At 42.7% G+C, this 71,753-nt stretch overlaps 1 protein-coding gene across 3 annotated transcripts; it reads left to right on the top strand.

Annotated features, from left to right (window-relative positions):
- The first annotated feature begins 41,049 nt into the window (after window positions 1-41,049).
- On the top strand, window positions 41,050-65,071 carry NDUFA9 (NADH:ubiquinone oxidoreductase subunit A9). 3 transcript variants are annotated; one of them, XM_063355924.1, is made up of 12 exons: window positions 41,050-41,194; window positions 45,461-45,631; window positions 46,424-46,521; window positions 46,713-46,804; window positions 49,696-49,837; window positions 50,985-51,087; window positions 51,799-51,866; window positions 52,019-52,095; window positions 56,470-56,565; window positions 58,098-58,164; window positions 60,700-60,881; window positions 62,914-65,071. In XM_063355924.1, exons 1-11 carry the CDS (start codon window positions 41,137-41,139, stop codon window positions 60,868-60,870), a joined length of 1,143 nt encoding a protein of 380 aa, XP_063211994.1. In that variant the 5' UTR covers window positions 41,050-41,136; the 3' UTR covers window positions 60,871-60,881; window positions 62,914-65,071. The 3 variants fall into 3 exon arrangements, with proteins under 3 accessions (XP_063211994.1, XP_063211984.1, XP_063211975.1); XM_063355914.1 differs by having other exon boundaries at window positions 62,909-65,071; XM_063355905.1 differs by lacking the exon at window positions 62,914-65,071 and having other exon boundaries at window positions 60,700-60,979.
- The last annotated feature ends 6,682 nt before the right edge of the window (window positions 65,072-71,753 follow it).

The following is a 71,753-nucleotide window of genomic DNA, read 5'->3' as shown; positions in this document are numbered from 1 at the left end:
GCTGCTTTTTCACACACTTGTTCTAGGATGTGAAGATGGAGTGGACACAATGCCGTTATTCACACTGCATATGAATAGACAGAAAAATTGTGTCTAATGTTTCTGGCGGTAAAGCTCACCCCAGCCCACAACTAACTCCCGGTTAAGGAGTCCTGAAGGCAGCAACCTTAGAAAGGATGGTAGAAGTTTTATCAGGCAATATTTGTGCTAAAGACTCTTTTGAGGAATTCTGTGCCATTAGAGTTTCTTTTGCCTACAAAACGGTAGTACACAGGCTGCACTGAGGTATTGGGGAGAACCTGAGGTCTTTGGCTGAAAGCAACAGTGCAGGCAGAGGGCCCTGCCTAGGCTTTCCCTATAGTGTGGGGGGCTGTGGTCTCTTTATTTTGGATGTGTAGCACAGCCCTGGTGTAAACTGTGCCTCTCTGGAAGCAAAAATAGCCCTAAACCCGCTGGATTCTACAAAGTCTGCATGAAGACTTCATGGGGGATAACTTGGAGAGCGCTGGCGGGATGCCTCGGCAGAGTAAACCAGGGGAGTGGGACAGCAACTGGTTTCATCTGCAGACTTCGGAGCGTAACAAGGAGGGGAAGCTGCTGGGTGGCTGCATCCATGACCACTGATGGCTGCAACAGGAGGGCTGGTACAAGACGCTAGAAGAAGTTGCGCTGGCGGTACAGGATTAGGGCTGACAGCTAGCTAACATAGCCGTGGCTCATTCTGCTCTTTCCAGGTTGCTGTTTTACTTTCCCTGTCAGGTAGCTTTCTTTCATCCCTTTGTTTTGTATTTGCAAGTGGGAAGCACATCTGGACGTGGCTGGGGTACGCGAGGGTTGATTTGTTGTCGTTCTCAAGGTTGTGACGGGGAAGGGGGGAAAAGGAGCTCCAAGGTGACTCGGTTGCCATTTTCTGTACCGTATTTATCCTGTGTCAGTCACATGCTTCATGCTTCTGCCGGCTGCCTGAGGACTAGGAAGAAATCGTCTTCACAACTGCTATGATTTATCACCTGCACTGTAGAGTTTAATTTCACTTTTGAAGCACCAGCGTTGCCCTGGCTGGAAGAAAAGGAGGCTGGACAAGCATGCTTATGCTTGTAGTGGTATTGGAAAATTTCTCAAGTACCTGTGGGCAGGTGTGGCTCACATACTTGGGTTAAACCAATCGCCAGATCTAGGGTCAGGAAGGAATTTTGCCCTAGGTCACATTGGCAGGGATTATTGTGTTGTTTTTGTTTTCCTTGCTTTGCCGTGTGGGTTGCGGTTGGCTTCTTAGATTATCTACTGCCATCTTAAGAAATGCTAAAGACCCAGGCTTTGGGCCCACCAGTGGAAAAGCAGATCCAACCCTGCAGGTCTCAGGCCTGCCTTCTATAAGCACGCAGACGCTTTGTGGCCGCTTGCAGAGACTCCAGTCTCAGAAGCGTACTCCGGGCTGTCAGCGTCCTTCAGATTGCCCCGTCGTCTGGGCATCTCTTACCCCTGTAAAGGTGCGATTTGGAAATCTGGCCATGCTGTTCATCTCTCTGGTTCTTTCCCTATGGCACAGCAGGTTTGGCGGTGGCAAAGGTTTTCAGATTGTTTTGCGTGATGAAGCATTTTGTGACACAGCTGTGGGAGGAGAGGGTATGGATACTCCCTGGAACTTCTCAAGACTGCAGGACGCTTGTGACTGCGATACCCTGGACCTGTTGATGTGGGTGATCTTACCGGAGTGCCACAGAGCTCTCATTTGGTTTCCTGTGTTGCTGGGTGGGGCCGATTTGGTACTGTTCGCTTTTTTTAGTGGGACCTTGTAGAAATTACCAGAAGGGTTACACTTAACAACGACTGTTCCTCTACCCCTTCTGCAGGATGACTGGAGTCACATTAGGAGCATCGTTGTGTGATCCAAGAGAGCTGGAATGAGAGAGCATTACTTTGGAGAGATGGCAGTCTCATAGCAGGCACTCCTCTGTTAATCGAAGCACTCCAGGCATAACTGTACTGTTAATTCATTTCAAATATGTCGCTGCATCTGAGTTTCCTAACTAACCAGTGATTAAAACAACATGCTTGTTAGAAGTCTCTTGGGGAGTGGCTTGTGTGATGTTGGCATTAATAGGATGAAAACAATCAGAAAGTTAGGGGCATTCTTCTGAGGTATTGAAAACACTTAATGAGGCCCTTAGTTATGCAATAATTTCTTTGCAAGCAAACACATGCCTATTATCATTATTATTGTGCCGATTGTTGATATCCCACTGACATGAACAATTTAGAGAATTCCAAGTATTATGCAGCTCTCCTGCCAGCTCAGAATAGGCTGACACAGCTACAGCTACCTATTTAAGAAGATTAGCTTGATTTTATTTGCATAAGAATTTAAAGCGACAAAACCGCTTACCACACCCAGGAAATGATCATTAAAAATGAATTACTGCACATTCTTTTATTAGCTGTGTGGTTAACTTCTGAATGCTACAGTAAATGCCAAATTCAAAGAGGGATGCCCAGTAATATTTCCCCCTAGGTTTTTTAAGTTCTTGGACATGCAGAAAAAAGGTCACACTATCCATTCTGGCAAAAAGGGACCTTGTGTACAACATATATTAAGTATCCATTAAGTGGGTATCCCCTAGCTAAGATGACAAGTAAATATTTGCATGCCTTGCGTTACTCACACGCAATTCTAGCATCTTCGCTTCTCTGGGTCGGCCTGTGCGTAATGCCAGCCAACGCTCTGAGGCATCGGACTAAAGCAGTCATAAAACAGTGGGCTTCGTTCTCTGTTAAAGTTCCCCCAGTCCCGCTGGCTGCAAACCAGAGCCCTTCAGGAGAAGTAAGCCATTTTACGCTGCGGTCTTCTGCTGAAGGGAGGCTGGTTGCAGAACAGAATCTGTCACAGCGGCTCATGTTTCAGCAGGTAAGTGGAAGCAGAGAAGGAGCAAAAGCAGATGGAATAGACAACACAGAGGACTCGTCTCTCCAAAAAATCTCAGCTATAGGCTGCTCTCGACGTTGTATTTTGGTGCTACAGTAGTAGCCAGAGGCCCCTGCCGCGGCCAGGGCTCTGCTGTGCTGGGAATGAGATGCGGCCGGGACAATTTTAGCTGCGAAGTCCCCAGGCACGGCCTGGGGACAAAGTTCAGGCCGACCAGGTAGCTTCAACCCCCAGCTGCCAAGCCGCAACGCCAACAGTGGAGCATCCCTCTCCGGCTGCCGGCCGTCGGACATATAACATTACATGTCTGTCATTTCGTGGTTTCGGCAGGAACGGGGAGCAGAACGGGGAGCCAGGGTCTCGGCACCCCGCCCCAGGGGGGACCAAGCGCTCAGGGCGGCGGGGGCCGGGGGGGGCGCGCCGGCGGCGGCGGCGGCGGCGGCGGCTCCATCCCGCGGCGGCGGCGGCGAAGCGCGGGCGCCCTCTGCCGGCAGCGGCAGCGGCAGCGCCGGGGCTCTGCTGCCTAGGCCGCCCAAGAGCCGGACCCCTCGGGGAAGCTGCTGGAGAGAGGTGGATGCTGTCGGTCGAGTTTAAGAAACAGCGGTTGTTACTTCAAAACGTCAAGAATCCTGTTTGGGTTTTGGGGTTTTGTTTTGTTTTGTTTTGTTTTTTTTTCTTTTCTTCTTTTCTTTTCCTCCAAAATTTAATGCGAGCTATTTTCATGTCTGTCGAAACGATCGGAAAGAGTTCTGTTTTGAAAGTTTTAAAATTTTAAAAGCCTCTTCAGTAATAGTCTGGAAAATATTTTCAGAAATAAGGAAGGACGCCTGGAAGAGATTTCCCCCCGCCAGCCACAGGGGCGGCGGCAGCATTCCAGCCCTGCTCCCAGCAATGAGAGAGCGGGGAATGAAACGCAAAATGTCCACCAAGAGACAGTAACAGCGCTGAGAACACCCTTTTTTTCAACGGACTGTGTGGCACTTACATAGCTGTGTCAGAGAAATGAGGCTGAAAAGTCCCTAGAAAGGAAATTGCACCTGATGCAGCCCCGCGTCTCAGTGACGGCACTATCTGGCCATCCTTCTTAAAGGCATCTTTGTGGTGAATCGTGCCTCAGGAGTTTCCAGCCTTCCCCAGCCAGGAGCTGCATACCAAAACCATACCCAATTTCATGACTGAAAACAGAATGACAGCTAACCACACCTCAGAGGACCAGGGAAGAGGTGCCCTGGGACCAAATCAGACAGAGGTAGGCGATGGGTGCCTGAGGGTTCCCGCTCCATCACGGGCTGAGGCAGGCCTTGGCCTGCGGCTTCTTCCCAAGGTGACCTAGGGATGGTTGCTCTCACCTCTCCTGCCTTGCTTTCTCCCAGAACTAGGGATTCAGGTTGCTCAGCCGTGCCTGCATAATTACGGTCTTGCTGCTGGCCACGCAGTGAAGCCACACACTTGTAGAGCTTGTCAGCCAAATGTTGCTTACGCTCTGTGACCCCAGGCAGCAGCAGTGACTAGCAAGAGATGGCTGTGGGACTTGCATGGTCTAGTTTCCAGGTTACTAGCAGGTATATCATTGAACTTCCAATGCATTCAGCAACTCTTTTTACCACTCTCATGGCAGTTAAGGGACCTAAAAGCAATTAGGTGTCTCACCTGAAGTGATTTCCAGGGGAGTGGAGCATGAGCATCTGTCTGAATTCTTCAGAAACACATGCCTAAAGGGCGGCAGAAAGTAAACTCCTATCATTGTACAGGAAGAGCTTCCACCCCAAGACCAGGAATTGGCAGGTTCACGCAAGGAGCATTTGTATTTCTGTTCCCATGTCTATACCTCTTACATGTGGCTAGATGTTTGCTTCCAAGGCTGCCAAGCTTATCGTTTATGTGGACCCTAAATTCTCTGCAGAAGACTTCTTTGTCAGCTTGAGCTTCTTAGTCTGTGTAAAGAGACTGGGAAGACACTGCATAGAGGTAGGAAGAGTGACACTGGTAGACCATGGAGAGTCCTGCTACTACTGAAGCCCACAAGTAGAAATGCTCCTCTTCTCGGTGGCACTGGTGCAGGGTCTGTATAAGGAGGGATGCACTTGCGCTGTTACAAGCCAGGACAGACATTCAGGAATTTAGGGCAGCATGCTTGCCTTGCCAGAACATTCTGCCATTAATTTAGGGAAGTCATTTAACATGAAATCTTGTTCTCACAGTAGCCGATGGGAGTCCTGCCATGGAATTCAGTCCTTTAATAAACAAAAACGAAAGATTTCCTCTGTTTGACATCAGAGAGGAAGTGCTTTGGGGCTGAGACTGTCTCTTGCTGTGATGGTTGGTGGCCCTTTAGTCCATCAGTTACACATGGAACAAGGAATAAGAGCTATATAATTGAACGAGAGAGAGAGAATTTAAGTCTCTGATTAAGGGAAAAGAAAAAAAAATTGCCCTTGCGAAGAAAACTGGGACCTTCAGCTCAGGGTTTTCACAGACCATGAGGCAGAAGAGAGAAATAGAAGTGCAGACCCCTGCAAACCAGGGGGCCAGATTGGTGGCAGATAGGGCAGACCAATTTAATGTTACAAGGAGGTCAAAACAGAAACTTTAGCATCAAAGAAAGGAGGAGTGCTGCGAGAGCCCAGCGCTAACAAGCAGCACTTACCAGAGGTATCATATAAACTTAACCCTGCTGTCGTTATTCCTATTGGAAAGAAAGGAGGTGAAGGCCACGACCTGTGAAGCAGAGGTCAGATGTTGCAGACCATCAGACAAAGGAAGTGACAATGGGGAAAGGTTCTCCTCTGAAGCATTACCAGATGGTAGCTAATCTCAGTCACGGGAGAAGGCATGGCCACCAAATCTACGCGGGCTCCCTGAACCTGACACTCAGGCATTATCAAGGGAAAAGACTGCTCTTCCAACTGTTACAAGGCAGACTAAGAAGTGCAACCCATGCAGTTAATCACAGCGCTGTGCTGATTTGGCACAGAATTTGCCAAGATCAGACATACGATGTGTATTTGCTTATTAATTGCTTCTGCGTAAAAGCTGGAATCTGAAATAGCCTGAAAATTTCTACCTTAATGGAATTTTTTTCTCCCGACACCTCTGCTGATTTGTGAAAATGACTTTGTTTTCTGCTTTAGAGGAAAGCCCAGTCAGTCTGATCAAGGGTTGGTATGAACTGGCAGGGCTCTGGGCTCTGTCCTGGTGACTTTTTTTACAGTAGTAGTGGTGGAAATTCTGCTTTCCTTGCACTCAGCTGCAAACGCGTTCACAGATTTACTGTGAAACCTCTGCTAGCCGAATTTAGGTAGGACTCCAGCGTATTTCCATATCTGTAGTGGGGATGAGGAACACACAAACGGGCATACAGGTGGAGGTGAGCTCAGTAGTCCTAGAGCGGCATCTGCTCGCAGCAGTAGGGCACAGACCCGAGAATGGAAACCTGAATGCTCCTTGTGGCGTTCATCACTACATGGCTTGCATTTAATCTTGTCTGAGTAGCTTATGTTTTCACCATGCTTCTGTTTTCCTGCCTGGGCGAGACGGAACAGAGCCTCTGTTGTTGTAAGCAGCTGCCCTGAGAGCTGCGAGCAGCATGCAAAGCTGGGACATTGCTGCGCCCAGCGAGAACCTCGTGTGACAAAGACCATGATGGGGTTTGGGGCTTTTCCAGTCATTTCTTCTATAGGTAGGAATAGTGGGTTCACTAGGACTCTAGGCGAGGTGCTCTTACCGCCTGTCTTGGGGAAAGCTCAGTTGTGTGGTTTGAGTCCCTCAGTTTGGCAGAGCACTCTAAAGGTTTAACCAGCCCACAGAAAACAACGGCAATTAAGCACCTTCACGAAATTCAGCGTGTGCTTAAGTGCTAAGTTGGGTCTTTCATTGCTGTTGTGGTCAGATCTCCTCAGCATTATGCACGTGAGCAGTATCACACATATTTTTTTCCGCAACCAGGAAAAGCAATGAAGGTGTCACACCTTATGTGCTTGCTGTTCGTTGCCTTAATACCTGGAACTCTTACGATCTGATTTAAGGTTCGATTCTTTTGGTCCTCTTGGAAACACGGCGCATAGCAACTCACACTTCTTAAAATGATCCGCTGTGCAATACCTGTGCGTTTGTCTCTACCAATAATGCCATTTTGTATGCATGCCACCTGGGACGTCCGGCTCTGAAACACGGAAGTGAGAGCTGCAACACGGGCCAGGGAGGTGCAGGGATGAAGTTCAAAGCCATGAGGTAAAAAAACCCTCCCAAGCCCATTGTGGTGTACCCCCAAGTGATCCTTTCATGTGTCCATCCAGCCCATTTTTTCTGGGTACCTCAGCCACACTGTAATGAAGCAAGGCTATGAATACAGCAAAAAAGCAGGTTTTACCCATGATATAACCTCTCCGAACTTGTGCTGCTTTTGCTTTTGTTACCTCCTGAGAAGTTCTGCTTCGTCTTTTGAGAGCTGTCAATTGATGACATTTCAAAGTGTTTTTCCTGTGCTAAATGCGCATAGCTAACACAGGAAACAGAACGCGCACTGCTTGCAAAGAGCCTTGCTCTGCTTGTTGACAGAGTTTACCAATCTTGATATTCCCGTCAAAATTTGGGTCTGTTGAACCTGGGGCATCTTTCTGGTTTCTTTTAGGCACCTTATTGTTATTGTGTGAGATGGACTCTGCAGGGCAGTCAGTGCTTTTGAAAAGAATGGACTGTTCCCCTCCCAAACCGGCAGCTATTTATTAGGAAATGGCCACAAAGTGACATTGTCTTAGACCTGCAGCAGTAGAGCAGAGCTGCCTAGAACTCAAAGCTTCAGTGAAAACTTTCAGCACGATTTCAGATTTTGTTGGACAACAGAGTTGGAGGTTTTGACTAAAGTGTTTCTGAAAATAGCAAAGCTCTTAACCCACTCAGAGTGCTGAATGTGAAACCTCAAATTTTGATGGGGAGAAAAAGAAGCGATGACATTTTCCTTCCAGTTTTGGATCAGCCTCAACAATAAACTTCGCTTTATATAGGAACCAAAGAGACATAATAGGAATTAAACTGTACATAGATCATAAATAGAAAATACAAGACTAATACAAGTATCAGATATGCACAAGGCAGAAAGTTGAAGAACAGCAGAAAAGAAAATTAAAGAAAGGGGGAAGGTATAGTTTGTATGTTGTAAAATGAGACCAGGGAAGAGATGGAGGCACAGATATAAGCAAGCTGCCGTGGTGCAGGGGGGGAACACTCTTATCCAAGCAGCGGACAAGTCCAGGAGCGCAAGGCAGGGAGTCTGCACTCTCTCCACAGTCACATCAGCCCAAGTGCAAAATAACCACCACAGTGCCCAAAATGCCAGTGCCTGCTACGTGGAAGGGGTTATGGGGCAAGTGAAAAGGAGGACTGTTGACACAGAGAGGTGAGATAACACCCGGGAAGGTCCAGGATTTGGGAAGGGGGAAAGGAGGAGCCCTCACTGCAAACAACAGCTAGTGGGGAGCCCTGCCAAGCAGGGGAAGGAGAGGAGGGGAGACACCTGCTCAGGTTGAGTTGGAAAGTCTGGTCACACTGTGCAAACTGGTGGCAAATGGCAGCTGACTTGACCTGGCTAGGAACTGAAGAGGTACCCATGCTCTTCTTGAGGACGTGGGGGACCTGGCGACTGTTCTTGACACACAGAAGCTGCTCCTCCAGAAGACTGGTCCTGCCGCAGCCCTCGGGCAGATACCTGTCCTCGCTTGCCTCGGCCCAGGCTGAGGGAATGTCAGGGAGCTGCCAGAGGTGGCTGGCAGCCGCCGTGAAGAGCCTCGTGCTGCAGCCGACCTCCCGCAGACTTGTCTACCCGCCAGGCCCGGGGCCCTGGGAAGTGCTGTCAGGGAGCAGCAGCCATACACTGGAGAGGTAGGAGCCGTTCCAAGAGAGATCGATGACACCTTTGGCCAACTGAGCTGGCTGGGACCTACAAGCTCCGGGCTCAGCTCCTGCCTCTGGGTGCCTTCAGTGCCACTGCCCCTGGGTCTTGCTTCACTGATTCCAAAAGAGAAATAACAAATATCATCTCCTTCTTGTTTATCTGCTCAACCGATTTGCAAGACGTTCACAGCTTGGGCTGGGTCTTGCTCCCTGTCTCCCTGCGCTCCATGCAGGGGATCCTGGGGGCACCGCCGCAGGACAAAACAGCGAGAACAATAATAACCGCGCGGCCCTGGCACAGGAGGGGGGAGGATTGTTTTCAGCCTTCGCAGCCGACAAGTGTTGGTACAAATGACAGATACAATCAGGCCTCAGGGTTTTTTTAACATTTATATGTCTGGGGAAGGATGTCAGTGGCTGTTCTCAGCCACTCTGTCGAACTGAAGCTAAAGATTTGGGCAGGTGGGGGAGAGCGAGAGAGAAATGCATTGAATTGCCATCGAAAGAAACACGCATAATTCCTAGAAATGCTTTGTGTCAACTTCAAAGATCCTACTGGGAATGCAGCTTATTCTCCGACCAACGTGTTTCCTTTGCAAAAGGCAGAATCTGATGTCTTTTTTTTAGGTCTCTAGCAGCAGTCAGTACCTATGTTTTCTTCATCTGAAATGTCTGTAAGTTCAATTAGCTGAAATGGCTTAAATGCAGTAAGGGAAGGGGCAAGTTCACATGTTGCACGTTGAGACAAAACGTGGCCTCACTGATGTAACTGGAGGTTTTGCTTCAGATCTCTGGTGATCTGTGAAAGATGAAGCAGGAAAGAAGGAAATACTTAACCCTTATGGTAGAAAACACCATGGGAAGCAAAGAAACTAAGACAATATTCCTCTAAAGCCCCATCGCAGAGCTCTGGTTAAATCTGAATAAAGTTTTTTCTCCTCCCACTGCCTTAAAAGAGTACAAAAATGGCATTTCTGAAATTTTGCTAGTGTTGGATTTGAGAAAAAACAAGCAACCAGACGAACAAAACCCCTGCAGTAGTTAAGCACGGTTACTTAATAGAGCTTTAAATGCTAACCAGCATCTAGCGTAAAGCTATCAATCAACTTTAAAAACATATTTTCTGACCATGGTTAAGTCTAAGGTTTAACCTCAACCAGTGATTTTTCGCTTAAGCCTTGATGTGTTTACGGCATACTGCTTGTGGTGACAATCCTACTTTCAACAGCAGTATCTTTGCTTCAAAGCCAGGTCATTCTTCTTTCACCGAACTCAGCCCTCTCCTGAAAAAATGCTGTGGATTAAAAAAAAAAAAAAGAAAAAAAATCAAGTTGTTTTAAAAAAAGCCAAGAAACAAACACATTTCCAAAATTATTTAAATTTTTAAAAAGGAGAATATGTCTTTTTTGTATTTATCCTGGCATTATGCACACCAGTGTCGTGACTTCATGGCCTCTACTGAACCAGACAGGCTGCGAAGCCTGAACCCTTTATCCAGTTTCTTTTTGATGAACGCCCAGTGCCTGCTTTTGGAATTCTGTGTCATTTTTTTCATCGTGGGAAGTGCTGGCACCATCTGCTGGGATTTTTGTCACTGCAACCGGTAATATTGGGATTTCAGTCCTCGCACCTATAAACACACCAAATATTCCCAGCTTGACCGGTATGAGTACTTTCTTTTTTTTTTTTTTTTCTTTCTTTTTTTTCCCCAGATGCACCTCGGCTGGGTTTAGATTTGAATCCCCGAGGCCTCAGCAACTCCCCACCTCCGTTCCGGGCCCTGCCCGGGGGCAGGGAGTCTCCTTCTCCCGGGGGGTGCGATGCCCGGGATGCGGCTCCGAGCGCCGCCCCGGCTCCCTGCTGCCCTCCGGCCGCCGCTCCCCCGCACTCCTGCTCTCTGCCGGGGGCGGGCGGCTCAAAACCACCCCCGCTCTTTTTCCACTTCTTTCCTCTCCTAAGAGGCTTTGGTGAGCCTGGCACACAAGGTAAGGCAGGCACACGGCTGGCTTTCAGGATGCGGGTAGGTTCGCTGGCTTCTACAGTGCAAGGGGCATCAAACGCAGCCAGCTACTTAAGGAGCCTAAGGAGCGCCTAGGGATCAAAGGCAGGGAACTGTTTCTCGAACCTTACTGAGATGAAGACAAAATTCCAGGCAATTATAAAAGCCTCTGTACAGTTTGGTGCTGAGACTAAAAAGATTAATGAAGGTATTTTGTGACAGGACAAGGGAGAATGGTTTTAAACTAAAAGAAGGTAGATTCAGACTAGTTATCAGGAAGAAGTTTTTTACAATGAGGGTGGTGAAACACTGGCCCAGGTTGCCCAGAGAGGTGGTGGTAGATGCCTCGTGCCCAGAAACATTCAAGGTCAGGCTGGATGAGGCTCTGAGTGACCTGATCTGGCTGAAGATGTCCCTGCTCACTGCAGGGGGTTGGACTAGATGACCTTTAAAGGTCCCTTCCAACCCAAACCATTCTATGATTCTATTCATTAGCTTTACAACAGCCACACAAGGAGCCAATATGACTTGAGTCCTACCGTCCAAGTCCTGCATAAACAGATTTCTTCTGCTCGGGAGGCCACTGAGTTCAAATGGAGAAGACAGAAAAAGACTGGGATGAAAAATAGCAGCAATGAAAGATGGCAGCGTTTCCTCAAGCTTGCGTAAGATCCAGAGGAGGAAGCAGTTATCAGTCTGTGACAATATAACCAAACTCTTTTCCTGTAGACCTCAGCGCAAGATTTTAATAAGTAAAGAACTGTGGGAACAGGGAGTCACAGTGGCAAAGGAAGGTCTTATTTTTTTAATATTTTCAATCTAAAATATAACCTTGTAACTGGAAATTATTGTAGTAATTAGATCTGGAAATTACTGTAGAAATTAGATTCATAAGCTTGTAGGGAATGTAAAAGTAGAAGAATGTGTTAAGTACGATCTCTGTTTCTGTCATATCCCTCATATTTTTTGGAAAATAACAAATATTTATTTAAAAAGAACGCATATGAGACTATGTCTAATTCATATGGAATTGTCAAAGCCTTGACTCCCAAAGATAGTAAGATAGATATTTTAATCATTTGAAAGTGTTTTACTAGATATATTTACTCTGTATTTTATGGTTAGTAAGAAATTAAGAGATACTTAAATCCTTATATAGGTGGCTCATACATTACACTTTAAAATATAAACAACTTTTATATTTTGAGGACAATTTCCCATTTGAATCTCCAGATTTATCAAGGATAGGGTGATTTAGTTTTTGTGTGGATACAAAGTGAAATTATCGCCTCTTAGGGTTCAAAAGCAGTTTTTAAGGTGGTACGATGGAAACATCAAAAAAAATTTAACTTAATGAGGTTTTGTACTGTGGGGTGACAAAGCTACTCAACTCTGATTTAATGTGCTATCTAAAGAAAATGAGCAGAAACTTTCTACTGCAAATGATCACGCCCTGAGTCTCTCCGATGCTCTGTACTGACTTGAACTCTAGTGACTGCAAATCCCTGCAGAGTATTGCCATTTTGAGGCATTTTGAGGAACTTCTAAAAGGAGTCATAATAGTCGTGTGGTCGAACGAGGTATATCAGGTCTTGCTTTTGGAGCTGAATTTAATCTCCAATCCAAGTATGTACTGACATTTGGAACACCTAAAATGTGAAACCGGGCAATTCACATTCAAGCTTTGCCTTCTTGCTGATTTTGTCAATATTGCAAATGTTGCTTTGGCAAATTTTAAAGCACCAAAAAACTTGACAACAGTTGACAAAATTCAGCGTTAATAATTTGAAACAGATGCCAGACCTACCTGCATTCAGATTCATGCGCTATGAATAGGTCTATTGGAGGGAATGGTGACGGCACCTGCCAGTTATCAGGAAAATGGTCTGACATTCAATTTGTAGAGCCGTTTCTTCAGTGCAGTCTGAGATGCTGCTCAGTGCTTCTTCCAGCCTCATCTCCAATGTACTGTGGAGCACATTGTACTGAGGAATCTGACGGCCCTGGGCAGATGGAGCGGTGATGTCATCGGGCTTTTCCATCTCCACTTCCTATGAACATTTGCCTTATTCTTACATCTCAGCTCTTTCTCGACATGTTTTAGACTAGAAACATTTTTCTTTTTTTTTTTGGGCGCAGAGAAGGAATCACTTCTTTTTGATTTCAGACAAGATCTGGCAAGTGAGCTCTTGTTGCTAGTCAAAGAAAAAGCCTTAAAAAAATTAACACAGAATCTGTGTTTGGCAAAGTGATTTGCATAAACTGTACACTTGGTTCTTAGAGTTGGAACAGTTCTAACCTATGACAAATTCCTCTGTCTGGGCTGTCTTCCAAAATCATTTTCATCTACCCTGGCAAAAGAACTGAAGTCTGCGTTCTGCACTAATTAACGGCCTTCAGGAGAAGGGCCCCAGTTGAAATGCTGACACACTTTGTACACGCTTTATTTGTGAAAGGGGATACTGAGCCCATTTGATGGCGCCTCCTGCTCCGTCATGCCGTGCAAAATTTTAAGTGGGGAACAAAATGGGTACAGTTATGTCTCGTTAAGATTCTGAGTTACTAAAACACCACAGTTTTCCCCATTAAAAAGCACGATATCAGGATTTTTTAATCTTTGAATAACATTAATAAGCAGTAAAAAGATTAAAACCATGGCAGTTCCTCAGTGAATATGAACTGACATTCACAATTTTTATGAAGCACTGTGCAGCTGAATCTCCGTCTCGTTAAATGTCTTCATTTTGGAAACAGCAAACTATACACCCAGTGTCCCTTTTGCATAAAACTGGAAACTGCTGAAAAGGGAAGGCAGGCAGAACAGCTGTCCCGATAACTCTGTGGAGTTCTTCTAGCAGGTCCGCCCAGTCCCGTGAGGAAGCTTTCTGTGCTAGATACATGAAAGGATTCATAGCTTTTAGGCACCCAAAGCGTTTATCAAATTCAGAGTCCTTGATCGAGCAAGGCACCCAGAAAATAACGTATATGGAGAGTCAGGCATACCAAAACACGGCATCCAAAAAAACTAGAGGAGACACCTATGTAGTCACCAATAAATGGGAAGTGACGTAAAGGCAGTCTTCTATAGGAGAGCATGCATCCCTGTTTGGGCTTCCCACCAATGAGCTCTCTTCTCAAGCTTTGTGTTTGAGCCAAGAAAGCTTGCAAGGTACAGCCTTCTACAAGAGGAACAGCCTATGCCAGGTTCAGATTGAGCCCCTGCTCTGCCTGTTATGATTAACGCCTTTGAGTTGAACATCCAACCACAGAGCTATCATCTGTGGAAGGGAAGCTGTCTTGGTCTATTCGTCTGAAGCAGTTGACCTGAGTATTCACCATCTGCTTTGGAGAGATAAATACACATATGCTTGGGCTGAAGAGAGATCTGACCCTGGAGGTTAGCTATTTCATCCAAGTGCCCAGCACAAGGCAAGGAAAGAAACTCCTTTTCTGGCTTCTGTGTGTGGAGCCTCACCTAGGAAGTGTGCTCTGAACACATTGATTAGACTCAACTCTGCAGCTGAACTACACGGAGATCTCCTGTGGAGACTAATGGAGCTTAACTAGAGTTCAATGCACTCACCCTGGCCAGGGAAAGGAGTGAAGTACATCTATCCAGCAGCAGATGTTCAGATGCTTAGTGACCTGTGGGAAAACACTTGGTAGAGGCAAGGGCATTTAGGCAGCTGCGTGGTGTTTGAGGAATTTAAGGAATCTCAGCCCATGTCTTAGGCCTTTCTCCTTGCTCTTTTGCGATGAGTGCAGAAAAGAAAAAAAAAAAAAGGAAGAACAGGAGGATTTCTCTCTCGGATATTCTTGCAGCATTTCTCTCCTCAGGCTTCACCCTGCTTGCCTGCTGCAGCCCTCGGTAAACTATTTCATTGTGAAGCAGGAATGCACTGATTCTGTAGCCACCGAGACAGATCCAGGGTTTTCGCTAGCAAATAAACTAGCAAACATAATCAACATTCTTTGTGAATCCTCATCGTTGCCTTAGAAGGAGGAATTTCAAGTCTATTTTTTATGAACTTTAAATACGAAGTTTCCGCAAGCACAAATGCTCCAATATTTTCCCTTCTTCTTGGGTACAGAGGACAATTCTGTCTTGTTTTTGTCCCTAAAAGTATTCACTGTGTTAAACACTAGGCACGTGCTTTCAAAAGAAAAGCACCATGAATGCTTACATGTCCCTGTATTATCGGCCACGTGCTCCATCACTGGGAGACAAACGGTCCACTGAAATGCGGCTGGCCTGGACGTTCCACATACCAAGCAGATGCAAGCAGAATGCCATAGGGAAATAAGAAACACATTGTATGTGATTTAAAAGGCTTACAGCTATGGAATATCCTTCTGAAAGCCTAATGAATATCTCCAACACATACGCAATCGAAATACAAAACGCGCCCTGCATCAGAATACAAAACCACGGAACTGGAGATAATCTCTGAAGAGACCCACAAAATAAATCTACTGACAGCAGCACCTATAATCATACAACCCCAGCATTTGGCTTGTCAAAATGTCTCCAAGCTCAGGATTTTCTCTGGAGAGGAAACGGTCCACAGAGATTCTTTCTTAATTTTATGCCTTCTTTTTGCCACTCAAATAAGCTTGTGTGCTGGGTTTGGGGTTTTTCTTTGTTTTGCTTTCTTATATGCTAGTACGACCCAGACTGAATTTGACAAAGTTACTGACTATAAATTCAACTTTCTTTCCACAGGGCTGGAAAAGGACCATTTAAACAAGCACTTGTTCAAGTGACTGAAAAATACAGGCTTTTTTTTTTTACCTGGTGACTGTTGAAGTGATAATACCCTGTATTTAGATCCAGTGAGGAGAACACTGAAGAAAAAGGAAGAGGGGAAAATCTCTCAGGATTAGTCTTGTGAAGGTGCTTTTTTGCATGGGCCTCCCTGGTTATTTCACGTATGAGCTCTCGGAAGCGCACATGCAGAGTTTCCACCAAAAGCTGAGGTGGCAAAGGTGGCAAAGGCAAGGTGAAAGAGGTTAAGAATCCCTCATTCTCAAAGGGAAACAGAGCTCTGAAGCAATTTATTCCAGAAATGTGTTAATTCCCGAGTTTTCCCACTCGCTGTAGTAAGCGGAGGAACGGCTGGTGTTATAGGTGTGTTGTGAGGTGAGAAGCAGGGTTAAGCAAGCCAGGCTCAGTGACTTTCTACCCATAGGACTGGTTGTAACAAGGGCCCAGAGTGTCTACTCTGTGATTAAGCAAGCTGAACCCAAGCTGTGTAAATAGCTTAGGTTGTACTGTTTCTCCTTATCCCTGTGTCACATACCTTACATAAAGGAACTATGACACACCTTCTGGAGCAGAAATCATTCAGACTCACCTCCTCCATAGAGTGCTGAAAGCTTATAAGCATGCTTGAAAAGCAATGGACAAGTTCGGCTTTGAGAACAGGCTCAGCCTTCCTCATAAGAGCACAAGTGTATCAAGGCTTTGGACCAAAAGCAGGCAGAGCATGTAGCACTTTTATATGCAAATCTCAGGACGTGCCTCAACTTTGGGGAGAAAGTTCTGGGAAAAGGTGTGGAAAGACAACACCATACAGTAATAATGCAAAAACTCTGCCGACCATTCCCCAGGTTGGTTGGTCCTGCATGAACAGATGATCAAGACTGCCAGGAACAAAATACGTATTTTTACATACAAAAAGAGGAAGAAAAGTAACAGATATAATAGACAGGGACTAGTGTGAGACTCGGGAGACCGATCTGAGAGACTTGAGCACTGATTTCTGCTCTGCCACTGACACGCTGCAGGACCTTAGGAAACTCATTTTGCTTCTCTTTTCTTGCCCACTCATAGTATAAACTCTTCAGGGTGGGGACCGTCTCTTGTTATACATTTGAACAGTACAATGGGAACTCAGTCTTAGTTCAGGCCTGTTGCTGCTACTGCAATTAGAATAACATGTAAATAAATACATTATAGCAAAGAACCAAATCAACTGGTGGAAGATTGAAGGTGGGAGCAAAAAAAGATATGGGTGAAAGTCTGTGAAGGGGCAGAAAAGACAGGGAGAAAGAATGGTCTGAAAGGAAGAAAGTGAGAAAAGGGAGTAAACAAAGGATAGAAGAGAAACTGAACATAGACAGACACTGGCCATTGAGGGATCAGCCGATGCATGCAGTTTCCCACTGTCCAGAGAGAGATCTGGAAGTGGCTCAGAGAAAGGGGTGAACAGGCTAAGCAAAGCTTTCCCTTGACCTCAGTAAGAGAACTAGTGCTAATGCCATCCTGCCCTTCACCCGCTCTCTGCCAACCCTGGTCCCCTGTTTGTGAACTCCTAAAAAGCGTTTAGCAATCTGAACCTGTAAGACACTTGGTTAAAGGCAGTGGAATCTCTCCTTAAAGACCCAGCACAGCTATATCCCCAGCACGCTGTTATGCCAGCATTTATTAGTCCTCCAGGGGTCATCTTTGACTTGTGCTAATGTAATCCTGCTAAAGCCTTCTGGTGTGTCTGGGGCGGGCCTGAGTGTCTTCAGCAACACACCAGTGTGAAATATTTATGGTTAAGATAAAATTAAAATGTAATTTTCAGGCATTTTGAGAAGAAGTCTTTAGCTTTACTTGTGGCTAAGTGATAGACAGGCTCTAAAAGGTTACAAGTAACAGCTAAGTGGCTCACAATACTGCGATAGAAGGTGCAGTCTATGGAGACGGCCCAAGCTAATGCTTTTTAAAGTCGATGGAAAGATTTCTCTGTCTCTCTGAGTGTTGAATTGGTCTGCGAGAGACTGGATGAGATCCAATTGAGGCCCATAGTTACCAGAAGTTGCTACCAACCAATGGCTATTCAGTGAGTCACATTAAGCGAAAAGATGGTTGCAGTAACGTGCTTAGTGACCAATGGCTGCAGACACAAAATATTTTTCATTCTTCATAGTGGTCTGGGGTCAGAAGACCAGGAAGGAAAGGGCATGAAGGCAATAATAATGAATTTATCAGTCCCTGTGTGCCCCCCACCGAGGGGTCTGGAGGAACAGTCAGATGAATGTAAACCCCACTCTTGTTTTCTGAAAGGTATTTATTTGGTCCAGAGGGCTGCAGGCTGAAGTCACTGCGCCTGTCAGGCTGACTCCCTTTCTGACCAGCAGTGAACTGCTGCTTTAAAACAAAAATCCAAGAATTGACCTACAACCACTACACTGCCAAATACAGCTGAGATTTCTTAGAATCTGCTCTCACTGTGTCTTTTGTGTGAAATGTTTCCTGAGATGTCTTTGTGTGGCTATTAGCTATTGTAGTTGCTGTGCTGTTAAACTTTTTGAAATGGTAAATCAAAGCATCTCCTTGAGATCTCTTCTGAAATCCTCTTTTGTTATGGACCACTCTCAAGCTAAACCTGGAAAACAAACAAACAAACAAACAAACAGTAATAATGAAACTGTTAAGGAATGGGTAATATTCCTTTCTTTCACCCTCACTGAAAATTACTCATAAGCATGTCTTTAAGGGGGCACAGATTCCAGGTCAACCTGAAAGAAGACACTGGAATGAAAACTGGTTAAGACAAAGGGTCAAAGTGGTGATTATTCAGCCACTGCAAGGCTTTCGGGAGAAAGTTAGACTAAACACTGTGACACTTTTTCTATTGGTAAGCTTGGTTAATAGAATCGGACAGAATACATTGCTGAGAGAAATCATGGAATTTTTAATTTTGGAGACTTTTAAGCAGAGACCAGGTGAATGTTTTCTAGGAACAACTTAGGTAGTGCTGATGCTATGGTGGAGCAGGGGAATAGACCAGGACACCTCTTCAGGTCTCCTGTAAATTTATCTTCTTTGATTCTGTGCCTACAAACAGAAAGGACTGTTAGCCAAGAACATGCTAAACTTGGGAAGGTGTACAGTAATGTTTTAAATTCACTTATATACAAACTAAAGTTTAAGAAAATATACACATGAGATGAAGAACTGCAAATGAAAGATGACAGAGAAATAACACACAGGCATTTGAAATGCGGGCTGAAAATAAAACAGGATTCAGCTTGGAAAATGCATGCTAACATACTTGGGGAAATATAATCTGAAATAATATCCTCAGTGGGAAAGCGAAACCTGGAAATCATTTACGTTACAAAGGAGTCTTCTGGCTGATTGAGGACAACGAATTAGATTGATGTGTTTGAAACACCACCGTAATGGACGGAGCTCAGCTGGGACTTTCAAATTCAGGTTTGCTGCTGCTGCAACTGAGGCACACAAATAAATCCCCCAGCACTCACAGTAATAGTCTACCAGCTGATTTATACCTCCATTGAAAATTGGGCTGGAAGTGTTTAGAAATTCATGCTATTTCACAATACGAAATTAAACTCACCACCTGCCTTGGGAAATAGCTTTGGTGTTGAGTCCCTGAGGCTTCACGTGGAGACACCAACAGCCAGCTCTAGAGATACGGCCGAACACTGTTTTCCAACAGAGTAAGGTAACAGGCACCCTTCCACCCTTCCCCGATTTATGCATAGTAAGGCAGTCTGAGCAAGGTCTTGGTTCACTGACATCAGTAAACATTATGATTCCTCTTGCTGGCTTCTATGGGCGCAGAATTGCACCAGAAGTGGATATTCAAAATATCTTCGATTAGCTGGAATCAAAAAACAGGCAAGTAGGTGGGGGAGAATTTGGATGATGAGATAAATAATAGAAAGCGGCATGAAGAACTGGTAAAAAAATTATGAATGCAGATATTGACAATCTTTTTGTTTTCAATTCTTGCAAATTATTAGACATAGTCTCTTTTACCTGCCTTAGCTACCAGCTATGTGCCCTACCTGTCTGTTCACAAGGAGATCTAAAGCCATTGAGGAAAAGTCCTTCTACACCTGATAATAGCAACCAATCCGAACTCCAGACCCTTGCTTATGCAAGGAACTTTAAAATGTGGCTAGACAGAGATGACAGAAATACTACACCCCACCTGGTGTGCTGTTGGCAGCACCTTTTTACCTAGTTACAGAGAAAAACAACATATTAATTTCAGACTTCTATTTCCTCAGAGTCCAGGAGCAATAATTTTGTTTTAGATGTTTTCTTTCACACAAAGTTTTCCATTCTGTCAGTGGCACACTCAGCAGCTCCTGCCATAAGCACAAGTCCAAGCACAGTACGACTTCATGAAAGACCTTACATCAGCTGATGGCAGCAGCGGGAAAGTCTGTGTTTGCTCTGTGTGAGATCTACGAACTCCCTTAGTGAACCTATTTGTACTTACACACAGCAGTTAGATGTCCCATTACCAGATATAAAAATTAGCTTGGTTCCCTTTGCCTCCAATACTCACTTTATGATTGTTGTGTCCTCTCCTACCTACTCCAATTGGATGTTCCCACAGGCTCTTGACAGCTCTTACTTGTCCATTTGGAAGGAAACAGAAGGTAATGTTTCCAAAGGAACACCTCTACCATCTGAGAAGTCCGTCTTCTAGCTCTGTTAAGACGATAGCCACAGAGTGAACCAATCCTTCCACTTCTCCCTGCTCCTGATAGTATTTCTCCATCCAAAGCAAGCTTTAATTAGACCTCCCTGTTTTAACTACATCATGCACGGAAATGAGATCATCGCTATACTCTGGCAAATGAGATTCATCTGTGTGGTCCTCCAGCTGTGCAGAGTGCTTTTCTCCATGAAGCTTTTCCTGTTCACTGTGAAAGGAATCGTGTTATCTGATATTTTTTCTTCCTATCTCTGTATCTTACGAACACATGCAAAGGGTCTGATGTTGGGCTTCACCAGATTAAGCACAGAGAAGCTGTGTTGGACAAAATCATTTACTGAGTTCGTTGTGCAGGATCCTCTCTGAGGGCCTTCAGTGGAGGAAAATACAACATGACTACTGGCACAAGCCATAGCAGTTTTCTGCTGAGAAATACTGTATTGAAAACTCTGCCCATGCAGGGAGCTGAGCCACCTGGGAAGACACAGCCCAGGTCACCCAAGACTCATGCTGTCTCCCCACTGTGATCCTAGTCCTGTTGCAGGAGCCCTTTAGGGTGCAGAGGGTCAGTTTGTTTACTGAACTCAATGGAGTCATTCCAGATGTAACGCTAGTGCAAACTCGACCAAACTTGGGCAAAAATGCATTCCATAGGCTGCAAGCAACAGAAATGCGTGAGTTCTCAATTCACTTCTTTGTAACCTTGATGTATATCTACCGGCTGTGTAAGTGTTCATAAAATAACACAAATGACTGGCCAGGATCAGCTATGAAGTACACAGTTATAAATTCTGATGAAGTGTAGTGATTACTTACTGGTATTTATTTTACTTCTGTTATTTTAGTTGTGCCTTCTAGTACATTTATAAATAAATCCCCTTCTTGTTTTAATATTTAAAGATCTCTTGCACAAGCAGACATCATGTTATATGTCCATTCGCATGAAATCTTGTAACCCAGATAGATACATATAGTAATTAAAAAAACCCACATCTTGTAGCCCATTTTCAATTTTCTGTCTTCTAAATTTGCTCCATTGTTTCAATATTTTTCTGTTAAAGTAGTTTCTTGGACTAGATTTACTTTGCAAGGAGCAATCTTACTGGGGCGTACCACTGAGAACTACGATACCCTTGTACTTTGTTAAGTCAGGTCTTAACATATTTCCCTATAGTCTCTCTTCCTCTATATAATAGTGTATTGAAAATACATCTCACTTCGTCTTCCGTGTCACTCCTTGGTCTCTTTTGGTGCTGTTTTCCTGGCTTCTGCTTTCCACTCTGTATTTGTATCTCAGCTTTCTTTACAGCTGCCTTGCATTTTTCTAAATTCTGTCTTTCCCGATATTATAAATTATATTATAAATATCGTATTTTTCTCTCTCTCCTGACACTTTATGCAATCTCTCCTGATGTTATAAATTTATTTTTTTTCTGGGTCATATTCTATGCCCTCAGTGGTATTTTTTGTCTTTTTCTTATTGGCATTATTTAAAAATTTCAGCAATATACTATTTTCTCTATTTTCCACATCACATAAAATCACTCTTAACCTCCAGTCCCTAGATTTGTGTCACAACATGCTCTTCCTGGATCTCTGTGATTTTTATCATGTCACTATGTGGATTTCTAAAGAACAGACTATGCATTAGAGAGCAAAAAAGGTGGTTGTTTAGACACCAATCTCAAACTTGCAAATGCTTTCAAGTGGATGAAGAGCTAAGTCTGAGGAATGCTAAAACCATAGCGCTTGCTGGGGGACAAGGATGGCTGGAATGTGTGAGTGACAGGCTGGTTTGCTGCAAGCCCCGAGTCCCTCCAGAGAGCAAGGAGTTTACTTTTCCTTGGATGCTCCCACTTTCTCATTCCATTCATGGGCAGTTATCTGACAAATGGAGGGAGAATCAAGCTGTATTGCATTCAGTAAGTTCAGAAGAGAAGCAAACCTGGTAACGACCCAGTGTCTCCTGGGCTTGACTCCACACTCAGTGAAAACTCGAGGTAAAGAGCTTATGTCCCTCTGCACTGGGCCAAACTCTGCCTGAAGAATAACACTTAGGAAGGATAGGAACACTGTGGTGGAGGCAGGCAAGAAAGGCACACAAAATTTTCTCCAAGGAGGTAGGTAAACGGTAGTTTTTGTGACCAATGTTTTTTCAGTCAGATTTCCCCATCTATTTTGCATGCTTTTTTAATTCTTACGTTTGTCAAGCAGGAGTAGTACAACTGATATCAGCTTATACAAATCACTGGTGTATAAATGAGCCAGAGATGATGAAGTTCTACTAAGTGTTTAGCTGACATCAGCATGCTGTGCTTTGCTGTCCCAGCATCATGCTGCTGGTGAGGACCTGTTGGAACGGGTCCAGCGGAGGGGCCACGAAGATGATCAGATGGTCAGCACCTATGCTACAAGGACAGGCTGAGAGAGTTTAGGTTGTTCAGCCTGGAGAAGAGAAGGCTCTGGGGAGAGCTTCTCTTTATCAGGGAGTGTAATGATAGGACGAGGGGTAATGGTTTCAAACTGAAGGAGGGTAGATTTAGATTGGATATTAGGAAGAAATTCTTTACTGTGAGGGTGGTGAGGCACTGGAACCGTTTGCCCAGGGAGGCTGTGGATACCCCATCCCTGGAGGTGTTCAAGGCCAGGCTGGATGGGGCTTTGAGCAGCCTGGTCTAGTGGGAGGTGTCCCTGCCCAAGGCCGGGGGTTGGAACTAGATGATCTTTAAGGTCCTTTCCAACCTGAACCATTCTATGATCCTATGACATGACAGGCAATGGCTCTGCTCACGAGTTACTAGGCAGCCAGTTCAAGACTGGCAACTGAACAGAGTTGCCTATAGACTCACCAGACTGCCTTTCCTTCTTGTATTTCAGCATTGCTTGTAAAAATTCTCCTACTTCGTATCCCTTCTCCACTGCTACTGATGACAGTTTCTGAAGCTGTGGAAAACCAGAAACACAACAGAAGTGTGTTGTAAACCAGAAGGGATATACAGGTATGATATACCAGATGTACTGATAAGGTCTGTTATTTCGAAGGGGAACTGAAGAGACTGCATATGCATGTGTCCACGTGTGTGAATGAGCATGATTTAGCAGATGCCTCTCAGTCCTCTAGTTCCATCCTGCTGTTAGAGGCTTAGGTTCTCCATGGATGGTTTCTGTAAGAGGATGATCACAAGAGGTGAAGAACTGCTGTCTGCTAGATCATTAGTAAAGGTGAGAAGACTCTAAACACAACTCTGACTGCTCTTCGTTGTCCAGATTGAAAGAAATATAATAAATACAGAATGAAGAGTGATTCTGAATTATTTTGATACTCAGAATCCAGAGCAATTCAGTGACATGGGTACAAATGTTTGTGAACAACTCATAATGTTTATAATGTAAATATTACGTTATTAAATGGCATTGCAATTAGAACATTTCTGAAAGTAAACTTCTTAATTTATATAATAAATGTTGAAAGTAAATGTATTTGTTACCTTTAAAATCAGACCCACTGAATTTGTGGGAAATACAGCATATAAGATAATTTTGCAAAACCTTTGTGCTGAGCTAAAGGCACATATCTTTCTGTGCACCTTTATTTCCTGTTAGTTTACTATCTTGTAACAAGACAGTAGATTAGTAGTAGTCCACATTGCTGCTCAGGGCACTAGCTTAAAAAAAGAAACTTCTAGAAAAGATTCTCTTCAGGAAAAGATTTTCTTTATAAAAAGATTTTTGTTCCCCGTAAGGCAGCAAGACTGGGGGAACCAACCAAATAACTAAGTCCAATTGCGTTCTAATTTCTACCTTGCTTACTCATGAGTTCATTGCCATCTGAGAAGTGGAGCGCCTGAGAGGCAATCATCCACTGCAAGAGGGCTCAGGGCTGTTACACACATTTTCAGAAGGATTCTGATGCACCATTACCACCCTGTGTCCTGCTACACTACCTTTACTGGATCCAGCCACAGAGTCAGCAGTTCCCATGCCTTTACACAGAACCACAGAATCACAGAATGGTAGGGTTGGAAGGGACCTCTGGAGATCATCTAGTCCAACCCCCCTGCCAGAGCAGCGTCACCTAGAGCAGGTTGCACAGGAACGCATCCAGGCGGGTTTTGAATGTCTACAGAGACGGAGACTCCACCACCTCTCTGGGCAGCCTGTTCCAGTGCTCTGCCACCCTCAAAGTAAAGATGTTCCTCCTCACGTTTAGGTGGAACTTCCTATGCTCAAGTTTGTGCTCGTTACCTCTTGTCCTGTCCCCGGGCACCACTGAAAAGAGCCTGGCCCCATCCTCCTGACACCCACCCTTTAAGTATTTATAAGTGTTGATAAGATCCCCCCTCAGTCGTCTTTTTTCCAGACTGAAGGGACCCAAATCCCTCAGCCTTTCTTCATCAGAGAGGTGTTCCAGTCCCCTAATCATCTTGGTAGCTCTCTGCTGCACCCTCTCCAGCAGTTCCCTGTCCTTCTTGAACCGGGGAGCCCAGAACTGGACACAGTAGTCCAGATGCAGCCTCACCAAGGCAGAGTAGAGGGGGAGGATGACCTCCCTCGACCTGCTGGCCACACTCTTCATGATACACCCCAGGATGCCACAAAGGCACATTGCTGGCTCATGGTCATCCTGTTGTCCACCAGGACTCCCAGGTCTCTTTCCACAGAGCTGCTCTCCAGCAGGTCAGCCCCCAACCTGTACTGGTGCATGGGGTTATTCCTCCCCAGGTGCAGCACTCTACACTTGCCCTTATTGAGTTTCATAAGGTTTCTCTCCGCCCAGCTCTCCAGCCTGTCCAGGTCTCCCTGTATGGCAGCACAGCCTTCTGCTGTGTCAGCCACCCCTCCCAGCTTTGTGTTATCAGCTGAGGGTGCACTCTATCATCTATCCCAAAGGGAGACTCTATCCCAAAACGGGAAAAGGGTACTAGGCAAAGAGTTAGCAAGGCTCATGGACAGGGCTTTAAACTAGAATCGAAGGGGTAAGGAGATAAAACCAGGCCCACTAGTAATGAGCCTAGGGATAAAGAGCCAAGGATGGGGGTGAGATCGGTAGCCCAGCTCAAGTGCATCTACATGAATGCACGTAGCATGGGCAACAACCAGGATGAGCTGGAAGCCATTGTACAGCAGGACAGCTATGATGTAGTCACCATCACAGAAACGTGGTGGGATGACTGTCATGACTGGAATGCTGCGATGAATGGCTATAAGCTCTTCAGAAGGGATAGGCAAGGAAGGAGTGGTGGGGGTGCGGCTCTGTACATTAGGGAATGTTTTGATTGTATAGAGCTAGATTCCAGTGATCACAAAGTCAAGCATTTATGGGTAAGGATGAAGGGGAAGGCAAATAAGGGAGATCTTGTGCTGGGAGTATGCTATAGACCACCCAACCAGGATGAGGAGACAGATGAAGTATTCGATAAGCGGCTGGCTGAAGTCCCCCAATCGCCAGCTCTTGTTCTGGTTGGGGACTTCAACCTGCCAAGAATCTGCTGGAAATACAACACAGCAGAGAGCGGGCAGGCTAGGAGGTTCCTCGAGTGCATGGAAGATAACTTCTTGATACAAATGGTAGGTGAGCCTACCAGGGGAGGTGCCTTGCTAGACCTACTGTTCACAAACAGTGAAGGACTAGTGGGAGATGTGGTGGTCGGAGGTCGTCTTCAGTTTAGTGATCATGAAATGGTCAAGTTTTCAATTCTTAGTGATGTAAGGAGGGGGGTTAGCAAAACCTCCACCTTGGACTCCTGGAGGGCGGACTTTGGCCTGTTCAGAACACTGGTTGAGAGAGTCCCTTGGGAGATAGTCCTGAAGGGCAAAGGGGTCCAGGAAGGCTGGACGCTCTTCAAGAAGGAAATCTTAAAGGCCCAGGAGCAGGCTGTCCCCAAGTGTCGCAAGTCTAAAGGGCGGGGAAAATGGCCAGTCTGGATGAATAAGGAACTTCTGATGGGACTTAGGAATAAAAGGAGGGTTTATCACCTTTGGAAGAAGGGTCAGGCAACTCAGGAGGAATACAGAGATCTCGTTAGGTTATACAGAGAGAAAATTAGGAAGGCAAAAGCCCAGCTGGAGCTCAACTTGGCCACTAACATTAAGGACAACAAAAAAAGTTTCTATAAATACATCAACAAAAGGAGAGCCAGGGAGAATCTCCATCCTTTACTGGATGTGGGGGGGAAAGTTGAAACCAAGGATGAAGAGAAGGCTGAGATACTAAATGCCTACTTTGCCTCCATCTTCAATAGTCAGACCAGCTATCCCCAGGGTGTTCAGCCTCCTGAGTTGGAAGATAAGGATGGAGAGCAGAACAACCCACCCATTATCCAGGAGGAAGTAGTCAATGATCTGCTTCTGCACCTAGACAGACATAAGTCTATGGGGCCAGATGGGATTCACCCAAGAGTACTCAGGGAGCTGGCGGGAGAGCTCACCAAGCCTCTCTCCATCATTTATCAACAATCTTGGTCAACAGGGGAGGTACCAGATGACTGGAGGGTGGCTAATGTGACACCCATCTACAAGAAGGGTCGGAAGGAGGAGCCGGGAAACTACAGGCCTGTCAGCCTGACCTCGACACCAGGAAAGATCATGGAGAGGATCATCTTGAGTGAGCTCTCACGGCAAGTGCAGGGCAGCCAACAGATCAGGGCCAGCCAGCATGGGTTTAGGAAAGGGAGGTCCTGCTTAACCAACCTGATCTCTTTCTATGACCATGTGACCTGTCTTCTGGATGCGGGGAAGGCTGTGGATGTTGTCTATCTGGACTTTGGTAAGGCTTTTGACACTGTCCCCCACAGCATTCTCCTGGAGAAGCTGGCGAATCATGGCATAGACAAGTGTACTCTTCGCTGGGTAAAAAACTGTCTGGATGGACATGCCCAGAGAGTTGTGATTAATGGGGTGAAATCCTCTTGGCGGCCGGTCACCAATGGTGTCCCTCAGGGCTCAGTTTCAGGGGCGGTTTTGTTTAATATCTTTATCAATGATCTGGATGAGGGGATTGAGTGCACCCTCGGTAAGTCTGCAGATGACACCAAGCTAGGTGGGAGTGTTGATCTGCTTGAGGGTAGGAAGGCTCTACAGAGGGACCTGGACAGGCTGGATTGATGGGCCAAGGCCAACTGTATGAGGTTTAATAAGGCCAAGTGCCGGGTCCTGCATTTTGGTCACAACAACCCCAAGCAACGCTACAGGCTTGGGGAAGAGTGGCTGGAAAGCTGCCTGGCAGAAAAGGACCTGGGGGTGCTGGTGGAGCCAGCTTAACATGAGCCAGCAGTGTGCCCAGGTGGCCAAGAAGGCCAACAGCTTCAGGGAAGTGATCGTGCCTCTGTAGTTGGCACTGGGGAGGCCTCACCTCGAGTACTGTGTTCAGTTCTGGGCCCCTCTGTACAAGAGGGACATTGAAGCGCTGGAGCATGTCCAGAGGAGAGCTACCAGGCTGGTGAGGGGTCTGGAGACCAGGTCATATGAGGAGAGGCTGAGGGAGCTGGGCATGTTTAGTTTGGAGAAGAGGAGGCTGAGGGGAGACCTCATTGTCCTCTACAACTACCTGAAAGGAGGTTGTAGAGAGGTGGGTGTTGGCCTCCTCTCCCAAGTGGACAATGACAGGACCAGAGGAAATGGTCTGAAGTTGTGGCAGGGGAGGTTTAGGTTAGATATTAGGAAGAATTACTTTACTGAAAGAGTGGTCAGGCACTGGAACAGCCTGCCCAGGGAGGTGGTTGAGTCACCATCCCTAGAGGTATTTAAGAAACATCTAGATTTGGCACTTCAGGGCATGCTCTAGTGACAGAGATTGTAGGGGGTTTTTTTGTGTGTGTACGGTTGGACTCGATGATCTCAAAGGTCCTTTCCAACTATGAAGATTCTATGATTCTATTCTATTCTATCCCTTCATCCAGGTCATTGATGAATATATTGAACAGGACTGGACCCAGTACTGACCCCTGGGGAACACCATTTGTCACTGACCTCCAACTAGACCCTGTGCCCCTAATCACAGCCCTCTGAGCTCTGTCTTTGAACCAGTTTTCTACCCACCCCGCTGTCCATTCATCTAACCCACTCTTCCTAAGCTTCCCTATGAGGATGCTGTAGGAGACCCTGTTGAACGCCTTGCTGAAGTCAAGGTAGACAACATCCACTGCCCTCCCGTCATCTATCCATCCAGTCATGCCATCATAGAAGGCTACCAGATTAGTCAGACATGATTTCCCCTTGATGAATCCATGTTGAGTACTTCTGATAGCTTTCTTTTCCTCCACATGCCTTGAGACGAACAAAAAGAACGAGCTGTTTCATCATCTTTCCAGGGATGGAGGTGAGGCTGACCGGACTGTAGTTCCCTGGGTCCTCCTTCTTGCCCTTTTTGAAGACTGGAGTGACATTGGCTTTCCTCTAGTCCTGAGGCACCTCGCCTGTTCTCCAAGACCTTTCAAAGATGATGGAGAGTGGCCCAGCAATGACATCTCCCAGCTCCCTCAGTACTCTCAGGTGCATCCCATCGGGACTCTTTATGGATCCTCCCTGTTCCCTGACTCTGCCAGAATTGACTCAGGATTGCTGTATTTAACAATTGTAAGACATAACTTTAGCACTGTATCCACCAGACAGCCAATAAATTGTGTGCTGCTGCTGTCTTCTCTGCTCGGGTCAAGTCTATCAGTAAGCATTTTAGTCAATCGAGATATGGCCTCTTCACAGGATTGCTCAGTGTCTGAAAGGCCCACATGTCCCATAGTGGTTTTGCCAGTATTTTGGTTTGTTTAATCATCAATTGGATTTCCAGGCTGACCTACTTTGCAAAAAAAACAACTGCCTCTTCTATTTTTGTTTATTAACTTTTGGATTAGCGTTAACGTAACACTGGAGATGTCATTTTTGGGCTTCTGCCTTTCAGTGTCTGACTTCTGTGAATCTGGTTCTTCAGCTTCTTTTGATCGATACTGACATCTTTCTGAAAACGTTTGAAAGGTGGGATCACGGGACTCCTGTAATAACAACCCAAAGGCAGTGGGACCTGCTTTGCTAACATTGCCGCTTTCTGTTGCTTTCTTATTGGCATTCTTCTGCTACATTAGTTGACTATGGGCGATAATGGAATTACAATCAAGCCCATGAATCTGCTAACATTTTGGCTACACTTCAAATTTCTGAACTCCAGGGCATGTTCTTTGCTGATCTTGTTTCAGCTCCCTTCTTATCATAGAATCATAGAATCATAGAATTGTTGAGGTTGGAAGGGACCTTTAAGATCATCTTGGTTGTGATTTTGAGCATTGGATGCATCAGGTTTGGTTTTCATGCCAGAGGGTAAATCCTCGCTTAATAATGTGGTTACCCACTGCATCTGCACAGGTCATTTCTTTTTCTGTTGGCAATGTTTCACTCCTTGTTGTTGCAGACCTCAGTTCTGAGCCTTTGTATCTGTTCTTGAACCTGTCTTCACAGAGGCATGTGCTAGGCGTTATCTTCTCCAGGTGTCTGCACTATCAAGGTAGAACGAAAATGATTCAACATTGCTTGTACGATTTCTGCAGCCTTACGACTGTCTAGGGTGAAGAGAGTCGGCTTCACTGAAGAAGCAAAATCTGAATTAGTCAAGAGCTTGCCTGCTGTGTCACGTAAGGTTTTCATACAGGAGTGTTATGGTTTTAGAAAACCCATAACAATTTGTTGTTGTTTAGACAATCATTCTATCACCTGATGACCCCTCCCCACCCGGAAAGGGGAATCGGGGAAAACAAGGAAACACGAGGGTTGAAATATAAATAGATTTAATATGATAAAACTAAATAATTAACAATAATACTAAAGAACCAATATTGGTCCCGATACTAATATAAGATATACAAGGATTATACGCAGTTATATCAGCAGGAAACTGTCCCGGCAGTGGACAGCAAACGTCGGACACTGTGAGTGCTACAGCTTCAGGAGGAAGGGAAGAGCTCAGGGGTCCGGCACCGGGGCAAGAAGTTCTCTGGACTGTTGCCATCAAAGGAGAGAGCAACTACGCAGCAAACTTTCTAATTTATACTGAATGTGATGTTCATGGTATGAAATAATCCTGTTGGCCAGCCTGGGTCAAATGCCCAGGCCTCACTCCTCCTCATCCCCGCTTCTGGCAAGGCTCGAAAACACTGAGACCTTGAATCCCACATAGCCTAGTTGGCTATAAAGTAAATATTTTCACAAGTTCAGGCACTAGAGTCTTCCAAAAGTGGAGTTTTCCCCAGCATTAGAAGATAAACTAGTCCTGTGTTGCTCAACCCAGGCCAAGGAGACTATTAAGTCTGAAACCACAGTCTTAAGAGTACTTCAGTAACAAGTTTTCGGCGCAATATATTTGCCTGACCTTCCATGGTCTTCACAACTGAGATCACCATGACTGAAATTATTTGCAAATTCATCTTGGCCAAAATGTTTTTGTGATAGCATTTTTCCTTCTCCTGTTGTCCTAACCTTCTCTTCTGGAAAAGCTCATTTCTGTTGGAAGACTGGTTTATTTCTTTATAAAAAATATCTCCTTGGAAGGTGGACTCTCTTCATATTTAGTTTCTTTCACATTGACATGAGTAACATTTGCTGATGGATTATTTTTGTCTTTATTTGTACACAGTCTAACAGATTTATGACTAGGCTTTCCAAGAACAGCAAAACATGGGTCAGGGCCATCTGACTTTTCATTAATCTTTTTATGTGCCATTGCAATGACAAGGTTAGAGAGTCTGTCAGCATAAAAGAAAAACTCTTCTAACTCTCACTTGTCTTCAAGTAGGGGCTTTATCCACTGCGCCCTTTGGCTCCTTTGGATTTGGAGCATTTTTCATCTTCAAGTGAAAATCTGGTGGCATCCACGCTAACATGTCCACCACAGACACTAAGACGTCCTGGTGATATACTGCACTGTTGGAAGCTCTGCCCCTCAGCAGGCGGTTCTATTGAATTTCCATCACTCTCATGCTTTTCAGTGCATCCTCAATGCACTGAATGCATACCTTTCAGGGTGTTTTTGAAACCAGCTCAAGATCTTGAGTGGATCAGATTCCTTAATCAGTCTCAGGAATAACGAAAAATGGAAATGCGTAATGATTCATTATCCACATCTTTGTCCATTGGCACAAAGGCTCTTTCCATGTCAAAAAGTTGTGTGTGAGTACCAGGTGAAATTCTGATTGGTCTTAGCGACTAAAGAATCAGTACATATATTGATCTTAGCGGTATGCTGTCAATGGTAGCAACTAGTTCCACCAGTGGTGTAAACTACATGAATACTAATATGAATAAAGGTTAGGTGGTTTTGCCATCATGCCACTAAAGCTTATCTTATTTTTTTCTGTTGAGGGCTACTGTTGCTCTGTAAGTGGTGGTTACTGCTATCTGGTAGGCTCTAATGCAGCCTCATTACTGAGGACGCTTCCAATTTCAGGTTAGATTAAAAGCATAGACTCTAAATCACTACGTATCTGTGGTTTTGTTTCCTACAATCATTGCACAGTCCGCTTGCTACTCCAACTGTATATCTTTCCACAGAATGAAGGAGAGACGCATTTAAAATGGAAAGAATGACAGGAGAAGCCCAGAACAGTGAGGGTATTTATGGACAGGTATCTCAGAATACTTTGCGTTTCCTCAACCTGTCTGGGGACTTGAAACAACTAGTCCTTTTGCCTATAATTGCTCATCTGCAGCAAGATTGTGTGAAAAATTGTGTACGTGTCAGTATAAATAGCGCAGTGAGTACTGGGAAAAATGTGGGGACACAGCATGTGGGTATGCCATATGCCCACTCCTTCCATTTCGGCAGACAGCATTAATTCTAGTGGCAAAATTTCCTGGGCTCATCCCCTCGGAATGCCTAAAAATGCCTTTGTCGTAAGAAGGGTTTGCATCTGGAGAATATCTTTTACACTTAGTACTGACGCAAGCATAATTTTGCAGTTGACTTCACAATTGTAGGCATACCTACACGTATGCTCATCAATATAGGCAGGAGCTTATTTATGTATTCATAGCTCAGTTAGGTAACAAGAGAATGGCAGGGACTTGATTTAGCCTGCTAGAGTCCAGGATAAGCCATTTTACCAGGGATGCTCTCATCCGCACAGTATTTCCACAGCCACAGCAGAAATATGAGGCAGCGTACAGCTGTGCCACTCCTTGTTGTCTGAAAGCTTCAGTTTTTTCAGACTGGCATTAAACAATATTTGGGTCCCTCTGCACTTAAAGACCTATTTGCACTAGCTGGAACAGTCAGTATGTTTGGCATCCACTTCAGCGGTCAGCTGCATCTTCTCAGCTAGATACCTTCAACACTGTGGCTGTGCCACAAATGATTATGTTCCTCCTTATGTTTCTGTCATAAAGTATGGATTTATATGCCTACCTGGCTGTTTGAGTGTTGTAGATTTTCTGGTTACCCTGGCATGCACCAGTGGACATAGGATAAAGAATTGCAATCCTTCATTATGTTCCATTTTATTTTCTCAACTATCCTCTTTCAGTGACTCCTTTGAATAGAGCGATCTCCTTTCTCCTACCTTCCTCAGACCAGCTCCTTTCACACTCCACCACCTTTTCTGTCGTTTGTGAAAGGTGTATATATATTGCAAGCTGAAATACCTGAAATACCAGAGATTATCATAGGGGTTCGGTGGAGAAAACATTATTTGTCCATGGCTGCTGCTGCTTCTTTCTACCTCTTTTTCCTCTCACCTGTTCTTTCTTTAATTTCTACTTAGAAATGGGATTTTCCAGTTATCCTGTATCTAGTTTCTCTCTAAAGCCATTGCAAGCAACCCACAACACAGAGCTCTGCCATTTTTTTTCTTATCGATCTTTGTATCAGTATTTGGAAGTTAAACAAAACCCAAACATTCTGTTAAACTCGGGGTATGCAGCTGCATGAGTTTGAAGAGAGAAAATCTGTGTCAAAGAATGTTAAGTCAAAATTTTGAATATGTGATCACTACACAGAGAAGGCAGATGGAACTATGCATGCTTCTAGAAATGTGCCCTGTTGACGTACAAATCCTCATTTACAGGAAATGAACCTTTATAGTTCCTCTAAGAAACTAGAGCACCTTTGCTGAGTGGTCTGGAAGAGCTACTCCAGACTCACACAGGTCTTGCTTCAACTCAAAATTACTTTATTTGGATTTACACAATAAATCTTAATTCAAATACTTCTGGCTTGTGCCAAGGATAACGTTATTAAGCATTGAGGAACATGGTCTGAAAAAGTATGCAATGGTTTACTTTGGCTGATAAGAAAGCATGTATATATCAGATGAGGAATTCAAAGTCTCAGTTCTCTGCATGTGCTTACCCAATTTGCAGTATAAAAAAACGGAGAATTTGGCTTTCCCTTATTTAGACAACAAATCCTTACTGCAAAGCAGCAGTAACTACTGTATGTAAGCAACAGTGACATTCCTGCATTCAAGGGATGTCAGTCCTAGAGTTAAGTAGTAAGAAGAGTCCAAAGTTGTGTTGCACATGTCCAAAATTTGGTATACGGTATCAGAGAATGTTCAGTTTATTAGCAAATTTAACAAGAAGATGGTGTAACTTTTAAAAAAAATATTTAACCAGACACAATCGTCTTTCTTGCTTTCTTGGGCACTTTTTCTACATGCAGATGCACATACAAAATAATTAAAAGAAACACATTTCTTACTGTCCAATTCTGTCCTGTCTTACCTCCAAGAATATAAAGATCCATTTCACAGAGCTCTCTGGCTCTGCAGCCAGTCAATATGATCAGATATCAACGATTAAAAAAATAAAAATCCAAGAAAGGCATGGATATGAAAAGAAAAGAAGTGCTTGCAGTATGTAGTGAATTATGGAAATATGAAGTTTTCAATTTTTCACCAGAGAAAAGTCAGAATTCAATGTGGTAGCTTTATATTTTATTTGCGTTTATGGACAGACTCATACAGTGAAACTGGGATTTTTCAGAGAAAACAAAGGTCTTCCAAAAATCTCTGTCTGAATGAAAATACAAGTACCAAAAATAAAGGAAGCTTTTGTAGGCTGAGCTTGTAATTTTTTTAATTCATGCAAGCAAGTATATTACACACAGATTTCTAAAGGAGTAGAAAGTCGTAATGTAATGCCTTAGCTCCACAAAATGCCTCTTTGCCTCTTCTGGAGATGAACCGTATTTAAATTAAGTTTTTGAAATAACTTACCTTTTTGTTCCTGCAACAGGCTGAAAGATTGTGATTTTTCCTCAGTATGTCCAAGAAAAACTCCTGTAGGCAGCCATCTACAATTAGATTCTAAAACGAACAAAAATTGTTTTGAAGATATCTTTGTGAATGGCAACACTAGCACTCTACTTTTGCTAATTTTTATCTTTACTAGGGTGACACAATACATTTGAGAACAACATAAATCAAATGCAGCAAATCGTATTTGGAAAATCTCATTAGATGCTGAAATAGTAACTGAGGAGTGTGAAGAAGAGAAAGGCAGCAAAACAAGAATCTGTCAAATCCTCTCTTGTTCTCTGTTGTTAAAAAGTGACGGCTTAGATGTAGGTAATCTGCTGGCTTTAATTGGGCTCTCATTTACTCCATGGGCATGAATTTGCTGAAGCAATGTACTCCCAAAGCCTAGCCTTGTGCACACTGAGGTATCTATCTACCTTCCCAGATACATAAGCAGTAGCTCTGATAGGTGTCGTTTGAAATCAGTCTCTGCAGAGAGAGCGCCCACTTTCCTAAATGTTATGATAGTCTCTTCTTTCTCAGCATGCGTAATTCAAATGCCAACTGCCTCTCACGCTGTGTAAAATACTTTTGCCCTAATATCCTCTGTTCATCTTTCTCCAAAGGAATTTTCTAGGAGTGGTTTTTTTCCATTTTCTATATAAACTACCTGAAAACTAATGCAATTATGGCAAAGTATAAACCAAAATATAATTAACTGAGCAGACATTATATCACTAGTGTTATTCAACAGTGTTGAGAAAGAATTGGGCTCCAAAGTTTTAAATGCTCCAGATCCTTCGAAGTCTTATGCAGATGCTTAATTTTTCAATTTTGAAGATTTTCTCTTGATTTCAGTGAGCCTGTCCATGAAGGGTACTTCGGCAAATGTTCATGTTTGAAAGAGAATGCTACCGCATTCACACAACACACGCTGTCTTCTCCTACTACACTTATGAAATCTCATTTTTTAAAAATACCATAAAATGCCACAGAAATTCTAGTCTGCAGTACTACTGCTGCAAAATTTGGATTAATTTTGCTGCAACGGCTTGGTTATCAATACAGAAAGGAAGAACTGTGCCAACTGCATAGTTGTTCTCTTTTCCATGGATGTTTTTCATTTACTTAATGTTACAAAAAAAACATCTAATATTACTAACAGTAGCCATGAGGGGAATTTGAATTCTCTATTAAGTATTTTGTTCATTTTACATACATTTTGATTGCTTTTTCAATCGTATCATCTTCTCATCCAATTTGCTACTTTATTTGAGTGTTCCATATTGCTAGAGGTGGGACAAAATGCTTACAACTTGGATTACAAAATCCCGATAAGGAAATCTCAACAACGGATATGGTACATGTAATTCTTTTTATTCATCTTACTTTGAAAATGACTAATTTTCAAGTTGACTATATCCCTTTAAATGAGAAAAAAAAAAAAAACAACAAACAAACACCTCAATTAATTCCACCCATTTATGGTGGCATGAAGCCTACCTTGCTGGAGAGCAAAGTGGACCAAGAAAAACAGTTCTGTCAGTGCAATTCAGCAAGAGGATAAATGGGAATGGGAAGCCTCAGGGATGTCTTGCTGTCATTGAAACTAACTGTAAAGGAAGATTAATTCACCCCGACCTACTCAGAAAGTGAATCTCTTACCAGATAAGGCAATTAGTGCTCGCTGAGGAAGAGTTGCTGGAAATACAGAGTTATGGATTACAGACAACATAAATAGAAGCATTCTGATAATTGTCTGAAGCAGTATTTTACACAGATCCTGGGTGTGACCCATCACTGAACCCCAACGATGGAAAAAGCCTCTGAAGAGATAGGCAAGGGCAGCGTGCTCATGAAGCTCAGGGAAGAACGCATGGAGTGACTGACCACAGCTGTTGCACAGAAGGCTGAACTTCCCTCGGCACAAAGGGGACTGGAGGGTGGCCTTTGTTCTAGATAAATGGCTACATCAGCTGCGTGAATCAACCAGCTGTAGAACTGCTCATCCCTGACTTAATCAAAAGACCACAAACGTCTTCCTGCGTTAGCCAGACCAGGATGAGGAGCGTATATATGAGAAACCTCTTTGAAATAGTTCTAGACTTCTGAGACTCCTTCTCACCAGTCTCCCTTGTCCTGGGTTTGAGCTGCCTTTCAACCACGTATGACTTCCCAGCAGCTGCGGATGCCCTCTACCATGACGGTGAGCGTATTATAGAGATCCATGATGGGAAACACATTTGTATTGTGATTCAGCTGTCTACCGCAATTGCTATAGTCTGCTAAGTGTAATTTGTGTTTGTATTGTGATTTACGTGCATTGCTGTATCATTCTGCTGAATCAAATGCCCATGCAACATCAAATAATTTCAGGCAAGTAAACATGGTATTAACATACCTGGTAGTAAATACCTGGTACTACACCTGGTATCAACACACCTTCCTCCCCCCACCACGTGCAGAATATCTAAAGGCAGCAAATTAGACAGTATTGGACTCTGACACTGGGTCAGATGTGTTGAGTGGGATCCACGGTAGTGCAAGTATCAACTGTCTCTTAGCATACATCCAAGATCTACTGGAAGGGCAACGGATGTTAGCATACATCCGAGATCTACTGGAAGGGCAACGGATGTTGGTGTTCTTTGTTTTCCCTGGGATTACCACTGGACCAAAGTAGCCACAAATTTAAATCAGTGTCATAACAATACTGTGGCCGCCCACTGTTCCCTCTGCCCCTTGCTCTGAGTTCCAGGAGATGTAGCTGCTGTGTGTCCTCACCTTCCTCCTCCTATGACGCTTCTGTCCCAGTGGCCCCACATGTAGGTGTAACATCAATTTCAATCAAGGCTGAACTTAACCTGATGTAGCTTTTAGTTTATCTAAGAACAAGCTTTTATTGTCAGCATTAAAATATTTTGTCTGTGTGGGTCTGAATGTGAGATGGTCACATCTTTTTTTCTCAAAGTTATTTATTGTTGCATACTATGAGAAAGACAATTTGTGGGGAAGCTGGGGTAACTTACAGTACCGCTCTTACAAGGATAAAGAAAAGTAACAGTATCCCACTACTAAGAAACAATTTTAAAAAAAAGCAAAACAAGTATTATAAAAGTTATAAGTCTATATGAACAGAGGAAGCTGTAGGATTGGGATATTAATCTAAAAATACGCTACCTGTAGGAGATAAACCACTAACAATATCAATACTTTAGTCTAATATAATGCTTTTCATTAGTATATTTCTAAGTGTTTCACAAAGCAGGCATCATTATTCCTTTTTATGGATGGGGAAGCTGAGATGTGACAATGTGACGTGACATCTATATGCGGTGGAACGGACCACCAGCAAAACTGGAAACTCGCCCTTGGTCCCCAGAGTGCTAACCCTGTGCTTGATGCACTGGCAATGCTGTGATCCCCTTCTGCCATCTACAGTATATCGTCTAGCTTCATCTAAGTCAAACTCACAAGTAGCTTCACAGGAAACAACCTATCACGCAAAGATCTCTGCAGCACGTTTGCTTTCTTGCACTCAGAAATGGCTTTCATTCTGATTCATGGGGTGCTTTAATTGCAGCATGAGGAGTTAAACTGGGGAAATTGCATAACATCTTAAAAATCTAACACTGTTCAGGGAGTTAACAAATGAAGTAGATGCAAGACAGCATGAAGCAGATGCAACATCGCATGTATGGAGCAGAGGTACTTCCTGCCTTCTACCCCACACCCCTCCTGACTGCTGGCCTAAGCCACCCAAACACCTCGGCAGAGAAACCCAGCAGAAGAGGAAGGAGGAGTTTTCAGAAGGAGAATATCTACCGTCTGTTCTTCACACACCTCTCTAAAAAACCCAATTAGGGACAAGGGAGACTACGGTGAGGGGAATTCTCAGAAGCAAATACTCTAGAACTATTTCAAAGAGGTTTCTTAGGCAGCAGAAACATCCGGATGAATTCAAAGGATAGTGAAATCAGAAAACAAATGGGGTCTCCAGGCATTAACTCATATTCTTATTTGTTGATTGGACATTCCTACCCCAACAGCACCGATGTGTTTGTTGGGCCCAGAGAGCTTTCAAAGCACGGTTCTATAACTAAACAGTTGGGTCATTCTCACCAGCCAGGCGCTTTGGTCTCCTGCTCGTCTTGCACCAGCCAGAAAGCAGAGTGACATCAGTATTTCTGTAACAACAGTTAAGGCCATATGGAGACCAAGAGTGCTGGGGTGTGTGGAAACTGAGGCATGTCATTTACACCTGCCAGCCCTTAACGTCAGCGTTTGCAACGAGCCTGTCTTTCCCTGATGTGGGAGAGCTGAGAGATGCCAGAAACACTCAGCATGGGACTCTCATAAATCCTCACACATTTTAGGTGATCAGTAGCCCTGAGGCTGCTTTTAGACGTTTGGCTCAAACTTCCCTGCGATTCAAATACAGTAAGATAGTAAGATACAGTAATCAGCAATATGATGTTCCAAATTGGTTTTAAAATCAAATTCAGCTCCCTGTAAATTGCACATTTAACCTACTTAACTTGTAATTGGAGCTGTAACAAGTTGGATGTGTCCATTACCTTACTGCTTTTTTTTATGATTACATCACCATAAGACAAAAGCATCTCTGGCCAACTAGCCCATCTTATCCCTACAACAGCACTGCTGAAACAGGAAAATATTCTTTTAAAAATGGAGAGTGGAAACCACAGAGCTCTGGTTCATCTCTCATAAAATCATAGGGTGGCAAGCCTGGAGCAGAAGACACATCTCCTGATTTGTACTCTATTGCCTTAATTCATCCTTCTCTTTCTAGGCCAAGCTTAGAATCTGTTATAAAATCACTTTCCATGGACACTTACGTCACCAGAAAAAAACAGGTAAGGGTCAGGTCTCCACATCAAGGTGTTCTGACTTGGATCAAGAACAAGCTGTCCCTGTGAGATGCTGGAACACCTTTCATGTAGCTTTGCACCAGTTCTGAAATGAGGCTAGGCACCAAGTTCTGCTTGGTAAATTCCCACCGCTTTCCATGAGATACATGGAGATACAAATACAGATTGTGAGCCTCGGCTTTTTTGTACCGTATCTAAGCACAACCGTACAAACTAGATTTCCCGAAGGTGGTGATCCAGACTGGGCCGGTCAGAAAAGCTGTGGTGAGACTGTCAGGCAGGATGAAGGTGAAGAGAGCAGTGGTGGGTCGGTAGTTTTGGGGGTGAGAAGTGAAAGGGGCCTGCTGCCTTGGTTCCCTGATACCAGCAAAAAGAGATGAGCACTTTTAGTTTGGTGTGCACCTGGCTTACACATCAATGAAAAAAAGCGTGCTGTGGCTGAGAACTGGAGATGGCTAGAGCTCACGGAGCATCCAAATTTTTGCCCCAAACAGCACATCACCTGCTATGCCATGGATCTGGCAGAACTGCAATTTGGATTTATGTCAGAACAAAAGTTGAGTTAAAATCAATTATATTGGAATCTGTGCTAAATTGCCAGAAGAATTCCCTGACTGTTCTGCCTTTTACAGTGCTGATGTTTTAAAGACTTTTTGGTGAACATGAGCACTGGCTACAGTGGTGTAAGCCAGGTTACAAAAAGAATGGCCATTTGTATTCAATGCAGACTAAAAAGCAATGGGAACCCATGGGAAAAACGAGGCTATAATAGTGCGAGTGGCAGATTTAGAGTGCCCTGTGTGTGATTGTGATGCAACATTCACAGCAGCGCTTGCTTAGGGGAAAAAGTCTCAGTGAAATGTCGAAGACCGAGGATGACAGAGGGAGTTAGGAATTTTAGAGTGGTTGCATGTCTGTAATTGTAAAACTGTTTTATTCCCCTTTAAGGCTAATTTAATGAGGCCAGGTAATTCAAGGCGTTAAGTAATGAGTTACTGAAACTGTTTTCAATCAGTCCAGCTTAGTAGTGGCCAAAGTTACTGTCATTTAATTGTTGGACTTGGCTCGTTTCCCACTAGACGGGCAATCGGAAGCAGGCGCAAGAACCTGTGAAACAGCAGTTTCTCAATAGAGATGAATAAGTATTTAAGCTCGGGATTTTCAAATGCACCTGCACGAGCTGGGGTGTGTGTGTCAGCCTCCCTCCGAAATTCCGCTCTTGGGGGCTTCTAGAACTCCCCCTCCAGAGCTATGCGTCTACGACCTCAAGCGTCCTTCCCCAGCCAGGCCCCGACTGCGCGCCACAGCCTCCCACGACGCTCACCCCGCCGCGGCCTCCCCGTCCCCCACGGGCCGGCTGGGCTCCAGCCCACCAGCTCGGCAGCTGCTGCGCTGCCAGGGGCTACGACCGCCCGCGGCTCTGCTCAGGGACCGAAGACGGGGGCTCGACAGGGCTGGCAAGATCCCGAGCAGAACCGTGGGCCCGCATCGGCCGAGGGGAGCCGCTACCCGCCACCACCGCCTCCCCTCAGAGGAAGGTTGGCCAGGGGCGGGGCCGCCCGCGCGCAGAGGCCGCACGTGCCGCAGCTCCGCCCCGCGGCGGGGGGAGAAGCACGGTCCCCTCTAAGCGCATGCGCGCTGTGTCAGAGGGGGGCCTGCGCAGGCGCACTTCCCCGCCCTCCCTGCGTGCGCAAGGTTTGACCCTGTCGGCGTGCCGTCCGACGTGGGGGCTGGTGGGTAAGGCAAGATGGCGGCCGTGGCTCGCTGCTCTTGGGCTCCCCGCGGCCTCTTGCTGCCAAGGGCAGGTGAGTGTCACCGCCGGCGAGGGGCCGCCGCCGGGGGGCCGCCCTTCTCCTCCCCTCCCCGCGGGGAAACGGCTGCCCTTGCGCTTTCCACCCGAGCCTATACGGTGCTAAGCCAGCTACCAGCCCGCGGGCCGCCCTTCTTTCACCGCGGCGTCCTCGGAGGAGAGACGAGTGAGGGAGCCGGCAGGCCGGCGCCTGGAAATCAGATGGTTAAATTAACTGTTTGCGGCAGAAATGGTCCGCTTTCTGCCTGCCTTCTCTGTAGGGAACGGCGGTTGGTAGCCCAAAGGGTTGCAGACTGCTGTCACAGCCGCACAGTAGCTTGTCTCACTGGGACCGTTAAAATCTCACCAAGGGAAGTGCTGTCCTGCAGGCTAAACGTTTGGATTCCTTTTACGATTTCTTGGGCGACCTTGACATACTGGCCATGGTCTGTAAGCATGCTGAAGCACCAAAATTGTATTTAAAGCTTGTATTTGGGCCTTTGCTGCCAAAACAGAACCGATTTTTTAGATAAATTGGTGCCGTATGTGCTCCTCTGTTGAGTAAGTGGGGAGATGGCAAACAGGGTTTGTTGGCTTATAAAGGTGAGGAAGGAATTTAACACACTTTTAATGGGAGCAGTGTGTCTTTTCAAGAAGATGGTTCTGGTTTATTGTGGATATTTAATTCAAATCAGTGTTTTTAAACTGCTTCAGATACGGATTGTAGAAGTAAATTTCCAATGATAAGCAGACTCTGGTTAGTGGAGAAGATGAAATCTTACTGCCCTGCAGAAAGGAGCTCTGAGCAAGTCTGTGTTACACAGAAGCACAGGGTTTTAAGCAGTGCCACTCAGTCTAGAGATATTAACATGGGCTGTGAAAGCTGTATGGCTCTATTAAGTTATGTAGTCTGGAGTTAATAAGGGTTGTGTTATGACGGCTCCATGCCATGTGGAAGGTCCTGTACTGGTTGTGAATCATGGTGAGGATCTCTCTAGCCTGGGTACCTTGGGTCTCGTGGTTTTAAGGATACTTAAAACTCAACTTTTTTTGGTAATACAGTAGGCATTGGGCATCTAGCCATAGATGGTGATATATTGTGACAGATATTGTACAGTTATGGAAAAAGAAAAGATGTACACCCATAAAGACCTTACAGCATAAGGCAAGCAGTAACAGGTGTATACTCACAGGTGGGAGAATATAAGACAGTAATTGGATGTTATTTGTTAGTGTGACAGTTACAGCATCCTGAAGAGTGTAATCAATAATTTTTTGAGAAATAACACCAAAAAAGCCATGAAGCAGTTGAAGGACATGTAGAATTTTTTTCAGATTAACTTACTTGTCTTGTTTTACATGTGTTAATCTAATAATACTTTTTTCAACAGGTACTCACCGTGGACTAAAATCTTGTTGCTTTTAGGCTTTACATTATAAGGATTGAAATGTTCCTATCTAAAAGTAATAGAAATAGTGTTAATTCTGTAAATATGGATATTGTGTAGTTTTTTGGGGTTTTGGGGGGGTTTTTTTGGTTTTTTGTTTGGTTTTTTTTACAAACCTTTAGAAAGAGAATTCTATATAAACAAAGTACTGAGAAGGAGTATGGGTCATCAAGCTTTCTCTTTCACCATCTCAGCATACCATGTAGCTTTTTTGCATACTTGAAGGAATCCTGCTGGTTATAAAGAACCCAGTCCTGAAAAATAAAGTAAATAACAAAACCTTATTTATTAGAACACAAATCAAGGTAACAAGTTTATCCAACCGTCTCCCTCAGTGTTATCCTTTATGCTTTCACTCATACTGAGTTTGGTTAATCTCCATTCTCCGGGTACCCATTACATAGCTACCAGCCTTATTCTGCATAGAGTATTCAGTGTACACTCCTGATTTCATTTGCAAGTTTGTTCTATTGTAATTTAAAAGAATAAAGGAAAAAAAAAGCAGCCCTCCTCTCCAAGAGTTTTGAATGTAAAAACCTAGGGAATAGGCTGTGTGTTTGTTGTAGTCTCTGTCGATAACATTGGAAGGATAGTGTGGTAATGTGTTTTAAGACATCCTGTATTAAAAATCCATTGAAATTACTATCTTCACCTCCGCTGTAATTCCGCAGAAGTGTACACAGAGATTTTAGAGGGCAATGTTAAATTAACTGGATGATGGGAAAAGCAGAGAGTGAAGATAGGTGGTAAATATGGCAGTGAGCAGTTGGCATATTCTTTAAAACTTCAGTTTGAAGTGTTGTAAGTTTTAGTGAGTAACTTTAATATGAACATATTGTCTCACTTTTAAAACTGCATGCCAGGTTTTTAGACATTAATTGGGTGCCTCAGCAGTGTGTACTTCTGTAAACTCCAGCAGATCTTTGACAAATGGAACAGGGTTTGGGGGGATTTTTTGGGTGGTTTTGGTGACTTTTTTTTTTTGGTGGTTTTTTTGATGGATGCTTATCATAGGTTGTATTTTCCTTCTTTCTCTTAGTTAGTCTCATGGTCTTGGCTTCAGTAATGGAGAGGCCCTACATATCTGCTACTTTAAGACAAATGCCATGCCCAGTTTCTGAGCTTGGACCAGTTCATGCTTGGTTCCTGAGCTTGGACCTATTTTGTAGGAGAGTTGCTTTTTAGGAAGTCATATAACTACTTGAAGATAGGTAATATCTTATCTTGTCCTTTTTCTATCAGCCAATTGGAGTATAGTTTCTAGGCACAGTACATTAGTTTGATGAGCGCAAGTATGCGTGCAATTGCTTTATTTAGTGAAGTGAGTGTCAAACTACCTTTCAGGACAAAATTGGAGATTTGGTATCTTTTATTATTACACTTTGGTATGGAGAGAGGAGGGGTAGACAAACTTCTGGGTAGAGAAACACTTCCTTTGGGCACTAAAATCTTCCTGGATTTTCTGGTTTGAATTCTAACAAAATTGAATTTATGACCAAACATGCCCTGTCCTTTCTGTCTTCTTAACATCACGGCTACATCAGTGCCACTGTGTAACTGGTAATACCTAACCATATCAGGATAAAACGGACTGCTTTAGTGTACAAGTGAGATTATTTTGTTGTTGTTTCCCAATGCATCCGTCATTCTGATATCAAATGCTAGTCTTGTTTACATTATGATTCTTGCTACTTAGTTTTATATGGGGAAGATGAAACTTGCTTATTCTTATCTAGAAAATGCTTATGGCCATGACTCACTGAAAGTTGGAAGGTCAGTTACTGGTTTTCTATAACATTCTCAAGCTAGTTTTCCAATGACAGCTCTTATAATTTGCTCTTGTCAACAACCATGTGTCTGTAATGTGTTAATGCACTCTACATCTCATCTGTTCCTTTCTTTTTATGAGCATGGACACGTAGTGGTGTTGAATACTTCTAATTTCAAAAATCTCTTACAAGCACTTTATTTCCTGCTTTTGGCTAACTTTGTTGGAGAGGGCGTGTTTCTTCTCCTCAAACTCCCTATTGGAGCTACCTTGTCAATATATGCGAATATCTTACTGATCTTCTGTTTCCATGGCTTTCAGCTTTTCATAGCTCCTTTCAAAAAGGAACAGCTTTGAGGCAATATTTTGTGCATCATGGATCTGGCTCTTTGCCTCTCTTCATTTCCCTTCACTCCAGGGCTATGATATAGGGGGATCGCTGCTCCTCCAACATTTGAGTCTGCTATATTTAGACTGAGGTAGAAAGTTTGGTTAACTTTCTACCTCATGGTAGAACTTTCATGGTTAACTGCACCTGGAGTGATTCTAAGGTCTTCGTCCTGCAGTTCCCAGACCTGGAAGCAGGATATGGATGTACTTGGGTGGGACCTGCCTGTAAGACCTGTAGCAAGTATTCTTTATTTGCTTAACCTCTGTGCTTCACCTTATACATCAAGGACTAATGCTAGACAGTTAAGCTTTAGTTGCGCTTTAGGAACTGATAACCTTAGTCTGCTCCTTTTCTGTCTTAGAATAAAGTCTTTGACTTTTACCATAGAATCATAGAATCTTCATGGTTGGAAAGGACCTTTGAGATCATCGAGTCCAACCATACACACACAAAAAAACCCAACCAACCAAACAAAAAAAACCAGCTCCATCAAGCCTACTGTCCTCTGGCCTGTCCAGATATTTCCAAAATAGCCTGGCAGGAGTCTTGACATGGGAAATTTTGCTGAGGGAGAAGAGAGAAAATGTATCTTTAATATGAAAAATAGCATCAACTAGGGTTTGACACTGTAAATTTTAGCTTGTATCACATGCTCTCTCCTGTTTTGTGTTGTAGGCCCTGGCATTTCTGTGTTAGCTGCAGCACCATCTGTGTTGCATCAGCACCGCCAAGTTCATCATGCGGTAATCCCTCGTGGAAGAAGTGGACGATCCTCTGTTAGTGGCATTGTGGCCACTGTCTTTGGGGCTACAGGTTTCCTGGGACGATATGTTGTCAACCGTTTAGGTAACGTTCCCTAGGAGCACTAATTAAAAAAGTTAAGCGTTTAACAAAACTCTTAGGTTTTTTTCAGGTTGCAGGATTATCTAGAAATCTTTGGCATCTTGTATCTTAAAAGTGAAGAAATATTTTGAGTGATACTTTCATAATGCTAAAGTGCCAAGATGTGACAATTAGTAAAACTGTTTTAATCTAGGAAATTTAGAAGCTTTAGAACATGATTAAAGTAATTAAAATAAGTCATTCTCCTTCAAGTACTGTTTTTCCAGTCTGTAAAATGCATATCTTAGGAGAGGTACAGCACTTATTTGATTCTTCTAGTTTTAGCTTAATTAGGACATTTCACTAAAATGTTTGCAGGAATTTGGTTGGAATTCTTTAGAATTGCCCTTTTGAATTTGAGTTTCAGAAGATAATTCTTGCTTTTTTTTTTTTCCTTCTCTCCCTGCAACTTTAAAAAAAATGCAAATATCCTTAGATGTGACACGTTTTTAGGTATTAGACTATTTTATAGCACACACTGTGACTTTTTTTGTTGTTGTTTGTTAACGAGCTTATATTGTTTGTCTTACAAGCTCAAATATTCAAGTATGTCCTTGCTGTATCCAGTGTTGTTGGTTCAAAAACTTACTTCTGTGCTACTTTTAGCTTTGCAGATAACTATTCAAAATATCTATGTGTATTTGTTGTGCTTTACTGCCAGGGAAAAAAAGAAGTTTTGTATATTCAGAAGTTCATCTACTTAAAGTTAAGTAGTAGTTTGAGATAAATGAAACTTTGTTTTTTTTGAATGCTTAGGTCGCATTGGATCTCAAGTAATCATACCCTATCGCTGTGATCAGTATGACCTCATGTATCTGCGACCGATGGGTGACCTGGGGCAACTTCTCTTCTTAGTAAGTCTTTTGCTTTGGCTTTAGATCAAATACAATACCATCGCTATACAAGGAAGTCTGTTAATCATTCTCAAAGTCAGAACTTCAGCTATTGTTTAGCCTCTAAATGGAAATGGTGTGAAAGATCTTTCTTTGATTATGCCTATTTACACATTATCTCATCTTTTTCCCATTTGATGCTCTGGTTACAGGAGTGGGACTCTAAGGACAAAGACTCTATCCGAAGAGCCGTGGAACACAGCAATGTGGTCATTAATCTTGTTGGAAAGGAATGGGAAACAAAGTAATTTTCCTTTTTTTTCCCCCTCCCTATATAGATAGATTATAGTTTTGTACCAGGTATTGGACATTGTAGCTGTATTTTACAGCATGCATGCAATATGCAGTGACACTGACATTATTCTTGGCTTCTACAAAAAAGCAGAACTGAATTTTGCATATAAAAGTTCTTCCCTTTCTTTAAATGGTTAACTGGAATCCTGGTTGTGATCTGCTCTTGAAAAGCGCATTCTTTCTATAATTTTCTAGTCTACAGCTTTTTTTCTGTCAGAGAGTTCAGTGTACTGTTTTCATACATCTGAAAGATGTTTGTGGGTGCCTTCCTATAGCTGACAGAGGCTCACCAGTTTCTGTGAGCTCCTATTTGTGTTGTTACAGAAGTGGGCTTTCATCGTGTCATTTCGGCATAGTGATAAATTGTGGCCTACTAGAATAAGCTGTAATCAAGCTTTTCCTGTTCTCTGGTAGATGTTAATAAACAGGAATAGCTAATGGAGAATCCCTAAGATTATGATTAATAACATCATTCCTTGATAGAATTTTGGCATAGACACTAACAGCTACATAAGCATTTTTTGGTAATAATTGTTAAAAATAGTTCCTTTTTGAAATCTATTTAAAAAATGCCTTACTTATTTTTGGTTACAATACCTGTAATAGCCTTTTTTTTTTTTTACGTGTGTGCACTTCTGTCCTCTTTATTTAAAGCCTTGTGCAGAACTTCCAGACAAAAACTCATTAGTTGTGTGATTTGCCTTTATATGGTACATAATTTTGCTATCGTAATAGACAGAAACAAACGTAGATATCGGTTTCATCTGCATTTACAAGCCTAACGCCTTTGTTGTTCTTTTTTTGTGAGCAGCCATTTGGTGTTGTATTCTCAAATTGTACAATTATTTTTCCTAAAATAGTATGTCTGTTGGCAAGCACCTATTTCAGCTGTTTCTTGTCTAGTCAAATATTGTCTAGTCAAATATCATACATAACTTCTGAGAGACACTTTGATTTTGCATTCAAATTTGTAGAGGTACTTTTTCCGATAGTCGCTTAGCTCCTTGTCCCACTGTTGGAGTCTATAATGTAGTTTAACTGGGGAAGAGCTTACCCAATCTAAATTTATTTTGGTCTTGTGCATCTGACGAGGTTTTTAGTTCTTTCTATATCTTCTTCAGAGTTTGGGGTATAGGTAAAAATGTAGAAACCAATCTGTCAGGGTTGTTTTGCACTGTTACTAAATTATGAACATTACAGTTCAAAAGTCTGTTGCTGTTAGAAGAAATTTCTTCATAATGTGGGAGTGAGGGAAGAAAAGAAAGTCTGTACAGTTGGACCAAGGACAATGTAACCTCTTGTTATCTTTCAGATAGATATTTCATATGTACTTCCTCCTTGAAAATTTCTGGACTAATGTAAAAAAGTACGATTTATATAAGAGAGGGTTTCTTTGTTATTGAAAGGAAGTGTGATGACAACAAGAAAAAGTTAGATTCTATTTTAAAAATCCCAAATCTCCATTTGGTTTCAACAGATTGAAAAGCAGAGGAGTTTTGGTACATGTTAAGAAAACTTACCACTGTATTTCACAAATGTTCTTATAATTTATTTTATCTACCATGTTGATATCGATGGTGGGGCTGGAACCCTGAGATAGAATTCTATGGTCTGTTAAACATGAGGTCAGACTAACCATTGTAATCATCCAAAAGTCTATGAAAAACTTAAGCAGGGGAAAAAAAAAAAAAGAGTAAGATTAGAAGTAGAGATCAGTAAAAAAAAAAAAAGTAAAGCCTGCCATTAAATACTTTCCCCTTTGCCTAGTATTAGTGTACAGTCTCATCTGTGTATACTATGTTGTTTGAAAACTCCATAGTTACAGGAGGATGTTGTTCGTTCTTGTGTGTTTCTAAAATCTATTTTTGTGAGTAGAACAGGAGTGATGGTTCCCAGGATCAGATTAGTTACTGAAGGGTCAAAAATAACTTCTTATTTTTAAGGCTTTCTTTAGACTCCAGTGGGATCTGAAGAGCTGTGGGAGTAGATAAGGACAGAGAGAGGCATTTGGACAAGATGTTTGTTACCCAAAGCAAATGGAAAAGACGGAGCGGGGTGTTTACAAGGACAGTATAAAGACATGAGAAGCCAGTTCTCTTTCTTGCAGTCTTGGGATATTTGTAAAGAATTTTGCGATTGTTGCCAGCCTATAGTGTCAGTTCTGCTTGGAGACGGAACTTCTGCATTGTTCTTGATCAGATGCCAAACTAGATTACAGTTGAACCCCCCTAATTTAGGCTCCTTGAATGCTATAAAGTGAGGTGTTCTTTTTGCATGCGTCTCCTTGAAGTCTCTTAGCGCTGCTAGGAAATGGTTCTAACTCTTCTGTCAATGTAAAATTTTCCATTTGCATAGGCACCTGTGAGTTCTTTGCTCTGGTTTTGTCCACTTTCCCAGTGCCTAGCATCTGCCATAACTTAGGATGCTCAGAATTTTTGAGCTCCTTTGTAGTGTAATTGAGACAAATTTCAAACAGGTGTTGTAAAAAGACAGCTTTGCTAAGATTTCAGGATGCAGCACTTCTCTTAAAAAAGATAATGTGTTTTCACTTGGAAGAGTTTCCTGTTTGTCACAGACTAGGGGGCAAGAGGATTTTTCCTGCTGATTTAATCTTAACTGGTGAAAAAGCAGACAGTACTATTGCTGTAATTGAAGCTTACTGTTGCATTTCACTTGCCTCATGTTTTTATTCTATGAAGAGTCCCTCATGAAGAGAAACTTTCTAACAAAGAGCATCAAGATAGGTTTTTGAAATATATTCAAGTAGTATGTAATGATTCCTATTGGTTGGTGGGCAACCACTGTTGATTGCTCTAAAATTTGGTTTTTGCCTTGTTTTAGAAATTTCAGTTTTGAAGATGAATTTGTAAATATTCCGAAAACTATTGCGCAGATAACTAGGGAAGCTGGTGTGGAAACACTCGTTCATATCTCTCACCTGAATGCTAGCATGAAGAGTCCTTCCAAATACCTCAGGAGTAAAGTAAGTCTGAAACTTTTTTTTGAATGTATTTTACAAGAGTGAACTTTTTGGTTGTTCTTCGCCCCCCCCATCCCCCCCCTAACTGGATCTGTTTGAAGGAAATCAGTGTATGAATTTACTATGGAATGTTTTCTGCAGCTGAGGAATTTTTGAGTTACTGTGCTTATTGCAGCTAGAAATCCTCTTTAGTACTTCATGTGCTTTGAAGGGAAATAGATCTTGTGTTTCTGAAAACTCTTCCTTTCTGCCGTTTAATATCTTTGCATCCAAAATTACTGTCATTAAGAAAGAGGAACTAGCTTGGTGGTTTGGGATCCGATATCAGGTCTAACATCTAAGGCTGGAATGACCTCGCAAAGTAAGCAGTTGACACCACAATGAATGCTGCAAAGACAGATGATTATCGTGATTACAGGCCTTTGGAGTGGGACTGTTACCTGCTCTTGTACCAAAAAAAAAAAAGAAAATCTGGTTTTGGTATCCTATTATTTTTTTCCTTATTAGGAGATATAATTTTCTCTTTTTAATGGAACTGTTGTAGTTTCAGCTATTTTTGTTTTATTTGAGCTTGCTGTACTCTGCCTTGTCTTTACTATAAACATTTTTTAAAACCAGGGTTAAAATTTGGTAGCTCTCAATGTGTAACAACTCTATAGGATAGATAGCTGTTACTGTATCGACCACTGTCATGTGGAAAGTAGATAGCTGCCACTGAAATGTCTAGCTGTACTTAAGCAGATCTTGGAGTGTTCTGATAATGTAGTAGGAGTTATGTAAACCTTCTGCTTGCTTCCAAGCTCTGGTCTGACATAAGCAAGAGTACTTAGGTTAGGCTTCTTCCTTTTTGAACTTTGTCATTTTAAATTTGTGTCACTTCATTAGAGAGACTGCATTGTACTTTAAATAGAAGAAATGACCTACGTGTTTATGGGACTTTTGGGATGTTCTGTGAGACCTTTATCTTAGCATAGGATATCAAAGATCAAATGGTTCAGATATAAACAATTTTTGTGCTACTGATGGTGTAATTTCTTAATTACACCATCAAAAGTGCTGTAGTCAGGATGCATTAAGTTCTGAAAAGGCATTCTCTTCTAGTCTGTTCAGAATGGATCTAATGGGTGTGTTCATTTTAATTGAACGATAGGCTGTTGGAGAGAAAGCAGTGAGGGAAGAATTTCCAAATGCTATAATTCTGAAGCCCTCTGAGATGTTTGGGAGAGAGGACCGATTTCTCAATCATTACGCAAGTATGTACTCTTGAAATGATAAAGCCATGTATGATTTGTACACTTGTCTAGAGAGAACAGAGTGAAAATGTGACTTGCTTTTGAAAGGCAAAGAGGTATGTTTTGATCAGAAATGAGCCGTATTTTGTTAGCTGAAGGTGTGTAATGGAAACAATAAATTTTGATCTCATGACTGAATTCTTTCTGAATCTAGTTAAACTTTGCTGTTTGATTCCCCCACCCCTCCGGGGTGGTGGCGTACCACTGTTTTTTAATTTAGATTGTTCTGAGCTAAGGTCTGGTCATCTTAACCCTGAAAGTATTTTTTCAAATTGGTAATGCTGGAATGTAAAAAAATGACCTGAGTTGTTCTGGTCTCAGAAAAAACAGCAATGACTAATATGACACCAACAACATTGTTGGACAGGGAAGAGTGGAATCTGTTTCTGTCTTGCAAAGCTGAGGTATCTCTGACCCACTCTAGGTAAACAGTAGAAAATACTGGCTTCCCATGATTGTTAATAAGAAAACTAAATGTGCATTGCGATAAGCGCTACTGAAATTTGATGGTCATTCTTCCCAATTCTGTTGCTTGTTTGGTTGTTTTTTTGAAAGTTAAGTCAATTTTCAGAAGAGATCCACACTCAGTGTAGTGCAAAAGGTATTGGTTGTTTGCTTACTGAAAGGATTCACAGATTTTATTCTCAAGCTATGTATGTGTCTTTCTATCAGACATGCGCTGGTTTGGTGGTGTGCCTCTTATTTCTCTGGGCAAAAAAACAGTGAAGCAACCGGTCTATGTAAGTTTTCATTGAAAACAAGACAATCCCACGTCCTCTGTGTGTGTATATTAGTTTTTTTTTCTTTTCCCCTTGTAAATCACTTCTGAAAGAGGAGTGTGTGCATGCATTCCTTTTTTCTGTTGGTAATTGTCTGAATTTGTTCCTCACAGGTGGTTGATGTAGCAAAGGCAATTATGAATGCAATTCAGGATCCTGATGCTAAAGGAAAAACATACGCCTTGGCTGGGTAGGTTACTTTTCTGATTCTAATTAACTCCCAGCACTTCTTTTTGGTGTCATTTTTTGGCATGCTGCACAGTACATTTAATTTCTCTATCCATGCACACAGTTTGAGCTGCAGTAAATTCCACCTCCTTTTTGGGAGGAAAAATGACTCAAGCTGTTACTGTGAGTACTCTGAAAATCCTAGTTTGGGCCCCATTGCATTTAATGTTATGTATGTGCACACAAAGAAATAGACAGTCTTGAGAAACATGCTAGACAACATAGATTTGGAGGAAATTCTGCTAAAGCTGTGTGGAAACCACCTGGAATTAGAATGGATAGAGACTGTGGATCTTTTGAAATGCTTTGTATACAAAAGCTCCAAGTCAGAATAGGTCATTAGCATTAAGAATAAACACCATGGCAAATGCCAAGGTAATGGGTCCATGTTTTGATGCTGTAACAGCACTGGAGATGGTCTTCATACAATATATGTGGTAAAAGGAAGATTAGATTCATTAATTAGTCAAGATACAAATGATGCTGAGCAGCTCTCTTTTTTACTATTGCATGTATACCACTGTCTTCTCCCCTTATACGCTGAAAACATGCATGGGATCAGGATTTTGCAAAATGTTTATCTGAGATTATATTGTTTTTTTCCATGTTTGTTTTGTGATGCTGTTACAGTGACAGCTCTTTATTCTCGTAGTGCAGAGTTGGCTGATGGTTTATCTTTTACTCACATGATGTCACTTTCTTCAGTGCTGTAACTGAGCTGTTGAGGAAGGTGTTATCTTGGCAGCTGAGCTAGATGTGCAGTGTGCCTGAAAAGGCAGCAAACAGGTCTTCAAATTCTTTTGGATCATGCTGAGGAACTTCTGCTCAAAAACTAGCAAAATAAGAGAAAGAAGCTGGTCTGAAAGGACTACTAAGGCAACAGTAAGGTTACAATAAGTAACTTGAAGTTGCTTTCAGATCACTGGGATGATATGAACTGTCACACTAAAGAACAAGTGGAAACAAATGCTAGACAGCCATTCAAAACCACTTTTTAATCAAAGAGAATAGATACATAGATGTCATATGGACACAGCTAACACAAAACCACAAAATATAACATAATTAACCCTTTGGGTGACTATTTGATCTCTTGGGGGCAAACTTGAAGATGGGTCAATATGTATCCAAAGCCGCCTGCCACAAAAGGAAGGAGAGGCACCTGTTTCTAGGTTCATTGCTGCCTGAGCAGAAGCAACTGCTCCAACTGCAGGAGAAACTGAGATTTGCACACTAAATAGAACACTGTTGGCAGCCAGATGGAAGGGCAATTGGCTAAACTTTGAATGTATTCTTACAGTTTCAAAGTCTTATTTTTTTGGCAATTTACAGAGGGCCAGAAGTTCGGTGCCCAGGTTTCCGAGGTAGGAATTCAAGCAAGGATGCCAGATTCTCACTGCAAGAAATACAGAGTTCCAGGCACCTAACAGTGACTGAAAAAACTTTGAATAAATGATGGTCTAAAGTGAAGATCCAAACCAGTGTTGTAAAACCAAAGGAACTCTGCAGCATAACCCTTGACTAAAGCTGTATGAGACGCTTTTTTATTTTTCTAAATGGAGTTACCAGTTTGAGTTTAAAATACTAATTTTGTAAAAGAGCATTCTATTTCTGGTTTTGGGTTTTGGTTGGGTCCCATGTCCGTGTCGTGTCGTCCCCCCACCCCTCCCTTGGCTTCCTTCCTACTCTGTGGTGGAATAGAGTTTTAATGGCAGTGGTGTCATTGCTGTTTCTGAATGACCAAAGATTTGGTATGTTTTTTTACCTCTTCCACTCTTTCCTCAGTGGCATTGGTTTTGCTTCATCCACTTGTTAAATCTAAAGAGTGTTTATCTTATTTTCACATTTTTAAGTTTGGCTACACTGCACATCCTTACATGATTCTTATGTATCAGGATAAAAGTGGAATTGGCTTATAGTACCTTTGGATGGACATGAGGAAGTTAAAGTGTAAGGGCAAAAAAATTGCTAAAAAAACCTGCTAATAACTAATGAAAATGAGGTTTGGTTGTTTTGTTTTTTTTCCTCGGCTGAGTAAGTAAATTTGACATTAAAACTTTTTGCTGTGTTTCTTTTGTAAGTACTATTAACTGAAGAAAGCTTAGTATCTTGTTTTTGATGGTAGTCCTTTAGTGTAACTTCATAAATGCAGATCTCTCTCAGGTTCTGTAATCCAGCCACCTGGATGAAGTTGATAAGGAGTTTCGAGTGTTGAATTCTTTTGAATTCTCCCAAATATTGCTGATCTACCTTTAAATATATCCATTAGAATATTTTGCCCTAACTTGTTTCTACAAACTATAGTAGTAGTAATTTGGGGTTCTGTCTTTTTTCCAGCATCTATTAACAAATTTTGTTTGTGGTTATTAGCATTGCTGTTCTTTCTGAGGACTATGTCAATTGAAGGCTCAGTTTTCATGCATGCAACATCAGACCTTGATATCTTTGAAATCTGGGGTTTATCAAACTGAAATTCATGTTCTTTGTATCATAGTCTTGAATTTTTGGACTGTGTGAAGCTTTACATACTTACACAGTCTTACTCTAGGCATGGTTTCATTTTTGTGGAGGTTTAAATTCCAACAGTAATTCAGTGTCTCCTACTTTAAAAAACAAAAGGGAGACTGGAAATGAAAAAAACCACAACCCTACAGAGTCTTATTTTTAGGGGGGCCCTACCTGGGAAGCAATCAGTTTCACGATCATTGTCATGTCAATGAGGTCTCTGCTTTAGCTGAAAAGTATAGCAAATCCTTCGGAGACACACACGTTTGCTGGTTTGATCGTGATTAGCAGGATGTAATTTTGAAGGTTCAAACACCAAGTGACGCACCAGTGCTCAGCTGTGTGCCCTTGTGTGTTGTCATGAAGATTTTCAGAATGTTTTGGAATACCAGCAAGTTGCCTTAAAAGCCAAGGGAGATATCTGAGCCATCTATAGAGTATTAAAATCCTAAGGCAAAGACTGAACAAAAAAGTAATGGGAACTGCCAATGGTATATGTTTCTCTTAAACTACTACAGGTGTATAGAAGACTGACTGCTTCCTTCCTTTCATCTTGAGAGGGGGAATGCATCCTTTTGGGAGAATTTATCTTAGTTTCTTCCTCTTGCTTTTGAAGAGAACGGTGTGTTCTTAGTTGAGCGAAGGCAAGTGAATCAATTTCCTTGCAGCCATTTGCTACCAGAAATGGGATGTCTTGTTAACAAACCCTTCTTAATTTTACCATTTGCTTTCTGGCTTCCTTCTATTACAAACTGCCAAGTGGGCTTGTACAAATTCAGTCCTGTCCCAGCACTGAAAATCTTTTATTCAGAATTTGAGTCAGTGGTTATCTCATGGAGGAGGCACATTAAAGGTGTGCTTTAAAAGTACACAGAATACACTTTATTCAGTATGATTGTGGTGGTTAGCCTTGGCAAGCAGAGAGATGCCCACCCAGCTGCTCACTCCCGCTCCTCAACAGGACAGCAGGAGAAAATAGGCTGAAAAGCTTATGAGTTGAGATGAAGACAGGGAGAATTGCTTAACAGTTACTGTCATGGGCCAAAATGACTTGACTTGGGAAAAATTAATTTAATTCACTGTCAATTAAAATGGATTTGAATAGTGTGAAATAAAGACAAAAAGAATAAAGCAACACCTTTTCCCCTCCACCCTTTTCCCAAGCTCGGCTTCAGTCCTTCACTCCCAACTCCTCTGCTCCCTCTTCCTGAGCGGTGCATAGGAATGGGAAAGGGCGGGTTACGGGCTCAGTCCGTAACAGCTTCTCTCTGCCTCTCCTTCCTCCTCGCACTGTTCCCCTGCTCCATCATGGGCCCTTCCACGGGCTGTAGGATTAAACCTGCTCCAGCCTGGGCTCTGCAGGGGCTGCAGGGGAACCTCTGCTCGAGCGCCTGGAGCACCTCGTCCCCCTCCTACTCCTCTCGCCTTGGTGTCTGCAGGGCTGTTTCTCCCACTTTTTTCCTCACTCCTCTCTGCCATGTGGCAGCCCCGACCCCTGCAGCTCCCCCACCAGTGCCTGGGCACCAGCACCCAATACGCTGACGAAGCAGTTTTGCGATTTTTTGACTTACACTGTTAAGCATCACTGGTGTCAGATGATATGTTTTTCTAACTTAATCCCTCTCTATTTCAAACGACACAGAATCTGGACAGCCAGATTTTTTCCCCTCTCGTGAGTAAAATGACAAATCTGGAAAATCATTTAAAGAAAACATGTCCTTGGTAGGCTTGGATGGTGGAGGGCTTTAAAAATGTTGTCTCTTGCTGCAAATATATATACCTGACATACTGGTAATGTTTGTTGATTTTTACTTTTTTTTTTTTTTTTCAGACCTAAGAGATACCTCCTTTACGACATGGTAGAGTACATCTATGCCGTTTCCTTTCGAACCTTTCTTCCCTATCCGCTTCCTCGTCCTCTCTATCAGTAAGTGAGACCCTTCCTTCATGAAGAACATGGGATCCACCAGGCGGCACAGAAGCATAAATAACTGTTGCCTTGGTTATTTAATGTTGTCAATTGCTTAATGCAGTAGGATTGTAGAAACTGGCAGTTGCGAGCATGCACTTCTTTGTCTGTGATATGAGGGCAGTGACATCTTTTAGAAGATAGTAGTAAAAGGGGGGGTAATCAGAGAAAGGTGTAGCATCACTTCAGTTGACTACAGTGGATGGACTGTGCTCTGTTTGCCTGCACTGAACTGCAGCTGTACATTTTGGCCTCAGGGGGCACTGAGGACAGAAGCTGATTTGCTGAATTGCAGCTACTGAGTGAGTAATAGTGCATGAAAATGTTCAGTATAAATCTGAGCCTGGGCCTAGTCCTTTAAGGCATAATCACATCCTTTTAAAAAGCTCCGTCAAACAGCAAATGCTGTTTCAGAAGCTGCCCTCAGCATGGTTGAGATGTGTTAATGCGCTGGTCCTCCTCAATTTTAGTGCAATGCAAACTAATAAGCTAAAAAAGTCACCAGTGTTAGAAGCCTCCTACCAATCTGCTAATAGGACTCAACATTGGATTCGTGTAACTGGTGACAACATCTTGAACTGTTGTGGCTGTTTCTGAATTGGTTGTAGAGGCATCGGGTTAACGTGGCTCAGCTGACGCAGGGCAGCTTGTTAAAAGGTAACTGTGTGGGTGATGATTAGTTTTATTCACACTTGCTGCGGTCTTTATTGTGGTTTTTTTTTTCCTTTATGGGCTAAACTAAGTGGTATTTTATATTTTTGAGAAAAGAGTGCATCTAAAAAGGGGGATACACCTAGTTCTATTTATGTGCAGTAACTTGGTAACACCCTAGTCCGCCAGGTGAGCACTTCAGTAAGAGATTCTACCTTGAATACTGTTGGTCCCAAGACACTGAGCAAGAGCTGTAGTGTTATTTTCTTTTCTCTGGCAGATTTTCTTTTTTACAAGGGAAACTTAATTTCTGGAAACTGCAAATATACTAATCCTCATCCTTTTTATAGATGCAGATTGCTCTAGATTCCATCATCTTGTTTGTACGGCTGTTAACTCATTTAGTTGTCAGCAAGCGTGTTTTCTCATGGAGGCATTGAATCAAACTTTGTGACTAATTGGATTACTGCCTACACTACTAGGGAACAGAGTTTGGAGGAAAGGGGCAAGACTGAACCCTCTGGTGTGTGAGGAATTGGACGTGGAGGTTTATTTTCCCACCCGCTAATGCTCACTTTTACTTCTAGATACCTGCTCCTCCATTCCCTTCCAAGGTAAAAGAATAGTTCAGTAGCAGGCTGTTAAAGTTACCAGAAACACGACTAAGAACTTGCTGGTTGGCACGTTCACTGCTTTAATGAATGCATAGCTTGCAAGAACAGCTACAGAACAAGCTCTTGCTCACTGTCTATTAAGTGTGAAATATTTTTACCCGTTCTTGTTTTCTTCTGTGCGTCTGGATAACGACTGTACTTTTGCAATACTCTTTCTGATTACAGTTTAGTTGCAAGATTCTTTGAGATTAATCCGTTTGAACCATGGTTAACACGAGACAAAGTGGACCGGGTAAGTGTAGGACAATCCACAAGTTCTTCTTGGGAAATGTGTCATTGTGTATTTGTAACTTGCACTTGTAGTTTTGCATTCAAGGAGTGCTGAAATATGTGTACATCATGTTGTGTAGTATTTCAGTCAGTTCAGTGGCTAGAATTCGATTATAAAGAATTGCTTTCGTACTGTTTGGATACTACAAAAATTGAATTTTTAAAGGTGTCTGTGTATAACCTTCCTCAGAAATGGTTACAGTTCCTGTCATACAATTGCTGCAGCTGCTGTTCTGCAATCTCGCTCTTATTTGTCCAAAACTGTTAACAGTGCCAAGGGGATACACTGTCCAAGGAATCTGGAGATTCCTCTGGTGTAGTCTTACAAAGGCTTAGTAAGAGAGAGGGACTAGCAGAATTTTTGTTTAAAAGGCATCCTTATGATGTAGTCTTTCCACTAGCATTAGTGAAGGAAGAATAGCTAACATATTTCTTTAAATATGTTTAAGAAAGTAGTTGAAACAATTGGTGAGAGGGTTATATAGCAAGAAGTAACATGATGGGGGCGGGGAAAGGGCCCAGCCTTCTTAAGTGTTAAAAGTGGTCAAGGCTGCATGCTTTGCTGTTCCCATGTCCCCTGCCCCCAAAACACATGCTATTGACAACAGCAAAGCCAAAGTAGAGATTGGATGTGCAATGTGCAGCTAACTCATTCAGGGGAGTGCTCCCCACTTTTAGGTAACTAGTGAGTTTATGTACCTCTAGATGCATTAAAATCACTTACACCATCCAGATAACAGCATTTTTAACAAAAGTTGAACTGACAGCGCTGGATACAGCCCAGATTCTGACTTAACATTAGAATGCATTTCTTGTGAACATGTTGCAACGTCACGTTTATTCATAACTGCTCAGAGTGTCTAAGTGGGGGTGGAGAAATATCTTGCAAAAAACCCAACTGCAAGTGAGGAAAAAGCAGTAATTTAGCAAGTATTAATGTCAAAACAGTTGGTATATGTGCAGGTTAGCAATGATAGGGTCATGCCCTTTGACAGACTCTAAGCTTGCTGCTCTCTGAAGGCTGCAGGTACTCTCCCAACTATTTTGCAGATTTGGAGTTTTAATGCCTTGTTTATGATGCACTATCAATAGCCTTTTTTGACCTGATTGTCCCCGAATTAATTTGAGAGAGGCTACTGTCATGGATCTGGGAGAACTGGGTCCTATATTTAAAGCTGCTCACTAAATAGCTGTGAGCAATTAATTTCTATGTTTACATTCCTCCATCTGTGAAATAAACCAGTTTCCTGTTCTGTTGAGAAATAATTGTGAAAAACTGTGGACAATGTGTAATAAAGGAGTTAAGCTTATTCACAGTCTAGTGCAAAGCTTCCCCCCTTCCCCCATACTAGAGAGAGTTGGCATTGTAGTTCTCTTGGCTGTCTTGACCTAGGATGTAGATATAACATCTCCTGAAAACCTTACTGCTAGCTACCTTTGTAGTTTATAGAGTTATGCTTCATAAAATAAGCCTGAACAAAATCACTAAAACTAACTGCAGTTCAGCTAGAGCATGGGTAGTGTAAGAGGGAGTTTCTCCATGTCGTTCCTGTGTCTGATCACTCCTCTTTCCCAGCTTTTCATCCTTAAGTAATCTACACAAAATTAGATGTGGTTGACTTAAAGACCTTTCAAGGAATAATAACATAAGAGAAGTTCCCATTTTCTGAGATTTAGGGCATGTGTGTTGCAAATACAGTAATAGAATTAAATATTTGCCCTGCACATGAACCTGTTGTAAACCATGAACAGAGAAGAACAACCTACCGATGGTGATAATTCAACATACGTTTTCTTGACAAAGCAGAATACATATAACTGCCATGCAAATATGCACGTATAAGCTTGCTTTAATTTTGTGGTTGCAATGTAGTAATCTTCCTGATAATGTATACCTGATGGAGAGAAAATGAAGACACTTCCTGCATGTCTCACCGCTATTTATTCCTGAATCTAAATCTGAACCCTGAAGGACTTTTTGTCAGATGCAGAACATCTGTATCTCCTGTTGAAATACACCGGGTACTCAATACCTTGTATAATCATGCTATAGTTCTGTAGGGCCACATTGAATCTTTACATCCTCCCAAGGACAAACACTGAGACAAAATTATGATGGAGGAACTGGGACTGACACATAGCTGGCTGAGTCCACATTTGTGTTTGAATAGTTCTTTAGATCCAGTACAAGATGCGGCAGGGCATTGTATTGCGTGGTTCTTCTTGGGGGAAACAGTCTTGCATAAGCAGCCTTGAAATTGCAGTAGAATCTCCCAAGAGCTGCTATTTGTAGAAAATTGTTTTGAGACTTATTAAAATGTTTCTAGTACTAGGTATTTATGCTGGTTTGTTTGTGTAAAAGAAAAAAGGTGACTTCAGATATAAGTACACGATACTTTTATTTAGTACATGAATAGTTGCATTGGCTGTAATGCTGTTCATTCTATCAAGTGAATTCCATCTCTTTTTTTTTTTTTTTTTTTTTTTCTTTTTAAAGTTTCACACAACAGACATGAAGTTTCCTGATCTTCCTGGTTTGGAAGACCTGGGTATTCAACCAACATCACTAGAACAAAAAGCGATTGAAGTTCTGCGCCGTCACCGCAGATACCGCTGGTTGGACGCTGAGCTGGAGGAAGCAAAACCAGCTAAGACATATCCCATGTAATAGTTGATAAGGTGGTTACTTAACACTTCTTAAACTGCCTTTGTATGACCCAATTTGTTTGGAGAACTGTGTACATACTGAGTAAAATACATGAATCATGTAAACTATATTTCACCAGTGTTGTCTTTTTAATTATGGAAGACTGTCATTGAAATGCAGTTTTGCTCTTTAAAAGGTCATGAAAGCAAATTTATGTTTGTTGCTTAGCTCATGAGCATTAAAATATTTTGAAGGTGTCTTAACATTAGTCAGTTTTTCCCTTGGCTCTCAAAGCAAGCGTATCACTGAGCTTTAGTAAGTGCTCAAGTGTTTTGAAGAACATTGCAGTTCAGGACTATGTGGCCTAGAATATATCCTTTCAATAGGGAGAGCTGGTACTGCCACCTATTCAGGTCATGAGGTCTCAGATAAAACCCCGTTTTTAAGTTCTTGACTCTTCTGAGCTTTGTTTTCTGCCCTGAGCAGAACTGTTACAGAAAATGCCAACCAAAATGGCACAAGCTGTTTCTAAGGTCAAGAAGTGTCAGTCAGACATGTAAACAAGTTGCTACATGTCATCTGATCTCTTGTGATCATTATGTGTGCTGTGGCTCATAGACATGAGGAAATGTGTCATTTCTTCCATTTTTTTTGTGAGAAAGTCTAATCATTTTTAGATCCTCAAAGCTTTTATGTTCTGGGACATCATCTTTCTTTTGGTAAGAGGGGTAAGCTTTGCTTCAGGATTAAATATTTTCAGCTGTTTTAAGATCAAAGAAAGATCCCTGCCTGATGTGATCAATAACTGTGCTTTCTGTTTCCATGTTGGAAGAGCTGCTGGAGGATTTTGGTTCAATTTGTCAGGTAGGGTGCAGCTTAGAGATGAGTACGTCTGTGCACAGAACTGAGCAGAGATACAGATCTTCTATATGCAGTGCAGTGTTCTGATGGCTTCAAGATGTGAAAGAAGCCATTTCTTGAATCAAGGAGTGAGCAGCTAGTTCTGGGAGAAGGCCAAATCGCATAACTAGAATGAGTTGAGATTGGTGAGGAAACTGGTTTTAAAGTGAGTCTGAGAGGGGATAAAATTAGTCATGGAACATTCTATGTTTTCACCTCTAAGCTTGCTACTACTTGCTGTTGTTGGATGTGAAATTGGAGGGAAGGAACTGGAATAAGTTGAACAAATGGGTATCAAAGGTGGGAGTCTAATGGTGGAGCGGAAATCTGAAGTGGAGACTGGGATGGATAGGTGGTGAAAAAAGAGAGTAGCAAAGAGAGAACAGACAGATTGAGAAGAACAAAAAGGTCAAGGTTAGGGAAAGCACAGAAGTCTCTTGATTAAATCACACTGATTGCTAGAGCCAAATATCAGAATCTTACTATTTCTGTGTCGTTGCCAAACTACCATGAAACTCCTGGGCAAAGCGTTTCTATAATTGCATAATAATGGCAAAACATCCCACATTTTGCTCTTCCACATAAAACCTATGCTGCTATGTTTACTCTGTTGGGAAGAGTTAGGCTCTTGTGATAATATGAATTTTTTGATCCTGCCTACTATGTGTTTAATTTGGGTCTCATGGATTGTTTATTTTTCTTTTGATAATATAAGCTCAGTTGTTTTAAAAAAAAGTCTTCTGAATCAAACATTCAAAAGTTAGGGCAAACTAGTAGTGAAGTGCATATTGTTAATAATTTGATCCTTAAGTTTTATTATTTTTCTGACTGCAAGTTTTTTTCCATAAGAACCTAACTGTAAATAAGTAGCCTTGTTAATACTCATTTAATATGTGTGGCCCTAATCTTGATTTCTTGCATTTTATTCACATCCTGTCATGAAAACAGTAGTATTCCTGAACTGTTTTGCAAGTGCCACATAGAGTACAGAGATACACAATTGTTATGATAGTCCTGCACGGATAACAAGCAGTTTCCTTTTTTAAGATGGCAAACTGAGACAGAAAAAACTGTCAAAGCTAATGCTGTGATGTTAGGTGCTGATGTTGAAATGCTTACCATAATGCGATCGTTTGTTTTTTTTTTTTTCTATTCAAAGCACAGCTTCAGTTCTGCCACAGACCACTCCTACAGGATCTTAATTCAGACAAACATTAGACGGAGAACATGCAGGTGATGAATATCCATGAAAAGTTTGCCTTAAGCAGTTTGCTCCACAGCAGATGGGAATACTAGCGAAACAGCATCACATCAGTGCTGAGCTGCTGAAAGTTTCATTTTCCACAATATTTTGCCTTCCGTAGCACTTCTGCTTCCTACGTTGTAGAAATTACAGTGTGTTTTCTCATTATTTATCCTTCCAAAGCAATTTCTGTAGGATTTGCCAATGTTTAAAAAAAAAGTCACTTATTTTGTAATACCGTCCAGAATACTAAAATTCAGTTTCATCTGTGTTTTTTATCCTTACTCGTTTATAAATGAGAGGGTCTTCCTACTTACCCTGTCCCTAGTTTCTCAAGCTTGTGATAGTTTTTCAGCAATTTGCAAAGTACTGAAGGTCCTTGATAAGTATGGACTCGACGCTTCTGTGTAACGCCTTTGTGAGGGATGTCACTCCAAGAGGCGTGGAAAGAGGGGGCTGTTGTTTTCCACCCTCCCCACAAGAGGTCACTGGTAGAGCAGAAAGTTGCAATGGTCTCCAAGCGTGCTGGGTGCTCCCACTTTTTGCAACCTGTCTCTTGCTCAAGCTTTGCCATTTCTCCCCTCTGTTCCTTGCCTACCCACAGACAGAAGACTGTCCACAGAGGGATTTTTCAGCTCAGGCCCAAAACTGTACATTGACAAATTTAGGTACGGTGGTATGATAAAATACGGGACTGTTACAGTCTCTGGCTGAAAGGGAACCTTGCTTTGGTCCTTTCCCAGCACCCAGTGTAATAATCTAACCTATAGCCCACCTTCAGCCCTCTCTAGAGGGTCTTGTGAGAAAGTAGACGCTGGGCAGCATCTGTTTATGGGCCAGATGAATTATTTGCATGGCTGTGTGAGCGTATGTGTGCACTTCGGAGACGGATAGTTAAGGACCAATAAGGGCTGGAGAGTCGGTGAAGATAATCATGCTGGCAGTCATGTTGCAAATATGTGCGTATGTGTGTATATATCTCTGTGTGTGCATGTACATAGATGTGGATGTATACACACCCCTCCCAACCTTGGACAGTCTGATGGGAAGTATATGCATTTCCGTGGGACTGAGAAGAAAAAAGGTGTTGCTAAAACATCATTTCTCACATCTGGCACTCAGGTGGCCTGAAAGGAAAAAGTGACATTGGGCAGAAGTACCACTAATTTGATTCGTGTTCTGCCTCGGGGCACCAGAGAAGGATTTGGACCTTATGTTTGTTCAAAGACTATATATCCTAAGCAATTAGGACTCTGGTTTGGACTTAACTGCTAATTACGTGCATATTTATGCTGAAAATATGATAACTCTTAAATTACACTGTTCATAGTATATCGCTCCAAGTTGGAAGAGGTGATGGGCATAGAATTAAGCCTTCCTGTCTGTCTGCTGCTTTATTCTTGCCTTTTAATTTTTCTTTCTTGACTTACTTGGAAAGCCTTAAAACTTTCTTCAGTTGCTTAGAGGGCAGATGGTTAACAACTGAGAAGAGCATTCACGCTGGTAGTAATTACTCTGTAGTTACCTCTGTCTCCCTGCTGGTTTCTCTTCTTCCTTTCTCCCTGCCCTAAGTGATATGCATGGATACGCATTATATGAAATGAGGAGATCAGAGGACTGCTATATTTAAAGGAATTCTGCTATATTTAAAGGAATTCAAAGTGTTATAAGAAGTCACAAGTAATTCATGATGGTGTAATTCAGATATGGAGGCAGAAGGTGAAGGACACTGACGAAGTGGCAAAGGAAAGCTGGTGGCTGAGCTGAGAATAGAGTGTCAGTGTACTGCTATGGCTTCTTTCTATCCTTTTAATGACTAGTTATAGCCTGGGACTTACTCGCCTGAAACACCATTCTTTCTTGAAAAAAGCTTACAAAGGTGGTAGTATCAAAATTTTTGTAATAAACAAATGAGACCTTTTGGAGGAGAAATATGAATGAAGCCAGTTCTGGATTCCTGTGAATCACTGCTCTTGCTTTTCTTCATGTTTTCTTAGGCCTGTTTTGACACACATTTCCACTTTGGCTTGTATATAAATCAGCAACAATAAATCACAGCTGATCTACTTCCAAGAATTTGGAGAGTCGTTTAATGTTAATGGGCAAAGCTTATTTGATTGTGGGTTTTTTTTGGGTTGGTTTTTTGGGGGTGAGGGGGCTAAAAGTAGAAAACGGAAATCATCTTTCTCATTGTCGCTAGGGAATCTCTTCCAGATCCCAGGGATTTTGTTGTTGGGGTTCTGGAGAAGGGCATAGAGCGCCCAGTTTAAGAAGCACATGCACAGCAACGTGTGTGCATCAGTTTACACTCTGGATTGCAACAGTCTTGATTAGAATTAAATCGGCCAGTAGTCAGAGCTACTGCTTAGAAAATGCTTTTCTAGGTTTTCCACTCCTGTAACTTCATCGGCCAACACTTATCCTCTGGGCTGATAAAACTGATTTTAAAGGCATTAAATACTTTCCTTCAAAGTTTTATGTTTTATGTGTAGATATGTATGTGTGATAGAAGTTTTTTTAATACTTCAGCTTTGCTGGTGTAGTACAAGAAAGTAGGACTTCCAAGGAGAAAGGAAGGAGATAAAATAATGGCTTCTGCAGAACAGTGAGAAAAACAGGAATGTAAATTTATGGGACAAGTTTTATCACGGCTGTATTTGTACTCTGTTCATCTTCTTATGCCACTACTTTTTCCTCTACATAGAGTGGAAAAAAACAATCATAGAATGGTTTGGGTTGGAAGGGACCTTTGAAGGTCACCTAGTGCAACTCCCCTACCATAAGCAGGGACATTTTTCACTAGATCAGGTTGCACAGAGCCCTGTTCAGCCTGACCTTGAACACTTCCAATGACGGGACATCCACAACTTCTCTGGGCAAGCTCTTACGGTATCTCATCATCCTCATCGTAACTTTTTTTTTTTCCTTGTGTCTGATCTAAACCTCTTTCACTTTAAAACTGTTGCCCCTTGTCCTGTCACTACAGACCCTGACATCTCTTATAAGCTATAGCTTTCTCGTAAGCCATCTTTAAGTACAGAAGGGCCACCAGAAGGTCTTCCCAGAGCCATCTCTTCTCCGAACAACCCCAACTCTCTCAGTCTTTCTTCATAGGAGAGGTGTCCCATCCCTCTGTCCCATCCCATCCCTTTTGTGGCCCTCTGGACCCGCTATAACAGGCCCATGTCTTTCTTGTACTGGGGACCCCAGAGCTGGATGCAGTACTCCAGGTGGGGTCTCATGAGAGCAGAGTTAGAGGGGCTGAATCACCTCCCTCAGGCTGCTGGCCACATTTTTTATGCAGATTGGGATACCATAGGGTTCTTTATACGATAGGGCTTTCTATATAGCCCAGAATACAAAAGGACTAACAAAAAAGGAATAACAAAATCTTGGGTTGGACCATCTCTTTCTGCTCCAGTTCCAATGCACTGTCCTTTCTTTTAATGGAAGGCTCCTGGTGTCCCTAGGAGCCTTCCATGGGGAGGTTTCTACCATGGAGGATAAGAATTCCTGAGTTTGGTAAAAATGCCACCGACTTCAGCTAGCATGAGACTTTCGCTCAGTGTTTCCTTGTTAGCTGTGGAGGGTGCGGAGCGTGCTTACCAGCAACCCCCAGAAATTTTGCATCTTAGAAATCGTTTGCCCTCCCTCCTCTCTTCAGTGTGTCACGGCGCTATCATCTGGGCTGTAAAGGATCATTCTTTGGTCCTGAAAGTGGGTGGAATAGTACAGCTCTTGTAGGTACGCTTCTCTCCTGTCCACTCCAGTATACCCAAACCATGCAGAAAAAAATTCATATTACCAAAGCGGTATTTTGTTTGTACTTTTAAGCAAATACTTAGTATTGAAAAATAAATATTTTTAAAACCGCAGTATTTAAATACTGTTGTACTGCACTTGTAGTGTCATAAATACTGTTGTACTACACTTGCACCTTAATTAAGGTATTCTTTCGCATTTACAGTGTGTAGTACAGTACTTGCCATGGTTTAATCGCAACATTTACAGTACAAGGTGCCCCCTGCATCCTCCGGTTCTGTTTTTTTTGGGGTTTTTTGGGGTTTTTTCTTTTTTTTATGGCTTTAAAATGGTCTGTGCAATAATATCAGCGTAATAATTCAGCTGCAGTCTGATCAGAGTTTACAGCAGACTTACTTTGCTGTGTGTGGTGGCACATGAATCCTGAACTCCCCCACCTTCCTAGCATTTCACACTGTAGTTAATTGGATGACGGTTGTTCATTTCTTGTTACAGTGTTTGTTGGACTTCACAATACAATCTACTATGTTCTTGCTAGCTTATTTTTTTTCTTTCCCAGGATGAATCTCATTCTGTCATTTTTTCTAGCATTGTTTCTGTCCTGAGGCCTTTTATTTTTCCCTTTCCTGCATTTCCGTGAAACTTTGACATAATCTTAGCTTTGTCTTCTCTTTTTGTTTATGAAAAAAGTAAAATTTAATATTTTTTATTTTGAACAATCAACGTAATGTGATGGTGGGATTAATCTCTTTATTTCTGATTGCCTGCTCCCCCCTCTTTCCTCTCCCCCCCCACCCCCGCAAAGAAACACCAAAATACAAACAAAAAAGGGTTCTGAAAGTCTAAAAGAAGCAGGAGTATCTTAGCACAGGTAAGCACACTTTCTTTTATGCATCAGGAAAAACAATCAGATTAATTGTTCCTTCCCATTTGAAGATCACCTTCAAATGGCAACTTGTTGTCATGTCTTAAGTTGTGTATTCTTGTATCTGTAAAAAACCAAACTATTCCCTTGCGTATTTTATTTGCGATTCCTTTGTATCATTGGTGAAATGTAAGGTATCTGATTTTTCTGGTTTGGCCAGCATCATTGAGCAGAGGGGCATGCAGTGTTTTGCATACAGAGTTACCTCTATGTTATCCTGCAAGACCAGTTGAGGAATTGTTCTCGGGCTTTGGAAGTGTAAGTGAAAGGACAGAACTGTTGTTGGCACACCCAGCTCCTCTCTCCCATGTGCTGGCTGGAACACACTCACCAAGCTCAAGTTATTCCCATGGGGAAAAGTCTCTGGTACGTCTTACTCTGCAAATTGTGGCAAGTATTCTGTGGGAAAGTCCTAGGTTATGCAGGTGGGAACACATGAGCAATTACAGCGTTGGCGATAATTGGGAAATAAACGACCCTGTGCCTTGACGAAGTTTTATTTAGTGATGTGGTTGTATTCTATGTTTTTTTCTCTACCATGGACTTGCTGGTCTTGGCCAACAGCAAACTTTGACAAGCACATCTTGTTGATTTTGGCAATAGAGGGTTCATGTTCCTTGCTTTAAAACTATTGAGTTCGCTTGTCTCGAAGATTATCCCTGAATGTGGCTATTGCAAACTGTGCTTAGGGAGATGCCCCTCGGCTTCAGGTGCCTGGTCAAAGCAGACCTGTCAAGAGCAGAAACCCAGTGGTGTAATTGGCTTGATTTGTCCAACTGCCTGCAGCTGGGGAGGCTTTCCGGTGTGGTCAGGTGTGGCTCTCGGGAAGGCTGAGAGCAAAGGTGAGTACAAGTTACAGAAGCCATACTTGGTGGAAAGGGAGTCAGATGTGTAGAAAGGAGTCAGCTTGGCTCTCTAGCAATACAGTGTTGGGAGCTCTGTGAAGGTACTGTCACCTTCCGTTTGCGTGCTATTCCTGGAGCTCCTGCATCCCGTCAGCCAGCAGTGCACGTGGTAAGTCAGTCTTTTGACTTTTTGCTAGGTAAGAAATTAGCCATGGGAGTTACAGAATCAGGAAGGTTGTTAAGCTTCCTTGGCCTGCGGTGTTTTGTAAACGGGCTTCAGTGAGCAGCTGAAGGATTCTCACCTAAAGAAATCTAATTTCTTCTGGATTCGGCCTTGCGTTTGGTTTCTCAGCTGTCTAACAGGGCATCAGTGGTTCATTTTGTCCCTGTTACAGTGTTTGTGATGCCTCCCTGCTGTTGAATTAACTGGTGTGTATGGCTTAGATGTGTGCTATAGTTTTTCTGCAAGTGGGTAAATGGCAGGGTCTCTTCTCTGTGAAGTTGCTTACCATCTTTGTCCAACAGCATTGGGACTTATTAGGGGAAAGGAGGATAAATGGGAACATGTACACATTCTATAGATACAATTTTCTTAGGAACTCCACCTCAAAGTAATATTGCTGTCACTTAAAGCTGAAGCTACCACTGCATTTGGTGAGGTTCTGAAGGCTGAGGCCATCGTGGGCAAAGTGCAAGGTTGTGTTGCAGGAGTGTGTTGAACAGAGCAGTCACTCGGCACAGTGGCAGAACTGAGAGAAAACGAAAACAAAAGGTGTTCGCCTGTCTCCAACTTTGCTGGCGTGATCCTTGCCTGTTTCTCTTATGTACGCTCCTATGTTTTATAACCTTAGGTAGGTTTTGTGTAGGAAAGAGAGGTTTAGCTGTCAGTTTGTGATAAACCCCAGGTCACCAGCTCAGTTGCAAAGACTTGATTTCGCCCACTCCGATCACTTCCGTTGCTGGCACCACAGGCACACGGTCCCTCTGACCTATGATCTCCAGTTGCTGTCACTTAGACCTCCAAGCACACAAATGCACACAGAATAGACTTAGAAATTGAGTTTAATAAGATGACAGGACAGATCAGGTGCAGGGCATGTCCAGACAAGCATACTGACCAGCCAGTCATTCTTCCGTGTTTGTTCCTCCACAAACCATCTTGTTCTTTTTTTTTTTTTTTTTATTTTTTCTCCCCTGCCTTTAGTTCCTTTCCTAAGCATAATAAGTCTTGTACAATCCCCAAATGCTCTTCCTAGTATGACAGTTTTTCCCGTACCCCTAGGAAGTAACCCACCTGTGACTCGGACAGCATCTGAACCTCAGGAAATGCTTCCTGTGAGGGTGAATGTTTACTGGCCCAAGTTGCCCAGACAGGTTGTGGAGTTTCCATCCTTGGAGATATTCAAGATGGAGATGTTGCCATCTGGACAATAGCCCTGGACAACCAGTTCTAGATGCCCCTGCTTGAGCAGGGAAGCTGGACAAGATTACCTCCAGAGGTCCCTTCCAATCTCAACCGTCCTGTGATTCTGTGCCAGGTGGACTTGACAGATGAATAGTCATACTGCCTAGGAGCATTTACAGTACCCAGGTCTTGGGAAGACCTATAAGGACAAAGAAGTGCAAGTGAATAGCAAGGAGATCCATAGATCCACATAGCCTGCCTTTTATTGCTTGAGGGAGGATATCAGTCTTTTTTTTTTTTTTTTTTTTTTCTTTTTATCCTCCCCCTATCCTTTTTCTATCACATTAGCATTTAACACAGTAGAGAGATCTTGGCATACCTGACTGATTTGTTTTTTAGTAGTCTTGGTTCTTCAGTTTTCACATGAATCAGGCTAAATCTTGATGTTTTTTTACAGGGGGGAATTAAAAAAAAAAAAAGGATTATACACTAGTGATGTGAATTTGAAGTCATGTTTACAGCAATATGTACCTGGCATAACTGTTAAGGTTTCTGCAGGGCTCCCTGTGGTGGAAAAGGCCATGAACTGATACACATAAGAAAAAGCGTCAGCCCTTAAGGTAGGAGGCACCCGGAGGGGACTGCTGAGTGGGCTGCAGACGCACTCTTGGAAGGAGACACTTGTGAACGGACTGTGTGGCCCATGGTGGGGGGGACACACCAGGGCAGGGATAGCCCTGAGGGAATGTGGCCAGCAGATGACCCGCACTGGGATGGCAGCACCAGGAAGCGTGAGGTAGTTTGGCATTTTTATGGAAAGAAAAGCTCCGTATGTTAGTTATTGTTGTGAGCGCTACTTCAAATTTGCCAATGTGTACTGGGCATAACTGGCAGGGTTTTGGAAGCGGTGAGCTGCAGGAATGGCCTCTGTGGGAGAGGGCTGCGAAGTGCCCTATGCCAGTTACAGTTGCTTCCAGCCAGCTCAAAAACCACTGGAAAATCCATTTTAATGTATCTTCACATTTTTGTTTAATTAGATTCACAGTTCCCCAGCTGCCAATGACCAGGAAACATAGAATTGGCTTGCAGTTTATTCCAACTGTCTTTGTGTGTACATGTGCTTCGTTGCATGGGTCACCTTTCTGACATGTCCCCAGCAGCCCTGCGCCTCCTACAGCATCACCCCAGCTGCTCGCCCAGTTCACCGACTCATTACACAACCAGAGAGCCGTGTTTTCCTCTTGATAACTGGCACAGGTACATACAAGCACGCAAGTGAAAACACCTGTAAGCTGTACATTGTCATCATCAGTTCTACGACTTATTAATTTCTGTTAATTACTTCATCTGAGCAGTCTTAGCTCTCAGTCAAGTAGAGGCAGTTTGAACCAGTGCATTTGGAAAGAAGACGCAGTGCGGACAGACAAACTCCGACCATTAGCAGAACATCGAGCTGCTTTAAGCTTACAATGCCACCCTGGAAGAGCCCACATAAAGTTGCACTATTGATCATGGACGCAGGTTTTGTGTGTTGTCTGGTGCACTTACTGCAAGATCAAAGAAAGGGAAGACTTGATTCTTTGGAAGATAATCCTCAATCTCTGAACTAAGAAAGTAACATCCTTCAGTGAGCGGACCACTTGGACCGGAACATTCAGAACCTCTGTAAGTAAAATACCACGCTGCTTATATTTTAGAGGGTTAGGTATCTAGATTTCCTGAAGGATAGAATAGTAGAAAGCAGCGACGTTTGTTTGGGTTCCCCTGGACGCTTTTGATTTATTTTTTTTTTTTCTTTTACTTGCAATCTTGAAAAAAGATTTG

Source organism: Chroicocephalus ridibundus, chromosome 1, assembly GCF_963924245.1.
Source record: "Chroicocephalus ridibundus chromosome 1, bChrRid1.1, whole genome shotgun sequence".
Lineage (NCBI taxonomy): Eukaryota > Metazoa > Chordata > Aves > Charadriiformes > Laridae > Chroicocephalus > Chroicocephalus ridibundus.
Note: the sequence above shows the minus strand (reverse complement) of the source record. Positions and strands in the feature narration are given on the sequence as shown.

What these genes read in the sequence shown, in the direction of transcription:
- NDUFA9 (XM_063355924.1), top strand. Translation starts at nt 41,137, where the DNA reads ATGGCGGCCGTGGCTCGCTGCTCTTGGGCTCCCCGCGGCCTCTTGCTG. An exon ending in CCTCTTGCTGCCAAGGGCAG is followed by an intron (nt 41,195 to 45,460) that starts GTGAGTGTCACC and finishes TTTGTGTTGTAG; the next exon opens with GCCCTGGCATTTCTGTGTTA. An exon ending in ATATGTTGTCAACCGTTTAG is followed by an intron (nt 45,632 to 46,423) that starts GTAACGTTCCCT and finishes TTGAATGCTTAG; the next exon opens with GTCGCATTGGATCTCAAGTA.